Genomic DNA, 72,089 nt, shown 5'->3' with positions numbered 1-72,089 from the left:
AAAATTATCTGGCCCTACAGGACAAAAGAGAAGATGGAGACAAGGGCAGAGAGGGATGATAGAAGAGAGAGCAGATTGGTCATAGGGGCAATTAGAATGCATAGTGTTTGGGGTGGGGGGAGGGGACAAAAGGGGAGAAAATTTGGAACCCAAAATTTTGTTAAAATGAATGTTAAAAGCTAAATAAAGAAATTTATAAAAAATGTATTTTTGCAAATCTACCAAATGTATTTTGCAAATCTATTCATTAAAACCTCTAATTAGTTCAAGATGGGTGTGGCAGTTCACAGAGTGGGTGAGCACATACTTGCATTAAGGATCTCACACAATATTGTTAGGAAGAAGGCTTTATATAAACTGAAGTTTGTGCATAACCTATTATTAATTCATATAGGCAGATTTAGGGAAAAAAATGTGAGGGTAGGAAATTGAAAAATCCAAAAGGTACGTAACCTAAGAAATCCAGGGAGAAACAAATTGACAATGGAAAATGTAGAATTGAAAAGTTATTCCAAAAGAGACCTGGAGGTGACAGCAATACTCTAGATATCACAAGAATGTTATTTGCACTAAATGTTATAAAAAAAGATTGATGTATGTTTAAATTTAATTAGCAATATCCGTTAGTACAGAATGAGAAGTGTAATCTAAATATCTCTGCCCTCAAGAGATTGTGCCTTCATTCCTAGAATAATTGGTTGGTTATAACCTTAACCATAATTTACAGAAAGCTTTAAAATTCCATCTGACTCAAAATCTAAGACTCTAAAGGTTAAATAGAACAGCTATAGTAGCAGAAATTTAGGCACAAGCTGGAAGTCCAAATCCCTGCTCTGTGTGTGTGTGTGTGTGTGTTCGCATGCACACATGCATTTAATAAAATTAAATAAAATTAAATACCATATTCAGAGAAGTAAATTACTTAAGCTTAAGGAGAAGAAAGACAACTCTCTTGCCAATGGACCCAAAGAGGGCATGATCTTCATTTCTATTCCAAAAGCTGCTTATAGGAAACATATTAAAAAGTTTAAAAAAACCCTCAGAGATCTAGAACTTGTTAAGTATTTCTAAGCTGACCCTTATGCTCCGGCTCTAGAGCTTAGTATGTCAGATTTCCTCATTGCAGAGAAGTATTAACTGATTGCTGTCTGGTTTCTTGGGTGGTTTTCCCTTGTGTCTTTGTATCTTCCTGTGTTATATGTCTTTAGGAAACTCTCATGTATTAGCTTTTGCTATAAGATGCTAATATCTTATAATGAAGAGGGAACATTTTATTACTGTGCTTCGTGATTGCATTGTCCTTAAAAATAGCTTCCTTTGTGCTATAATCTTAGTTACTTTGACATTGGGTAACTCTTAACGTGTTTGAAATGACAGATTTAAAAGTATGTTTTGTGAAGTATTCTAAATATTACAGAATTCTTATTATATAAAATAGGTAGAAACAAAGACACTAATATGGTAAAAAATATCAAGGACTGAATGCTGACAAAAAGTGAAAGCTATCACAAACTGAACAGTTATTCAATCACCAGCATCTTTATATTCAATGATAGTCACTGAACATCTATCTTTAAGACACTTTTAGACACTAGGGATATGTATATGGTCAAGGCAAAGTATAGGCTTTAAGGAATTTATAATGTAGGTGATATCAAAATATGTCCATGGAAAAAAATAGGCAAAATGAACTGTGAAAGATAAGAGTTGGATAAGACAGTATATTGGACTTCATTTCAGAAGACATGGGTTAAAATCTGAGAAGATTTGAGAAAATGCAAAAAGTGAAGCCAGAAAAGGGGAGAGAAGAAACTACCTGAGAAGCAGGTAGATAGTGAGATAGTAGAAAGGTATAAAAGCCGAAGGAGAAGGGTAATTTATTGAGGAGGTAGATAATGGAGCCAAATGTTGAAGAAATCAAGAAGAATAAAAGTTAAAAAAAAGATTTTATTTAGCTATTGAGACCTCCCTGGTAATCTTAGAGCAAGGAGTTCACAGAACCATAGAGTTAATGAGTAGATTTGAAGATCTTTGATTTTGATGGGAAAGAAATCACATCTCTATTTCAATATATTAGTTAATTTTATAGTCCTTTGTACTTTACTTAATGCATTTTCAAACATTATTCTGAAAAAGTGTCTATCACACACAAACATACACACACAGTTAAGAACTCCTGTTCACACTTATCTGGCATGAATGTGACTCATTAGTCAAAACATATGAAGGACGAACCAAAAAACTGATAGGATTAATGGAAAAGTGCTTACAGGTACTAGTATAAATCAAGTCATGAGGGCTGAATCTTAATCTTAATCCAAAGCACTCTTTACTAAATTGTGCGAAGGAATGCTGTTATTCTTATATATTACAAGGCTTTGATGATAAAATATTCACAATAGCACTATTTTCTAAAATATTACATATATTCATTATGTATAAAATATTATACATGATTTATGGCATTGAAAATACAAATAAAGACAAAAAGATACTCCTCTCTCTCAAAGAACTCAGGGTTTAATGGGGGAAAAACATGAAAACAACTTTGTAGAAACAATATACATACAGGGCAAATCAGAGATAATCAACAGAGGAAATGCAATAGTATATGAGGAATCAAGAAAGACTTCCTGTAGAAGGTAGAATATTAACTGAGAACTAAAAGAAATCAAGAAACTCAGAAGGCAGAGATTTGAGGAAGGAGAAAATTCCAGGCATGGGAGATAGTCAGTGAAAATGCTTAGAGTTGGAAGATGGAATATCTTGGATGAGGAACAGCACACCAGAATCACTGAATCAAAGAGTATGAGGGGATGAGTAATGTATAGGGAGATTGAAAGGTAGGAGAAGGCTAGGTTGGGAAGGAATTTGATTGCCAAAGTTAGGATTTTATATTTTATTTGGGATCTGATAGGGAGCCACTGGAGTTTGCTGAGTAGAGGAGTAACATGATCAGATCTGTGTTTTAGGAAAATTAATTTGACAACTTAGTAAAGGATGAACTGGTTTGGGGTGGACCAAGCAGCAGGCTATTTCAGTAGTCTAGTCATGTGGTGATGAAGTTCTGCAGCAGTATTGTTGCAGTTTCAGAGGAGATAAAGTCACATATGAAGGTGAAATTGATATGATTCAGCAACAGATTGGATATAGTGGATGAGAGATAGTGAGGCATTAAGGAGTACTCCTCAATTACAGCCTGGATGACTGTGAGGATGGTGGCTACCTTAACAATAATAGGGAAGTTCAGGAAGAAAGAAAGATAATGAGTTCAGTTTTAAATCTATAGAACATGAATTGAATGAGTAGATATCAATATGCAGATGATATTTGAATACATGTAAGCTGCTGAGGTAGTCTAATAAAAAAGGAGAGGAAGGAGAGATGAGGGTCAAGGATAGAGTCCTAGTGGACTGTATTAGTCAGCATAACCTGGATGAAGATTCAGAAAAGCAGACAGCAAAAGAAAAGAGGAGACATGTAGGATAGCCAGAGAAGTAGAGTGTCACTAAAGCTATGAGAGAAAAGAATTTTGAGGAGAAGGTCTTGATCAAAAATGTCAGAGGCTACAGAGAAGTCAAGAAGGATGAGAATTAAAATAGAATCATTAGATTTCTTAATTGAGAGAAGAATGCTAGCATTGAAGAGCAGTTTTAGTTAAATGATGAAGCCAGAAGCCAGATTGTACAGAGTTAAGAAGAGAGTGAGAGGAAAATAAATGGAGGTACCTATTATAGTTGGCCTTCTCAAGTTGTTTAGCTATAAAAAGAGATATGGGAAGATAATGGGGATGGATGGATTGTGTGAGTATTTTTGGAGGATGTGGCAGACATGATCATTCTTTTAGGCTGTAGAGAAGCAGTCAGTAGATAGAGAAAGATCATAGATAAATGAAAGAGTGGAGATGATAGAAGGGACAATCTGCTGAAAAAAATGGGCTGGAATAGGATCATTTGTACATGTAGTAAAGTTTGCCTTGGTAGGAAAGAGTCTTGAGATAGAGGTGAAGAAGAAAATAGTGGCAGGGGATATTTGGGTGATGTGAGATTAGGGAAAAGGAAGAAGGGTCACAGTTATTAAGTGTCTCAGGATAAATTTGAGTTTAGATCTTACTGAGCCATGTCCAGAGACCTATCCACTGTGCTACCTAGCTGCCTCCTAGAATCCTTATTTTCCTTTAAGATTCAATTTTATAGTACCTCCTACATAAAGATTTTCATGTTTGCTGAAATTAGTTTTAGTAATCTGTCTCCTTAAATTGTCTTCATAGCACTGCCTGGAACACAGTAAGCACATAATAAATGCTTATCAATTGATTGAGGCTATTCATAATGATGACTCTGAATCATAATGAAAAGGTGAAATTTAATTCATTAAACTCTTTACAAATTTAGCAAAAGTTTGTAATACTCTATCAGTGGATCCTTCATAACATGAAATTCCTGGGCATAGTTTAAGAATCTCTTACTTCCTTAGCTCATGGTACTCATTCAAAGGCCAAAATTTCCATATACAATATTTTCCCAAGGATAGTCACTATATCTCCTTACAAGCACAAAGGCTCACAAGTCTCAAAACATGTATAAATATATTTACAAACCAAAGGAAATAAATAAGACTTATGTCTAGCTATAATAAGTAACAATGCCCCAAAGTGAGTAATTCCACACCACAGTTTAGAATCTCTATAGTTTGCTATCTTGACCTGCTCAAAACTCAAGTGGCAAAGGAGTATGTGTGTGTCACGTTTTTCACTGTTCCTCTCTTTGTTCAGTGTTGCTTACACCCAACAACTCTCACCTTCTACCACTTAAACCAAGCTTCTCTGTCTCCTGTTGGCATCACTCCATGGATGTTTTCTTTTTCCATTACTCTAATATTCAACTAGGTTCCCCAGTGCTGGACCTGGAGTTGGGAAGATCTGAATTCAAATCCTTCCACAGACATTTGCTAGCTATTTGACTCTACATAAGTCACTTAATCTTTTTCTGTCTCAGTTCCTTTATCTGTAAAAAATGGGTTCACAAAAATCATATCTCTCCCAGGGCTGCTGTGAGAATTTGCCAATACGTCAAACTTATTCCTCCCAAATTAAACAAAATCAAAATAGAATTGATCATCCCTATCTTCCTTCCATCATGAGTTATCATCATCTTACGCACCTAATAAGGAGGCATTTCCCTTCTTTGATCCTTCTCTTTTCCAAGCATAGCTAAGGAAACCCTTTTTGTTCAAGTCCATCAATAAAAGAATTGAACCTTGATTCTGAATTGGCCTGGGTATGTAGGGTTCCAGTCCAGAAATTGGGGTACTTATGGAAATAGGCAGGGATTTAGGAATATGCAAATATGGAGGAATGTACAGCGGCTCTGATGTCGAAGACTCCATGGCCAGGTGTTATTTCTGTCATTTATAAGCTATATGACTTCAGGCAAGTCACTTAACTTCTTTGGGTCCAAATTTTTCATCTAAAATGAGAAGATTAGTATAGTCATTGTGTAAAGCAATTTAGAGCTATTTCCCCAAAGTTACTAAGTTGAACATAGCCTTTGACCAAGTCATACTCTTACTATATCTGTACCCCAAAGAGATTAAAGAAAGAAGAAATAATTTGTTTATACACAAATATTTAAAACCATTTTTAGTGGTGGTAAAGAACTAGAAACTAAGGGCAAGTCCATAAACTGGAGATAGTTGAAGAAATTATGTGAGTATAATGAGATACAATTATGCTGTAAGAAATGATGAAGAAGAAGGTTTTGGAGAAATCTGAGAAGCCTGGTATGAACTGATGCAGAGATGAGTGAGAGAACTAGGAAAACCATTCATACAACAGTAGCAACATTGCAAAACCAACCTCTTTGAAAAGCTTAAGAACTCTGATGAATGCAATGAACAAATGAGACTCCAAAAGACTCATAAAGAAACATGCTGCCTAACTCCTGAAAGAGGTGTGATCTACTTAGGGTCCATGTTGAAGATATAGACAGGTAGACAGACAGATAGATAAATTGATGTAGATATATGCAAATATATGTAAAATATCCATAAATAACAGAACAAAGTTTAATGCTATTATAAAGTGAATTTAAAATATAAAAAACAACTTTCAAAGTAAAATAAAATGAGATACTTCGTTGGTTGGTTTTAAGATCCTTCTTTATTTAAATTGATGAGCCTATGATCTATGATACTATGAATGATGGCGATGATAGTTAGCATTTGTATGGTACTTTACACTTTTAATTTCCATGCTTCTTTCTTACTTTCACTATATTGTTGAACTTTCAAACATTTGAGGTATTTGCACAGTGTTTCATGCTCTTTGGGGGTGTTAATTATTTTTGCTTTCTTATGAAATTTTAATATATCTTTTATTATATATTATTTATTCATTGTATTGGGGACCTTTTTTAGGTTGCCAACTCATTTTTTCTATTATTTTGATGGATTTTCTATGAAGTTTTGCCCATGATGATTTTACCCCATGAGCTCTTTTGATGAAAGAAAAATGGACCAACAGTTAGAAACTCTAGAAATAGAAATTACGCTGTTGCTTTTCAAAATCTGTGCATGTCTATGAATTATATTTTGACAGTAGTTTTAAGTTAGGCAGTCTAGTGTTAAAATTGTTAGTGCTAGATAGTGGGGTGTAAATGAGTAATAGATGGTCCTTTTGCCAAGGTTCAACAAAGCAGGTGACAGTGGTCACAATCAAGTATGTGAAGTCTGTTATATGGAGGCAAGAAGTAGGAGGCCAGGAATATTCTCTGCTAGACTAACAGACTCTTCAAATGCCTATTTCATTTGTTTTATGACTCATTTGACAACTGTTGAGTCATTGAACAGCATTATCTCTGTTGTATATATAAGGAATTTTGTATGATTTTACTGTACACATGGAGACACAATGTTTGATGAGAGTCAGTAACGTGCTATTTGTCTCTGAGTCAAATGCTTTTTTAAGAAAAAATGAGCCAAGAATAAATCCAACGGAACTTTGTGTGCTATGTGCATGTCAATCAATTGTGTAAACTGTAAATATGTGGTCTGTGATAGAAAACAATTTGCAAAAGCTTGTCTATCTTCTTCAAAGATAAATTCTATACAACTACATATTATTCTCAAAGACTATGTAAATATAAATAAAGATGCATATAAGTAGTTCTTCTTTCTTCTTAATTCCCTTTTTTGATAATAGTTAATATCTGTGATTTTTGCCCCTAGTTCTTTTAATAGTAATTCCACTTAAATTTTTCTTTTAAAACCCTGAAAAAGAAATGTGTCACCTTATGGTGCCCTTCTTCTTCTTCTTCTTTTTTTTTTAGCGATCTCTTCTACTTTTTCATTAAGCTCTTTGGGAACTTTGATGCTATACTAAATACTGTGATTTTTACTATTCATTAATGAAGGAAATAATTTGTTACAGAGTGGTTGATAGATCATTTCTTTCATCCATTTGTTGTTCCCCTTTTCTTCTCACCTTTAAATGCTTATGGGATTAAAGAACTCAATTAACCTAGGCAGCAAGGTAGCACAGTAAATGGAGCACTGGGCGCGGAGTCAGAAAGACCTGAGTTCAGATGTGACCTTGGACATTTAATAGCTGCTTGATCTTCAGCAAATCATGTAACCTCTGCTGTTTTGGTTTCCTCAACTGTAAAATGGGGATAATAATAGTCCCTACCTCCTAGAGTAGTTGGGAGAGTCAAATGAGATAATATTTAAAAGATACATAGTATCTTTTACTACTAGATAAATGTCTAACTATTATTGTTATTGCCATTGTTATTACTGTCATCATTGTTGATATGAAAGTTTCTCCAAACTCATTATTTCTTTCACAAATGAATTTATATTTTAAAGCAGTGCTTTCTATTCTATCTATCTGTCAAAGAGATTAAGTATTTGCTGAATAAAATGGTTTCTAGTTTCTCTCTCTCTCTCTCTCTCTCTCTCTCTCTCTCTCTCTCTCTCCCTCCCTCCCTCTCCTTTCTATTGATTGAACTTGCACAAGAAATAGTGATGATTTTTTTTTCATATCTGTCCCTTCTATTTCTTTTAAGGGTTTATGTAATAAATTAAATTGGTCATTTTAAAACTGTTTTGGACATGTTATATCTTTTTTCATCTTTATAATTTCTTTGAATTTAGGGTTGATTGCTACCTTTATTCTAACAAGTTAATTCTCTTGCTGTACAGAGATAGTTGATTGAACAAGTAGTTCTTTTCTTATAGAATGACAGTCATTTTCATTTTTCATGTGATTTTATTCAGTACCCATCATGTCCATAACTTCCAGAATGTGCTTGAAGAAATTATTCATGATACATAGATATAAGATATCTTCAGCAAAATATTCCTTAATGAGATCAAAGATCATTTGTTAATGATCTTTGCTGACCTCTTAGTTAATGACCTCTTTGCTGAAGGAAAATGTTTTGCATTTCTATTATTTCTCTCAGGTGCAAAATGTTTTTTTTCCTTTCCCTTTATGAATATTATGGAATGATATTTGTTTGAGTTTTCTAAGAGCTTCATTTCAAATAGTTAATAATGTATTTGATTTTTTATTATTTCTCATTCTCCAAAAGATGTTTCTTTTCCTACTCACTACTGAAGCAGCTAATCCATTTTACAAGAAGTACACTATTCACAAAAGCTTTCCAAGTCTGATAGTTTGCTCTCAAAAGATAAAGAGATTCATTTCTTCTCCCCATTAAAACTCTCAGAAGACTGTGGCTTTTTAAACAGCACTATTCAGCCACAAGTATCCTCAACTTCCTGACTGACAAACTAATTGAAAACTACTTTAGGAAATTGTTTTGTTCATTGTTTGTGACAGGAAAAAAAGCAATTATATTTATATCTTTATTTATATCTTTACCATCTAGCACAATTCCTGGCACACAGTAGATCCTTAAAAATAAGGATTGATAGGATCATAGGCTTATATGGATCTTCAAGACCATCATGTATAGGAGAAGAAAGGAGACACATAAAATGCAAGTGCATTTTCTAAAATCGTACATATAAAATCAGAATTCAAACCTAGGTCTTTTAATTCCAAATCTTGGGTTCTTTCTACAGTGCTATGCTATATATTTTTTTAAAGAAATCTGATCCTTTAAAAAGATCAGACGCAGAATTGTGTCTGATCAGCAGTTAACTGATCAATACAAATACCCTAATGCTCATAATAACTGCCCTCAATTGTTGGGTATGATCTATTCCATGGAAATTCAATTAACTTCTAGCCATTTTGCCACTCTCTTTTTCTCATTTCTCACCACAATCACTCACAGTTTGTTTCTTGTAACCATATTCCAGTGTCTTTAAAGATGATAGCATTTAAGACAGTCCTTAGCAATTGAACGTAAGACCACATTATTCCCTTAGGCCCTAATTTTTAATGTTAGTAATAACAGTACCTTTGTTGAACTCTTCTTTGAATTCCATTCTTTGAGATGAGCTTTTAAAAAACTCTTAATGAAAGAGGCATCCTTTGAAATAGCCATGTTATTGAAACATCTATATGTGTGCAGGGTAAGACGGTGAGTAAGAAACACTACATAAATAAACTTTCAAATATTTAGGCAATCTAAATTCAAAAGGATGTACTATGGATCCCAGTCTGAAAGACTGGATGAGGTGTGATGGAATAGGGCAGAATTGTGCGTTCATAGGTAATATAAATAGATAGATAGATAGATAGATAGATAGATAGATAGATAGATAGATAGATAGATAGATAGAGATATGTGTGTATATACAAACATACATATATATGTATATACACACATATATTTCATAAATGTTCTTTCTAGTTCAGAGAATTATTTTTCCTCAAATAACATGTAAAGCAATTTTAATATTCATTTAAAAAGTTTTGAGTTCTAAATTCTTGTTATCACCTCCCCTCCTTGAGAGAGTAAGTAATTTTATGTAGGAATTTTATTTGTAATCATGCAAAACATATTTCCATATTAGTTACATTTTAAAAGAATATAGAGATAAAAATGAAAAAGTAATGAAAGTGAAAAAAACAATATCCTTTGATCTGTATTCAGATTCCATCAGTTCTTTCTTTGGATGTAAATAGCATTTTTCATTCTGAATCCTTTGGAAGTGATTTGGATCTCTGTATGGCTGATAATAGCTAAGTCATTCACAGCTGATCATCATACAATATTGCTATTATTGTGTACATTGTTCTCCTGGTTCTGTTCCTTTCACTTAGCATCAGTTCATGTAAATTATTCAAGATTTTTTCTGAAATCATCCTCCACATCATTTCTTAGAGCACAATAACATTTCATTACAAGTATATACCATAACTTATTCGGCCATTCCCCAAGTGATGGATATTCCCACAATTTCCAATTCTTGGCCGCCACAAAAAGAGCTGCTATAAACCTTTTTGTACTTATAGGTCCTTTCCCTCTTTTTTATAATCTCTTTGGCCTATAGATCTGCAAGAGGTATTGCTGGATCACAGAGTATGCACATTTTTACAGCCCTTTGGGCATAATTACAAATTACTCTCCAGAATGGTCAGATTGGTTCACAAATCCACAATGCATTAGTGTCTTAATTTTCCCATGTCCCCTCCAGCATTTTCCTTTCCTATCATATTAGCAAATCTGATAGGTGTGATGTGGTACCTCTGACATATTTTAATTTGCATTTCTCTAATCAATAGTGATTTGGAGCATTTTTTTTAATATGACTATAGATAGCTTTGACTTCATCATCTGAAAACTGTCTTTCATATAATTTGATCATTTATCAGTTGAGGAATGATTTATATTGTTTGAATTTGACTTCATTCTCTATATATGTGAGAAATGAGGTCTTTATAAGAGACAATTTTGGTAATTCCTGCTTCCCCCCACCCCCACCCCAGCTTTATGCTTTCCTTCTGATCTTGGTTGCAGAGATTTTGTTTGTGCAAAATATATTTAATTTAATTTAATCAAAATTATCCATTTTACATTTCATAATGTTATTTATTTATTGTTTAGTCACAAATTCTTTCCTGCCATAGATCTGACAGCTGAACTATTCCTTGTTCTCCTAATCTGTTTATGGTATTCCTTTTATGTCTGAATTATATACCCCTTTTGATCTTATCTTGGTATGCAGTATAAAATGTTGGTCTATATAACTAGTTTCTGCCTTTCTGTCTCCCAGGTTTCCCAGCAAGTTTTGAAAAATAGTGAGTTCTTATCCCCAAAACTGGTTTCTTTGGGTTTATTACAAGATTACTATGGGCTTTACTACTGTGTCTTGTGTGCCTAATCTGATCCTCAACTGTCACTCTACTTTTTTTAGCTAGTACCAGAGTTATTTTTTTGTTTTTTTTTTTTTAATAATTACCAGTTTAATAATGCATTTTGAGTACTGGTATAGCTAGGCCACTTTCACATTTTTTTTTCATCAATTCCCTTGATATTCTAGACATTTTGTTCTTCCAGATGAATTTTATTATTATTTTATTTTAGCTCTAGAAAATGACTTTTGGTAGTTTGCTGTGGGACTGAATAAGTAAGTTAATTTAGGTAAAATAGTCATTACTATATTGGCTCAGCTCACACATGAATAATTGCTATTTTTCTAATTATTTAGATCTGACTTTATGTGAAAAGTATTTCATATTTGTTCATATAATTCCAGTATTTGTCTTGGCAGGTAGACTTCCAAGTATTTTGTATTGTTTAAAGTTATTTCAAGTGGAATTCCTCTTTGTATCTCTTGGTATGCTCAATTTTGTTGGCAATATATAGAAAAGCTTATGATTTATGTGGATTTATTTTATATTCTGCTACTTTGCTAATGTTGTTGTTTAGGTTGTCTGTTTTCATTCTTCCTGGTTTAGGTATCAGCATCATATTTATATTTTAAAAGGAATTCAGTTAGAATCATTCTTCAACTGTTTTTCCAAATAGTTTATATAGTTTTGGGATTAATTGTTCTTTAAATGTTTGGTAGAATTCACTTGTGAACCCAAAGCCTACGGAACTATATCTTCGGGAGTTTCAATTTCTTTTTCTAAGATGGGGTTATTTAAGTATCTTTTTTCTCTTCTGCTAATATAGGCTAATTATATTTTTGTGTATATTCTTCCATGTCTTGTCAGATTTATTGTCAGATTCATTTATTGTCAGATTTATTGTGAGATAATTGGGCAAAACTGCTTCTAGTAATTGCCCTAATTTCTACTTCATTGGTGATGAATTCACCTATTTTCTTTTTTTAAAATCAAATTAACCAATGTTTTCTCTATTTTATTGATTTTTTCATAAAACCAGCTCCTAGTTTTATTTATTAGTTTAATGGCTTTCTTATTTTCAGTTTTATTAATCCTCCTTTGATCTTCAGGATTTCTAATTTGGCATTTAAATCAGGATTTTTAGTTTGTTCTTTTTGTTCTTTGATTTTCAAATGTCTAGCTTAGTATTTAATGCAGTATTTTTAGTTTGCTCTTTTTCTAGCATTTTTTTATAGATGGATGCCCAATTCATTGATCTTCTCTTTCTCCATTTTATTGGCAAAAATATTTAAAGATATTTCACATTTTCTTCTGTTTTTTCATCCCTTTGATTTTGTTTTGTTATTTTTTGATGTGTCATGGAACCTATAGTTTCCACTTGCCCAATTCTAAATTTTAAGGAATTATTTGCTTTAGAGCTTTTGTGTCTCCTTTGTCTTTGACTAATTCTACTTTTTTAAGGAGTTGTTTTCTTTGGTGAATTTTTGTGCCCTTTATTCATTTGGCCAGTTCTACTTTTTAAGTTACTATGGTGACAAGGAAGGTCAAAACACAAACTCAGAAGAGGACAACAATATCAAAACATCTAAATGTGAAGATTCAAAGAAGAATGTGAATTTCTCCCAGAATAAAAAAAAAAATTCCTGGAAACGTTTTAAAATGATTTTAAAGATCAGAGAGGTAGATTACTGTGTATTTCCATATAATCCCATCCCATTTTTTCCCTTGCCCGGGGCGACTCCCGGGCCTTCGCCTTCTACTTACCTATCCCCGGTCTTCGGATGTCTCCGGCCCCTCTCCTGGTTGGGGGAGGGGAATTCCCTCTCCCTGTTGGGGGAGGGGAATAAACAGGCAGAGCACCCGAAAGGAGTTGCGGCCAGCAAGCTTTATTGTGTTTCTTCTCCTCCAGCTCTCGTGGTCATCCCCTTTTATTATCCCCTGTCTCCTCCCCCGTACCTCCCATGGGCGGGTGAGCTCCTCCCAAGTGCCTCCCTGTGGGTGGAACCAGCCTGTTACCAGGGCCATCCCAGTACCCCACAAGGGGGCAGGTTCGGACCCTCAGGCATCTCACGGTCCTCACAGGGGACCCCGGTCCAGAGCTGTCCCCCAACATCTCCCCCTTTTTGTTTTACACGGGTAGGTTGGGTGATTCCCTTCATGGGGACCTGCCCTCGCGGTGTCTCAGAGACAAGACATCGCCTTTAAGACTCTCCAGTGCCCGTGTCAATAATTGCAGGAGGCACTTCAGGGGGCACGGCAGGACGAGACACATAAGGACAAGAACTGCAACGGTGGAGAGCACCCCTGGCAGCCAATGCAAGTCCAGGATTCGTTGTAACCAATCAAAGATGGAACGCTCTTCTTGTTCACGCTTTTCCTCAAACGTTCTGGAAAGGTTATTCAGCTGATCAATAAGCAAGTCCAACTGATGGATGTCATCTGTGGCGTTGTAAGCCAGCATAGCCCCCTGGAGGGTTTTGCGGACTGCTGGCCATTGATTGGGGAAGGTTGAGGAATCAATTGGGAGATTAAGCACGCAAAGTGGGCGATATTTATAATGGCATTGTAACATCTCATAGCGTTGATGTAATGCCATTTGGTCTCCTAGCCAAATTACCGTGTCTTGCAGGGCGGTGATTTGGCTTTGGAGGAGATGGTTTACATGGTCCTGACGGTGCCACGCCGCTACCTCTGATTTCATGAAAGATTGGAGAGTGGAAGCTAATAATTGTCCTTCCTCTATTAGTTGTTGAATCTGAAACTCTTCATAAGGCGGGGAGTCCCTGTGCTAATGCCCAGTAAGTGTCGCCCCTTTGATCTGCGGCTCGCTGCTCTGCGAGGGTGGCATTGTACCATTTGGACTGGACAGCCTTGGACCCAGGAAAGAACTGTTGTAAGGCCATCAGAAGTGTGAGCATGGTTATCTCACACTGTTTGCACACCCGCTTTGGATGGTGCCTTCCTCTCCGCCCTCGTCTCCTCCTTGCTTTCGGCTTCTCGCAGCTCAACTGCCCATCGTGTGGGGATCCAGATCTCTGTCCCTGGGTCGTCTCCGTCTGGTTGGACACAAAGATACCCTTGACCTCTCGCTATAACTACTCCAGGGCCATGCCATTTGCCTTCTTGGTCCCTCCACCGGATTCGAGCTCCAGTGAGGCAGGCAGTAGGGGCCTTTAACAGCCTTTCCCTTCTGCCTCCCATCTCGTGGAGATAAAATCTTTGTGCGGGGAATGTACCATCGTCTCGGATTTGCAAAAAATTGTAAGTGAAGAAGGCTTGTGCCAGATCACCTCGGGAGAGGCGCCCCGCCGCCCTTACTCCCCCTTTTTGTTTTAACAGAAGAGTTTTTATAGTGCGGTTAGCACGCTCAACAATGGCCTGACCTGTGGGATTATATGGGATGCCAGTAATATGAATAATAGAAAATTCTTTACAAAAAGAGGCAAAGGCAGAGGAAATATAAGCTGGCCCATTGTCTGTCTTTATGGCTCGAGGCACCCAACCATGGCAAAGCAACCATAGAGGTGGTCGATCACTGCACGGGCTGTTTCCTTAGGCTGTATAGAGGCCATAATAAAATTGGAGGCCGTATCAATACAAACATGTATAAGAACTTTGCCAAAATGTGTTACATCCATTTGCCAAAGATCGTTAGGGAGATCACCACGGGGGTTAATTGCGGTGTCTTGGGCAAGAGGGCGAAATGGGGCACAATTGATACACTGTTTGACTATTTGGCGAGCGTTTTCTCTGGACAATCCATAAAGGCGTCGCAAAGATCGGGCAGATAGGTGATACTTATCATGGGCTGCCTGTGCTTCTAAATGCAGAGGGAATATAAGGGCTTTATCTACAATATCATTACCCTGATAAATGGGTCCTATGGTGGACATATGTGAGCGAATATGCAATACATAAAGAGGAGTAGAGCGTTGAAACATGGACTCTTGAATATCATATAGGATTTGAGCTATAGTTGAAGCACGGGGATTAATGAGGGCAAAAGGTAAAGCAGCAATAGCATTTGCACAATACAAGCTATCAGTAACAAGATTAAAGCTCTCATTAGGTAATATGGAGAGAGCATATTGTATTGCCAGCAATTCATTTTTCTGGGCTGAGGAATGCTCAGTGGTGTACACCTTAAGGAATTGCCTGGAAAGGATATAAACCGCAGCCCTATGGTTTTTAGTAGCATCCGTAAAAACAGTGGGTCCCGTAACTGGCTGTAGAGATAACAAAAACAGGAGAATTATAAAGGCTCGTGGTGGGCTCAATGCGGTCCTGTTTCAAAAGGGAGGCCACTATGGAATAAGGTGGTGAGCTTTTGGGGGGATAGGGGCCACTGTTCAACCCACACAGGGGTCTCAGTTTTCCATGTTATAGGCGGGCTGCTGACCGTTACGGTGGCCCCAGCATGTTTAACTGAAGGTGTTCTGGAGTGGTAAGGTGTAACCCAAGTTGCTGAAGAAGGTCGCGCCCCCAAAGGGCGTAGGCAAGGCCGGTCAATTTCAAAGGCCTAAAATACCCCTGATGATTCTCAAAGGTCCAATTCAAATGTTTAGCAGCCCGTAGTGCCAAACTGGCACCCCCTACTCCAGCAACCTGGGCAGCACCATCGTTCACTGCCCAACTGGGGTCCCACTGGGATGCATTGATGACTGAAATATCTGCTCCGGTGTCGAGCAGACCCATGATTGGGCGTCCTTCAACCAAAACTTGTACCATGGGGCGATCGCCCACAATGGGAGAGCACCAATTAACTTGATGGGTTTCCTGCCCAGACTCTTCAACCCAAGGCAGAGAGATACCCCTCCCAACGGGAGTTCCTGGGGCAATGTTTATGGGATAACAATGAGGATTGTTCAAATAAATGGTAGAGGATCCGCTAGCCAACAATTGAGTATGGACTATAAATGGCACATAGCCAGAGGGTCCCACCACCAGACGGGGGAAAGGAGCGGGGGTCACATCGATCCCTTCAGTATGCCAAGGTCTTATAACTAAATCGGCATCGGGGGAATCCGTGGTAGACGTGCATATTAGGGTTGCAATTTTTGGAGAGCCTGTTGATACTGCTGTGGGAACGATAGGGGTACAGAATTCCCGGGCTGGGGGGCAGGGACAGGGCCTACAGCCTCCACTGGGAAGATCTGTTTCTGGGGTCAGGGGCCCCCCTGAGGGAGGCCCCCTTTCCCGTTTCCCGACCTAGGTGGTTGAGGCTGCTGCTTTAGACGGCAATGTTTGGCAATATGGCCCGGTTTCCCACAGCGAAAACAGGTGGGCAGTGGTCCCACCTTAGCGGCAGGGCACTGGCTCTTAAAGTGCCCCATCTGACCACAGCGATAGCATTGCCTCTGGTCCTTGGCACCCTGAAGGGCCTGGGTCACCCCTTGGGCCACCGCCGTCACCATGGCCTGGTGGGTGTCTTTAGGTGGAATGTCTAACAGCCTCTCTACTATCTCCTCAAGGGAGGCGAGAGGCCCCAAGCCCGCTAGGGCTTGGGAGCATTCAGGACGCAGGCCATCTCGGACCAGCTGAGCTATCAGGGAATCTGTTCCTGGTCCTGAGCCAAGAGACCGCCGGACCACAAGCTGGACCCGACTCACAAAATCAGTGGGGGACTCGCTAGCCCTCTGCTTTAGCCCTACCAACTTGTCCCTCATAGTCCCCGGGGCGTCAATCTTGGCAAAACCCCTAATATGACAATACTGAACTGCAGCCATCACCCGAGGATCGAATTGGAGCTGGTCAATAAGCTGCGAGTATGGCCCTGCCCCTGTTATCATATTCACAGCGTCCTCTGTCTCTGCAATATTGTGTTCCTTGACATATCTGAGCTCCTCTTGTCTAACGGCAGCGCCATAGGCCACTACCTGCCCTGGTGTAAGAATAGCCTCCGATACCTCCCTCCAATCAGCTGGGACCCACGGCCAAGTGGCTGTGGCATTCGCAAGGAGATGTTTCACATAAGGTGACGAAGGGCCGTATTTGGAGACGGCCTCCTTCAGTTCTTTCAATAATTTGAAGGGCACCGGTCGATGGAAACGGTTCTCGTTTCCCATCGGATCCCGCTCCACAATGACAGGGTAAGCGCCGGCCCCCTCCCACTCCTCTAAATCTATCTCCTGTCCCTCCGCCAAAGCTGCGGATAGGCTCTGAGTGAGTACACTCAGAGGCTCCGAGGGCCCGGACAACCCGTAGGTAAATGACCGCGCTCCTTGTGATGATTGTGACAAGGACGTGGCGGCTGGGGAGAAGGAGAGGGCATTCAGCCTGACCTCGGGAGGACTGGGAGTTCCCAAACTCCATTGAAACTTCTTCCTGCGAGTTCCCCAGCCCTCTCTTGCTGTTTCAGGGACTTCCCATTCCTTCTTGAGTGTTCCTCCCTCATCGGACTTTCCCTTCGTCTTGGGAACTTTCCACTCCCTCTTGGGCGTTCCCTCCTCATCAGACTTTCCCTTTGTCTCGGGGGCTTTCCAGGGGACCTTCCACTCCCTCTTGGGCGTTCCCTCCTCATCAGACTTTCCCTTTGTCTCGGGGGCTTTCCAGGGGACCTTCCACTCCCTCTTGGGTGTTCCCTCCTCATCAAACTTTCCCTTTGTTCTTCCCTTCGGGGCTCTAGAGTCCCGCCCCTTGCTCAGCCATGCGCCATCTGGAAGGGCGCAGTCCTGGTCCCTGCCTGCACATTCTCTTAACATCCCCCATGGATATAAAGGCTTAGGGTTGGGATCATCCTCATCAGATTCCTCTTCTTCTTCTGTCGTCCCTTGAAGGGACTGCCCTGTCTGGGTCTCGCCGTTTGATCGCCAGGGGGGACGGGGATCCGAGCACAAAAGTGCGGCGACCACTTGAAAGAACGTAGAGTCCTCCTCTGTTAATACACCCGGGTTCACCCTCTCATAGGCAACCATCTGTTGTCCCACTATGTCCCATTTAGCTGGGCGTAACCCACAATGCTCTAGCCAAGGGGAGACATCCCAGATCTTTTCCACAAATGCTCTACAGTCCCGAATGTGGGGCTTAAGCCCATGGATCTTACAAAGCTTATACAGCTGACAAGCAAGTACTCCTTTATCTTCGGGCTTTAAACTGGGAAAACTATTTCCCTGACCCATCCTGGCCACTTCCCAATATTAAGACTGCCTGAATCTTCCCGCAGTAGCGAGGCAAGGCCACTTCTCAATACTGAGGCTGCCTGAATCTTCCCGCAGTAGCGGAGCAAGGCTACTACTGCGGGGCAAGGCGGATTCTCCTCTCCCTACGGCGGTCCCTGTTCAGGGCGCCAGATGCCCGGGGCGACTCCTGGGCCTTCGCCTTCTACTTACCTATCCCCGGTCTTCGGATGTCTCCGGCCCCTCTCCTGGTTGGGGGAGGGGAATTCCCTCTCCCTGTTGGGGGAGGGGAATAAACAGGCAGAGCACCCGAAAGGAGTTGCAGCCAGCAAGCTTTATTGCGTTTCTTCTCCTCCAGCTCTCGTGGTCATCCCCTTTTATTATCCCCTGTCTCCTCCCCCGTACCTCCCATGGGCGGGCGAGCTCCTCCCAAGTGCCTCCCCGTGGGTGGAGCCAGCCTGTTACCAGGGCCATCCCAGTACCCCACAAGGGGGCAGGTTCGGACCCTCAGGCGTCTCACGGTCCTCACGGGGGACCCCGGTCCAGAGCTGTCCCCCAACATTCCCTGTTTATTCTTTTTTTTCTGTTACCATTCACCCTGTCCTTCTTCCACCATTTTGTCACCACCCCTGAATATCTTAGAAATAAATATTCCAGAGACACTTACAGTACCAGGTTATAAATATTATCTTTATATTTGCAAATTATTAGGTCAGGAATCTTGTAGTCTAAGTCTGTAGACCAACCCCTTAATTTTTTACCAATGGAGAGACTAAGGCCTAGAGAAGTGATGGAATTTCTCTTGAACAAAACATAACTGATTTCTAGGACATGCTCTTCCTCTCACCCCTGCTTTTGTCTCATATAGACTCTTATATCTCTTATCTAGACTTTCTATTCACTGGCCCCTCTCAGGTCTGTTAAAATTATCTCTTACACAACACGACTATTATGGAAGTCATTTGCAAAACTACACAGATATGGCCTATATTGAATTTCTTGCCTTCCCAAAGGGAATGGATGGGGAGGGAGGGAGGAAGAGAAGTTGGAACTCAAAGTTTTAGGAACAACTGTTGAGTATTGTTCTTGCATACAACTAGGAAATAAGAAATACAGGTAATGCAGTAAAGAAAATTATCTTGCCCTATAGGACAAAAGAGAAGATGGGGATAAGGGAAGGGAGGGATGTTAGAAGGGAAGGCATATTGGTGATAGGGGTAATTAGAATGCTCATCGTTTTGGGGTGGGGGAGGGGAGGAATGGGGAGAAAATTTGGAACCCAAAATTTTGTGGAAATGAATGTTGAAAACTTAAGTAAATAAAAACAAACAAACAAACAAACAAACCTTTGATGGAGAATCCAACATCCACTTCAGACTCCAATGGGTAGGGGAACAAGGGATCTGAGATTCATTGCATTATTTCAAAAACAACAAGTTTTTTAGTTTTGAGCCACATATTTTCCTAGAAGAGGTCAGGTAACAGGCTTAGCACTCCATGGAGTGTGAGACTCTAGTCATGGAAGACCAGACAATTAAATCTCCAAATCACACAGAAAATAAGTGACATAAGTGGAACTCAGTCCCACATAGTCTCATTCCAAATCCATGTTTATTTGACTGTTTTTTTTTTCATTATGGTCTACTGCTTGTGGAAGCAGGTTCTGAGAGCAAGTAAATTCAGTTTTGGAAAAGAGTAATTATATTGGTAAAACTAAGAGTCAGTATGAGATGCTCTAGACCTTGGGACAGAAAAAGGATTGAATATAACGAATTTTAACTAATTTGTCCAGAGATTACAGTAGAAGCCCTGGAAGCAGAAGGCCTAGTAGATAGTAGATACTTAATAAGTGATTATTGATTGGTTGATTCATTAATTTGGTGCCAAGAGATGGGAAAAGTCTAAGTTTCAAGAATAAAATTCTCTACTGAATATGAAAATGAAGGGTTACTAAGCCTTTCTTTTCAACGAGGAAAAAATTTATTTACTCAATTATTCATGTAAAAACTGAGGTTTTACATTTTTCCATTCAGTAGTTTGATTGACTTGATTTTGATTTCCAATGGGATTCTTGTTTAGAATATTCATCTATTTGAACATAGTTAATTCTACTTCCTTCTTTCCTCCTTACAGCCAGTCCTGCACACATTTATAGGGACTCTGAATTCATTTCAAATTACTTTTTTTTGTAGCCATTGAGAGCTTTATCGATGCAAAACAGTGGGCTATCCCTGGAAGAAGGACTAGCAATTTACACAGGGACAGGGGCTTGTTTTTATAAGGACAGGATAAAGGAGACAGGAGAAAATTTGTGACCCAGTCTGAGGGAGACAAGGAATTTTGTGGTCCAGAAAAAGGAGGAAGTTTGATGGTATTCCAAGATAAGGGGAAGAGACTTTTGATGCCCTCTAGCTCAGGAGGGGTCTGACAAGGTACTGAAAAAGTGACCCTTAATATTAACCCTTAGGGCACCTTTTTTATCCACATCAGTGGATTGCTTGAATCTACAAGGAACAGTTCAAAGGACACAGCATCAGAGGATGAGGGGTCAGCCCCAGCTAGGCAACTGCTGTTGCTGTTGTAACCTTGGGCAATCATGGACCCTGGCAGGGCCTCAGTTTCTTCATGTGTCTGGCTTGTACAGTACTGTCCAGCTCTGATTCCATGTGCCTATGGCCATATGTTCTTTCCTTTTCATGCTTTTCTTGAATCTGTTGTTTGAAAGTCAAATTTTATTTTTAAGTCTGGTCTTTTCATCAAGAATGCTTGAAAGTCATCTATATCATTGAATGGCCACTTTTTCCCCTGAAGTATTATACTCAGTTTTGCTGGGTAGGTGGTTCTTGGTTTTAATCCTAGTTGCTTTGACTTCTGGAATATGATATTCCACACCCTTTAATCCCTTAATGTAGAAGCTTCCAGATGCTGTGTTATCCTGATTGTATTTCCACAACACTTGAATTGTTTCTTTCTAGCTGCTTACAATATTTTCTCCTTCACCTAGGAACTCTGGAGTTTGCCTACAATGTTCCTAGGAGTTTCTCTTTTTGGACCTCTTTCAGGAGGGGATCAATGGATTCTTTCAATATTTATTTTGTCCATTGGTTCTAGAATCTCAGGGCAGTTTTTCTCGATAATTTCATGAAAGATAATGTCTAGGCTCTTTTTTTTTGGATCATGGCTTTCAGGTAGACCCATAATTTTTAAATTGTCTCTCCTGGATCTATTTTCCAGGTCAGTTGTTTTTCCAATGAGATATTTCACATTCTCTTCCATTTTTTCATTCTTTTGGTTTTGTTTTGTGATTTCTTGGTTTCTCATAAAGTCCTTAGCCTCCATCTGTTCCATTCTAATTTTGAAAGAACTATTCTCTTCAGTGAGCTTTTGAGCCTCCTTTTCCATTTGGCTAATTGTGCTCTTTACAGCATTCTTGTCCTCATTGGATTTTTGGGCCTCTTTTGCCATTTGAGTTAGTCTATTTTTTAAAGTGTCAATTTCTTCAGCATTTTTTCGGGTCTCCTTCAGCAAGCTGTTGACTTGCTTTTCATGGTTTTCTTGCATCACTCTCATTTCTCTTCCCAATTTTTACTCAGTCTCTCTTACTTGATTTTCAAAATCCTTTTTGAGCTCTTCCATGGCCTGATATCATTGCACATTTATTTTGGAGGTATTGCATGCAGAATCCTTGACTTTTAGGTCTTCCTCTGATGTTATGCATTGTTCTTGCTCATCTGAAAGGATGGAAGAAAATACCTGCTCACCAAGAAAGTAGCCTTCTATAGTCATTCTTTTTCCCCTTTTGGGGCATTTTCCCAGGCAATTACTTGACTTTTGAATTCTTTATCAGGGCAGAACTCAGGGCTGAGATTCAGATCAGGGGCTCTATTTCCCCAGGAGCTCTACATGGAGGGTTCCAAAAATGGAAGCTGCCAGAGTGCGGGGGAGGTGTCCAGACTGTGCTCCCCTCTCCTGGAAGACGGAGCTCTCCCACTGACCTCTGAAGTTGTCTGTGGCATTTGTGGGTTGAGTAATCTGGGAACTGCTGCTGCCAGTGGCACCCTGAAGTCTGTTCAGGGTCCTGTCCCTGCCACTTAAGGCTGCACCCTGTGTTTCCTGGGCTGCGCTGTGTGCACTCCACCTCAGTTCAAATTCCTAAAGAAAAAAATGTTTTTGAAAATTATTTCCCTCCAAGTGAAGAAATGTTATCATCCAAATAAATATAGCAAAAAGAAGCCATGGCCCCCACATTTTAGAGCCAAATCTCCAAATGTCTAACAAATGTTATATGAAGAACTAATATGACTAATTAGAGAATTTTGGCAGCAGATTATGAATGGGGAACTGCCCAGCTGCTCAGCAAAAGTTTAACTAGTTTTTGTTATTACTTCTCTTGTTTGGAAGAAGCCATAATTTTTGCTTAAATGTGAGATATGTTTATTTGCCAAGAGAAGAAACTACTAAACAGGTACAGCCAAATTTCTCCAGATACAGCAGAGGAAGAGATTTGTTTAATACCCTGAGAAAGTCTCACCAGTACTACTGTTTTCTTTTCTCCTGGGTGTGTTAGGAATGGCTGGTCCAGCAAACACATTTAATTATGCTCAAGGAGAAAAAAATAATAAGATAATCTGGTCTGATATTAAAGGTCTGGTGAGCAGTATTAGTTTCTGGTTTTGTTTTTTTTCCTTCCACAGCAGCACAAGATAATAGGACTTTGTGAATATTTAATTTTTGCTACTTTTATCTCATTTTTTACTCTTAAATTGTATTACTTAATTCTAGGTATAATCAGTGAAAACACCAACATTTGAATGCAAAGGGGCACCAAACTATGGACTTACATATTTCAAAGCTTAGCTAGACTTTCTAGAATGTCTCCTTACTCTCCCCAAGAAATAGATTTTTAGCATTTGATGGGGAGACTGGACATTATGGAGAAGGGCTCGTTGGGATCTGTTAATTTGTCAAGATATTATCTGCAGTAATGCATGTCTTATCTGATTTAATTTCCCAAAAGATCCCTGCTTGGTTCACAGTGTTACAGATCAAGTCATTATCATTATACATACAGCTTATTATATTTATTTTTCTCTCTAATTGTCTATGCTCATTCATTGATGTCTTTTTACATAAAAATAATTCAGCACAAAGAGTTACAGAGATTCAGTTTTGAAGTCAACTGGGGGAAGTTTTCATTGTCTAAAACATAAGAGGAAAAACCTTCTTTTAAAAATATTATGTTTGCTCAAAATCTTAATATTGAGCATCAGTATAACCAGCTAAACTTGCTTAGTAATGATTTAAATGTAAATTAATTGCAGTGCTTATATTATCATTAATACTCTGAGCTCCCAAAAGGATTTTTTCTAGTTTATGGTCATTCACTTTTCATCTTCTATAGTTTTATATTATATGTATTTCTTCTTCTTCTCCTTCTCCTTCTCCTCCTCCTCCTCCTCTTCCTTCTACTTCATCTTCTCCTTCTCCTTGTCCCCTCTTCCTTCCTTCCTTTATTCCTCCCTCCCTTCCTCTCACCTTCCCTCCCTCTCTTTCTTTCTTAGATGTGTGTGTGTGTGTGTGTGTGTGTGTGTGCGTATTCCAGGGATCTATTTTTTTAAAATTTTTGACCAGTATTAAATAGTTTTGATTATTACTGCCTTATAATATAATTATAATATAATATAATCCTTTTCATTACTACTATTTTTAAAGATTTTCTCTTAAGATATTTTGCTTTGCTTCCTCCAAAAAATGTTTTATTTTGTCTAATTATATAGTGATCCCATTATAGGTTAACTGGCATAACCAAGTATGCCTCAAATGAAACACATTAACATATTTCCAACATTACTTCCTTCCATGTAAATGTGTTTAAATATTTGCCTGCTCCATCATATTCCAAACTATGATTAGATCCCTTCCTGTCCATTCTCTCCGTCATCATCATTTAAATCTCTCCCCTTAACAGTCCTTAGGTCAAGAGTCCTAAGAGATCTCTGTCCTGCCTTCTTTCAAAGCTAGACTAGAAGGAAATGCATCTCTTTCTCCCTCTTGTCACTTCCTAAAGTGACACCTCCATGTCTAAACAACTTCCCTCTCATTTATTTCTCTACTGTCCCCAAAACTTTTCTCACAAAATATCTTGAATTTTACTTCCCATGTTCTTCCTCTGCCTCTTTTAGTCCCCATACATCTTTAGTCCCTTAAATCCTTTTGTCTTTTTAGTTGATGTCTCTTTATTTTCTTTTTGGTCTTTGACTATTTTAAGGTTTTGTTTTTAATTCTAGAGCTTTTCCTTGCATCAGAATCATAACAGAATTTCATTGTTTATCCTTTTTGTTAACTGTATATTTTTGCTGTGTTTTTATCTCTAACTTTTTTTATTTGAAGTATTTCGCTGTTTAATAGCCTATTTGTCTCTAATTTCTTTAGCAAAGGTGCCTCTGTGCCTCCACATATTTAAACCCTCTCCTCCTTTTTTACATAAATAAGCTCATTTTTGCAGATTTTTAGTCTCTGGGTGTGGTTAGCAGATAGTGGGTGATTAATAAATTCTAGCTTACTGAATACATCCTTATTTTCTTTCATTTTGAGAATAGCTAATTTCAATATCCTCAACAACTCATACATAATATCCTGGCCAATTTTAATTGTTTTTTCTTTGTAGCATCTGTTTGTTGGAATGTTAGTTGTTTGACATTGAAAGGTTGAAATTTAATTATTGTTTCTTGAGGATTTATACTTGAGATATTTCTCTTTTGATAATCTATGGGATTTATTAATCAATATGTTGCCCTCTGTTTTCAATATTTCTGTACAATTTTCTTCGATTAATTTCTTTAGCATGCTTTTAAGTATCTTCAAGTTATCAAGAACTATGATAATCCAATGATCACTATGTGTCATATTCTCTGAAAAATAATTTTTGACTTGTATAGAAATTATTTGTTATTTTGAAGATTTTTTTTGTTGTTTCTATTTACCCAAGTTTTTATTTCCTTGTTTATTTTTATGTTCCAAATTGGACTTTTTCTTTTTTTCAAAATCTATACTATCTTGGAGGAGTTTCCCTAGTATATTTTAAATTAGCTTTCTTTTATTTTGTTTTCTTCTCTTTGGGAGCTTTAACTTCCAAGCTAATCCATATTCTATTTCTCTTACATAATTTTCATCCATTTTCAAACATTTCAGAACTTCCTGTTGTAGTTCCATTATTTATAGGTATTTGGTATAATTTCTTATCTTGCTCTCTTTTTCCTTTAGTCTTTGAGTCACTTTCTGTTACAGGATAACTTCAAACTCTTATGACTATTCCAGTTTCTGCACTCATTTTTTCTGTTTTTTCTTTATGGGCTTCCCTGAGGTTTCTGCTTAGAGATGTGAATTATCTCTTTGTAAGTCTTCTTGCATTCTGCTCCTTCCCTTTAGATCAGGTAGCCTAATATGAGACTATTTGACTCTTTTCCTAATCCATGTTCTTTAGTTTTCTTCTGTGCAGTCCACTAAAACTAGAAGATTTTAAAGACCTTCAGCTAAGGTTTGCATTGTCTGACTGGCTTGTCTTTCAAGTAGAAACATGTTGGAGGGATAATTCCATATGTACCTCTGCATGGTAGGTTAGCTTTTATATTGCTCAGGTTCCCTCCTCCCACACAGTATTTTTTTTAACCTTCTTCATTTATGAACTTTTTCTTCTCCATCCACATTAAAGGGGGGTAAGTTTATAAGGGGTACTGAAACTCGGTTGTGGAGTGATAGATGTCACCTCAGACAAAGACTGAAATGAATCTATGTGTGTTGGGTCTTGCAAGTTTGAGGTAGGGATGAGGCAGGGCTGAGAAGGCAGTGGGTTCTTTACAAAGCTTTATTCTATTATTTCACAGATAATTACATTGTTTAAAGGTGTTCCACATCTTTTTGTAATTTTGATGAGTATTAATATATATTCATCCAAATGATAGTAAAAATATGTGCATATAACTATATACATAAGCCCATTTTATGCACACACATACATGTAGTATGTGTGTATATTCCATTGGGGTGTACAGGTATTCAGGGAAGATAAGTATCTCTGGTATGAGGATTGTTGAGCCCTTTTCAGGACTGCTTCCTATTTTCAGTATCCACCTGCCAGCCATGGGTCCGAGGAGCTACAGTGTATGCAGAGGCCATACTTTAGTAAACAATATTGGCAGATGGGGTAAACCAGGTTGAGCGTAACTGAGGACACACAAATCCATCATTGAGTTAGAGGAGTATCTCAAGGATGTGGAGAATTCCCCTGCAGAATAAGTGGATGTGAACAATTCATTTCAACAGGCAATGAAGGCAGCAGAAGCAGATGCTGTGGAGCACTTGGACCTTGGTTAGAGACTGATTACACACTGAATTCTGAGCCATCACCAGGCGTCTTGACTTTTGTCTTGCTAATGGGCTCTGATGAATCTTGAAAAAAGAATGAGGACAACAACTTCTTTCACATCTGCCTTACTTAAATATAATTTATGTATGAATCAAAAAACATCGCCCATATCATTTTACCATTTTTACCTACCTCGAAGTCCTGTGGTAACAGGTAAATGATAAAGCAGCAGGTGCAGATAGACTGGACACTATAAGTTTCAACCCTATACAGAGGAGACCTAGGGCATAGGGTCGTCTTCTTATTGGACAGAAGCAGCAGTAGGATTCAGCACTCCCCTAGGTTTCTAAGCAGCCTCTTTAAAGGACAACACTGCTGACTTCCTGCTATGAGAAAGAGGCTAGAAAAAGTGACATAAAATTTGCATGTTTCACCTAAACCTAACTGTGGCTTGATTACTGTGGCAGATTGGGATCCAACCGTGCAGCTGAAACACAAAAAAACCACAAAAACTTTTATGAAGATGATTCCACTCACTGTTGGTGCATGGAAAATGTGCATGTTTATGGACAACACAAAATCCAGTAGAGCTGGAAGATGAACAGTTCTTATTGTAAGAGAACTTAGCAGGTATCTCATCTAAATAGCAGTCCTGAGTGAAATGACACTGATAAATGAAGTCCAGCTTACCAAACTTGGAGCTGGGTACATGTTTTTCTGGAGTAGCCAGAGTGATAAGGAGAGCTGTGAAGCTAATATAGGTAGCTTAGGTTTCACACTCAAAGCTAGTCTAGTCAACAAGCTTATTTGCCTCCCAAAATGATTGAATTACAGGTTCATGACAATGTGATACCACTTTCAGGAAAGGACCATGCCACCATCATCAATCTGTATGCTCCCATTGTGATGAACCTTGATGAGGTCAAAGAAAAAACTATGAATATCTGGAGACTCTCAACATCAACATGCCAAAAGAGGACAAGCTTGTAATTCTGAGTGACTTTATTGACAGACATGACAGGGCATCCTTGGGAGGATTGGAGTCAGAAATAGCAACAGCAACAGTCACTTACTGCTAAAAACTTGTGCATCTCATGACCTCATTGCCAACACTGTCTTCCATTTACCTAAATGCAATAAAGGAAACTTTCACATTCAACAAAAATAATGGCCTCAAGAAAAGAAGACTAACAGAAGACTTTTCCCTGAGTGTATTACTAACTTGGAGGGAAAACTGAACCAACACATGGTTGATAACAGTGGAGCAGAGATTTGTGGTACAGAAGTGCATTTACTCATGTGGGCCAGAATACTTATTAAAATCAAGATTGGTTTAGCAATGATGGAGAAATTCAGACATTGATGAACAACAAAAAAGAGAACTCTACAGGTTTTACCAACAGGATAGTTCACTTGTCTCTAAGAAAGCGGCATTTAACTCCTTCAAAAGTAAAGTGTCAGTGAAGTTTAGAGAGATATAAGATTCTTAGCTCAGTAAGAAGGCAGATGAAATTCAGTTTTAACAACTGTAACAATCCAAAGTATTTTCATGATGCCTTGAAGGTTATTTATGGGCCAAAGACCTATGGTGCATCTCAACTACCTAGCACCAATGGAGCCTCATTGATTAGTGATAAGGACATGGTCCTGGAGAGATGGGCTGAACACTTCCAACACTCAAGAGACTCATCATCAAGCAATTCTGAAGCCATTGACTGTATTCCTTAGGTTAAACTCAATCCCTCTCTAGCTGAACTTTCAACTGAAGAAGAAATTTTAAATGCCATGTGGCATGTGCCTCTCATGTGGCAAAGTGCTTAGTTCTGATTCTATTCCAGATGAGATTTATAAGGCAAGAGGTTGACTGCTCATACAAAGGCTGACTTAAGTTTTCTGAGTTATATGACAGGAGGACCCCAGAAGTTCAACAATGGCTCCATTGTCCACCTTTATAAAGTAGGTTGTTCTGTAACAATAATGATGGTGGGAGGGTGTCTCCCTCTCAGTCATTGCTAGCAAGATCATTGTCAGAGTTCTCCTTAACATGCTTAGGGTGGCTTCCGAAAGAGACAAGGAATTGTTGATATGGTATTTACTGCCTGGAAATTCCTGGACATTCTTCCATATGACCAAGGCCTTTGATACTGTCAGTCATGAGAACATGTAGAAGGTCACGGCAAAATGTGGTTGCCTGTAGAAGTTAATCAGTCAGTTTCATGACAGAATATGTTACACAGGTTCTGGATAATGAACAATGCTCTTGTACTTTACTAGTCATAATGGATAGAATCAGTGCTGTATGCTTGTCCTCATGCTTTTTTAGCATGATGTTTTTGGCGATGTTGTCAGATACCTTTAAAGATGCCATGAGAATGGCATCAAGGTCAGCTACCACACTAATGGTAAGTTATTTAATTTGAAAAGTCTATAAGCCAAGGCTTAAGTGAAGGGACAATTGGTGCACAACTTTTTGTTCACGGATAATCGTACACTCAAACAGCCTCTGAGACTGAGATGCAAGATACTATGGTTTGATTCTCTTCCACTTGTGCTAATTTTGGCTTGACAATCAATACCAAGAAAACAGAGGTCCTCTACCAGTTGACACCACACCATCTATATGTGGAGCCATTGGTTACAACAAGTAGAGAAATTTTGAATGCGGTGGATAAATTCATTAATCTTAACAGTATGCTTTCTGGGTATGTGCACATAGATGATAAGGTTAATGCATACAAGGCCAGAGTTAGTTCAAGAGGTCTGAAGGAAAATGTGGGAAAGAAGAGGTAATAGACTGACTACGAAACTGAAGATCTTCGGAGTCATTGTGCTGACCTCATTGTTGTATGCTTCTGAAATTTATAGAGCCTGCCAGTGCCATGGCAGGGAACTGAATCACCTTCACTTGAGTAGTCTTGGGAAGATTCTGAAGATCTCCTGGCATTATAAAGTACTGGTTACTGAGGTCTTTTCTTGATCTGGACTGCCAGGCATTCAAACTCTCCTGCAGAAAGTACAGCTTCAATGGGCTGGCCATGTTTTCAAATGCCAAACATACATTTGCCAAAATGATATTTTATAGAGATCTGACAAGGCAAGCACTCACATGGAGTTCTGAAGAAGTGGTACAAGGACACTCTCAAGGTCTCTCTGAAGACTTTTGGAATCAACTGTGAAACATGGGAGACACTGCTGTGCCTGCATCAAAGAAGGTGCTATTCTCTATAAGGAAAGAAGAATTTCAGTAGCTCAAAAGAAACATGAGATGTTCAAATTTAGAGACATCTCCACTCCAAATATTGATATCATTATTTGTGCCTGACCCGTGGCTTCCAAGTTTGTATTAAGCAGATCAGCCATAATAGGACACGTTGTACCTTGACGTCAACATAATGATGTCATTTTGATCCTCTTCAAGCATGAAGGACAATAACCAAGATAGTTCATTATTTATTTGTGGTGGTGAGGTTTGGAATTTATTCTAAGAAATTGCTTATTTTGTCACCTTCCTGATCATGTGACATTTCCATGATCTTTGGAAAAACCCTACCACAAATCAATACTCAGAAATCAGCTAAGAAATCAGAACTCTAGTTCCTTTAATACCAAAGGATGTAATTATGATAATGGATTAAGGTCAACTAGGTCTTTTATTTCTGAATTCTCTCATTTATTGGCTATCCTTTTCAATGCAATAATAATTATTGGTTAGGAATACAGAATAAAAATAAGAGTTGAGGCTCTCTGCTTATTGTTATTGAGGTCTTGGTTATCATCATGTATCCACATTAAGCAGTCTTCCCTTTTGGTTCCTCCTGTTTTCTTCATTGATCTTTTCTTAATACATCCATCCATTTTTTTTTACCATTAGTTATACTTACTAGCTTCAGCCCATTCTAAGTATTTTTGTGGGGGTGATAGGGTCTGTGATTTCCTTGGTGTAAGGAACTTCAATGGAGGAAACTTTCTACTAATTCTGAGCAACACCTGTTCTGCATCTTAAGAGTCTTAGAGGATACTGAGAGGGTTAATGATTTCTCTGAGGTCACACAGTTGGGAAGGGTCAAGGAATTACCTGAATGCAGGTTTTCCTAAATTCAAGGTCACTTCTCCATTCACTACACTATGCTGAGTTTTTGCATCCTTAAAAGTATTCTTACATGATGATGTCATGATTTTGTATTCATCTTTTGGTTTGTCCTTGTTTCTTTCTTCTGTATTTGTCCATTTAAAATACTAGTTAGTATTTCATTTCCATTTCATAGATAAGTGGATAGGTAGATTGATTGATAGAGCCACAGCTAGAAGGCTAGAGAGCTAGCTAGTTAGATAGATAGATGGATGAATGGATGAATGGATGGATAGATAGACTGAGCTATTATCTAAGTTCTTACTCTGTTTCAGACACTGTGCCAAGCACTGGGAATATATACAAACACAAGCAAACATATACACAGTTGTGACCAAAAATATACACAGTTCTTAATGCTTACATTTTAATGAGAAAAAGAAAACATAAAAGGATTCTCCAAACAGGAAACAGAGAAAACTAACAAAATATGTCATTGTAGAAAATTCTGGAAAGTCAGGAGTAGAGGAAAGAGAACAGGAAGCCTGGATGGCCTGGAAACTTCTTTAATTAGATATTGAGGGGAGGGACTTAGCAATTAGTGAAGGGAGCTGAAGGGGTAATCATCTCCAAGATGAGAATGACAATGGAGAAAAGGTAGAGAAGTTCAAAGAGTCAAGTACAGAACCAACGGATACGAAAGGGTTGGTCATTTCCTCAAATTAAAGTGTCATCTTTATTTCTCAGTAGAATTATTTTTGTTTCTCCAGAAAGAATAAAATAAAATGAAATACATATAAGATAATTGGATTGAAACTTATGTGTGAGTTAGACCAGATGGTCTTTAACGTACCACCTCCCCTCCCAACTTTGCAATGCTATGATTCTATTAGTTTTGTATCTGCATGTCTGAATAAAAAGCATTTTATACCTTCTAGCAGTGTTTAGTTTATAAGACTGAAAGTCTAGATGTGGTATGGTACTTCTACAAATATATTGTTATCAGAAGTGTATTTGAGAATAGTTTGATTATAAGAACATAATATAATCTTTGGCCTGACAACAATAACGTATGAGGTAGAATTTTTAATTAGGAGTTATGTTGTTGCTAATGGGCTTTTTTTCTAGTAACTTTAGAATATCTGAGAAATGATTTATCTATTGAATTCCAGTGTTTTACCAAGAGAAAAACAAGAAAATGAGCTGAATGTGAGAAAGAAGGGGAAATACAATTACAGCTAATGGATTTTAAAAAGGATAAAAATCTTCTTTTAGTGAATGGCTGTGAATTTCATACAGATTTTTTTAAAGTACCATCTAAGTGCCCAATTTTAAATAGTATTAAGCCTTTCCATTTGAAGTATCTATTTCAGGAAATGGATGAGAAACTTCATATCTTTGTGAATAGTTCTAATATGGAGCACTTGAAAAAAAGATAAAATACTAGAAAAGGTTAAACATGTTCACTTTACTTAGCAAAGATATATTAAACTTAAAAAGACAAACTTTTATAAGATCAACTGAGACTAGAAAAAATGTGTTAAATGTTGAGATTAGCATCATTTTCATCGATAACTACCACTAGTTCAAGACTGGCAACAATGAAAAATACCTGTATTGGAATATATTCTAAATTTGTGATTCCTGGAATTTGGCACAAATACTTGCACTGGTAGATATATAGTAATAATTTGTTGAATTAACTTTAAAAAAAAAGAATCCCATTGAGAATTTAACAGTGTAAAAATATTAAGTATACATGAAGGTGGGGGTAGGGCTATAACTGAGAGGGACCCAGGAGCTCTATTTCTGCTGCATTTAAATAATTAAAAATTGAGGCCCAGAGAGGTGAAACGAGTCTATCAATGTGCCACAGATGGCACATAATAGAGCCAAGATTCAAACTCAAGCTCTCTGACCCCCAAACAAATGTTCTTTCTGTTCTGCCATGTTTCTTTGTACCATAATGATTCACTGAGAACTTTTGCAAAATTACATCACTATAAAGACTTATCTTCTAATTAATGAGTTGCTACCATTGTCATATGATATACCAAAGATATATTTTAAATAAACAAGATAAATAAAAATCATAATAAAATTTTAAAAATATTTTGGATAAAATGATTCTTGTTAAGATTAATATAAGTTATAAGAGTTAATATATGTGTATGCTGGTTTTTAAGGCATGTTTCAGCTTCATTGAGACAACTTTAAACCCTTCAAACCTTGGAATTTTCTAAGGCCATTCATTAATACTGCTCCTACAACTCCCAGCTCTCCAATACTGAATCTCTTCTTGTTCCTTAGTACAATCTTCACTTATCACTTACCAAACTTCATCACTGAATTATTCTTACTACTTTAATCCTCTACTCCTACCTTTGTACTGCTGAGCCCAATTAGAAGAAGTGCCAAAGTCATGTTGCCTGAGGATATTACAAATCCATGTTACTTAACTTCAACTGGGCTCTTACTACAGCAAGGCAATCCTTTTATTCATCCTTTATTAATACCAGATCTCATTCTCCACTAAAGGTTTTTCAAAGCTTATCTATCCTGAAATCTTCTATACTTTCCCCTAGTCCCTTCTCTCTCAGTCAAGGACCTTGCCTCCTACTTTACTGAGAAAATGACGACCATTTAACAAAACATCTCCCCTGTCCCATTCTCTCCATTGCAACCCACTTGACATATCCTGTTCTTTTCTTATTTTCTCCAGACTCTGAGGATGAGGTAGGACTTTTTCTATCTTAGGTCAACTCTTTCTACATACATCCTTTATGCTGTCACCTCTAATCTTCTACAACATATTGCCATATCAATTTCTCTCTCTCTCTCTCTCTCTCTCTCTCTCTCTCTCTCTCTCTCTCTCTCTCTCTCTCTCTCTCCTCTCTCTCTCTCTGTCTCTCTGTCTCTTTCTCTTTCCCTCTCTCCCTCTCTCCTCTAACATTTTTCTCTATTAATTCCTTCTCTACTGACTTTAAACATGTCCAAGTCTCTCTAAGGGGGTGCAAGACATATTTAGGAGTATTGACATAAGATTTGATATATTGATATGATAGATATTGATATAAAATAGAATTAGATGTGAACATCAAAATGATGAGATAAGAAAGTTATGCTAAAATATTAAATATAATAGCAATATGTAACAACTACCCATTTGGTTCTTCTGAAAGCCAAGATGGAGGAGTAGGCAATAAACCTTCATAATTCTCTCATGTCCACCTAAAACCAACGATAAAAAATATCCCAGAACAAGTCTTGGAACAGCAGAACCAGCAAAATAATGGGGTTAAAAAAAATCAGTCTTTTAGCCTAAGAAACTTGTGAAGATCAACAAGAAAGGTCTCTCACTCAGGTAAAGGGGGAATGAAATACAGAACATGTCTCATCAAGCCCCCAGCAAGCCCCACCTCAGCAAACCAGTTGGAAAACTTGAGCCCCAATGCAGTGAAGCAGGCAAACACCAACACCAGGAGCCCCCATGTGCCTCAGCAAAGTCAGGGGAACTGGCAGACTCCCACTCTGCAATCCACTACATGCTTCAGCATAGCCCAGGGTTAACAAATAACCCCCAGAGGCCAGATCTCCCTGTACTTCATCACAATCACGAGCAAACAGGAAGCCTCCAGTGACCAGATTGCCATACTTCAGTATAACCTCTGGGAAACACAGAAACCCACCACTGACCTCAGAACATCCCTGACACGAGTACTAGAAGCCTAGCTCAGCATCAGATAAACTGCCAAACCACTACCACCTCCCGCAACACTAGCCACCTCCTCACAACAGCACCAGATATAAGGGTCCCTTGTGGGACTCAAGGCAACACTGGTGCAGCATCAAGTAAACAGCCTAGGATGTCAGCCTGTGGTACAAGAAGCCTGAGACAATGCCCCTTGTACCCTGGAAGCAGAGGTCAAATTTGAAAGAAAGGAAAAAGGACAAAAAATATGAGCAAAAAGAAGAACCTGACCATAAAAAGTTATGTTGACAAAGAAGACGAAGACCGAAACTCAAAAGAGGACAACAATGTTAAAAGAAAAACCTCTGGGTAGGGGGCAGAGTCAAGATGGCAGAGTAACAGCACAGACTTTCTAGAGTGCTGCCCCCAAGCCCAGCCAAATACCTGTAAAAATGACTCTAAGCAAATTTTGAAGCTGCAGAAACCACAGAATGCCAGAGTGAAGCAAAACTTCAGCCCAAGACAACCTGGAAGATCACCAGGAAGTGTCTATCATGCCATGCAGGTGCAGGGTGCTGTCCAACATGGGCCACACCTGCATAGACAGAACCAGAAAAGGCCTTGGGGAGACTGAATCTCTCACACCTGTGGCAGTTTCCAGACTTCAGGACCCCAAAATGTGGAGGACAAAATGGAAGGTAAGCGAAAAAAGCCTGTGAGACAAGGGTTGGGGAGTGGAGTGGTCCTGCCCCAGCCCCAGTTTGGCAGAGGAAGAAGGAGGCAGAAGAATCCACAGCAGCCACAGAAGCAGCAAGGACAGAGACAGTGACTGTTTCTAGAGCTCTAGGCCCACAGATTATCGGGGAATTGAGCAGCTGACAGTATACCTCTACCTCTAGTGGAAGCAGAGATCTACCTTGACAAAGAGTTCAAAAGTCAAGTACATGACTAGGGAAATGAACAAAAACCAAAAAACAAATCAAACTATAGAATCTTACTTTGGTGACAAAGAAGACCAAAACCTGCAAACAGAAGACAACAAAGTCAAAGTTCCTCTATGCAAAGCCTCCAAGAAAAATATGAATTGGTCTCAGGCCATGGAAGAGCTCAAAAAGGATTTTGACAATCAAGTAAGAGAAGTAGAGCAAAAATTGGGAAGAGAAATGAGAGTGATGCAAGAAAATTATGAAAAACGAGTCAACTGCTTGCTAAAGGAGATCCCAAAAAATACTGAAGAAAATAATACTGTAAAAAACATACTAACTCAAATAACAAAAGACATCCAGAAAGTCAATGAGGAGAAGAAAGCACTAGAAAGCAGAATTGGCCAAATGGAAAAGGAGGTCCAAAAGCTCACTGAAGAAAATTCCTTAAACATTAGAATGGAGCAGATAGAAGCTAATCATTTTGTGAAAAATCAAGAAATTGTGAAACAAAACCAAAGGAATGAAAAAATAGCAGACAATGTGAAATATCTCATTGGAAAAATAACTGACCTGGAAAATAGATCCAGGAGAGACAATTTAAAAATTATGGGACTACCTGAAAGCCTTAATCAAAAACAGAGCTTAGATATGACCTTTCAAGAAATTCAAGGAAAACTGCCCTGATATTCTAGAACCAGAGGATAAAATAAATATTGGAAGAATCCACCAATTGCCTCCTGAAAGAGATCCCCAAAGGAAAACTCTTAGGAATATTGTAACCAAATTCCAAAGTTCTCAGGTCAAGGAGAAAATATTGCAAGCAGCCAGAAAGAAACAACTTGAGTATTGTGGAAATACAATCAGGATAACACAAGATCTAGCAGCTTCTATATTAAGAGATAGAAAGGCTTGGAATATGATACTCCAGAAGTCAAAGGAACTAGGATTAAAACCAAGAATCACCCACCCAGCAAAACTGAGTATAATACTTCCGGGGAAAAATGGTCATTCAATGAAAGAGAGAACTTTTAAGCATTCTTTTTTTTTTTTTTTGAATATTTATTATAGAGGCTTTCTTTATTTTTTTATTTATTTAACTTTTAACATTCATTTTAACAAAATTTTGGGTTCCAAATTTTCTCCCCTTTTGTCCCCTCCCCCATCCCAAAACACTGAGCATTCTAATTGCCCCTATCACCAATCTGCTGTCTCTTCTATCATCCCTCTCTGCCCTTGTCTCCATCTTCTCTTTTGTCCTGTAGGGCCAGATAACTTTCTATACCCCTTTATCTGTATTTCTTATTTCCTAGTGGCAAGAACAGTACTTGACAGTTGTTCCTAAAACTTTGAGTTTCAAATTCTTTACCTCCCTCCCTCCCTCCCCACCCCTTCCCTTTGGAAGGCAAGCAATTCAATATAGGCCAAATCTGTGTAGTTTTGCAAATGACTTCCATAATAGTCATGTTGTATAAGACTAACTATATTTCCCTCCATCCTTTCCTGCCCCCCATTACTTCTATTCTCTCTTTTGATCCTGTCCCTTCCCATGAGTGTCGACCTCAAATTGCTCCTTCCTCCCCATGCCCTCCCTTCCATCATCCCCCCCACCCTACTTATCCCCTTTTCCCCCACTTTCCTGTATTGTAAGATAGGTTTTCATACCCAAATGAGTATGCATTTTATTCCTTCCTTTAGTGGAATGTGATGAGAGTAAATTTCATGTTTTCCTCTCATCTCTCCTCTTTATCCCTCCACTAATAAGTCTTTTGCTTATCTCTTTTATGAGAGATAATTTGCCCCATTCCATTTCTCCCTTTCTCCTCCCAGTATATTTCTCTCTCACTGCTTGATTTCATTTTTTTAAGATATGATCCAATCCTCTTCAATTCACTCTGTGCACTCTTTCTCTATGTGTGTGTGTGTGTGTGTGTGTGTGTGTGTGCATGTGTGCGTGTGTAATCCCACCCAATACCCCGATACTGAAAAGTTTCAAGAGTTACAAACATTGTCTTTCCATGTAGGAATGTAAACAGTTCAACTTTACTAAGTCTCTTAGGACTTCTCTTCATTCTTGTGTTTGAAAGTCAAATTTTCTTTTCAGCTCTGGTCTTTTCATCAAGAATGCTTGAAAGTCCTCTATTTCATTGAAAGACCAATTTTTCCCCTGAAGTATTATACTCAGTTTTGCTGGGTTGGTGATTCTTGGTTTTAGTCCTAGTTCCTTTGAGTTCTGGAATATCCTATTCCATGCCCTTCTATCCCTTAATGTAGAAGCTGCTAGATCTTGTGTTATCCTGATTGTATTTCCACAATACTTGAATTGTTTCTTTCTAGCTACTTGTAATATTTTCTCCTTGACCTGGGAACTCTGGAATTTGGCCATAATGTTCCTAGGAGTTTCTCTTTTTGGATCTCTTTCAGGCGGTGATCTGTGGATTCCTTGAATACTATTTTGCCCTCTGGTTCTAGAATCTCAGGGCAGTTTTCCTTGATAATTTCATGAAAGATGATGTCTAGGCTCTACTTTTGATCATGGCTTTCAGGTAGTCCCATAATTTTTAAATTGTCTCTCCTGGATCTATTTTCCAGGTCAGTTGTTCTTCCAATGAGATATTTCACATTATCTTCCATTTTTCCATTCTTCTTGCTTTGTTCTGTGATTTCTTGCTTTCTCATAAAGTCCTTAGCCTCCATCTGTGCCATTCTAATTTTGAAAGAACGATTTTCTTCAGTGAGCTTTTGAATCTCCTTTTCCATTTGGCTAATTCTGCTTTTGAAAGCATTCTTCTCCTCACTGGCTTTTTGAACCTCTTTTGCCAATTGAGTTAGGCTAGTTTTCAAGGTGTTATTTTCTTCAACATTTTTTTGGGTCTCCTTTAGCAAGGAGCTGATCTGCTTTTCATGCTTTGACTTCATGTCTCTCATTTCTCTTCCCAGCTTTTCCTCTACCTCTCTAACTTGATTTTCAAAATTCTTTTTGAGCTCTTCCATGGCCTGAGCCCACTGGGTGGGCTGGGACACAGAAGCCTTGATTTCTGTGTCTTTGCCTGATGGTAAGCATTGTTCTTCCTCATCAGAAAGGAAGGGAGGAAATGCCTGTTCACCAAGAAAGTAACCTTCTATAGTCTTATTTCTTTTCCATTTTCTGGGCATTTTCCCAGCCAGTGACTTGACCTCTGAGTATTCTCCTCACACCCACCTCGCCTCCTGATCCTCCCACCCAGCGTTTGGGGTCTGAGATTCAAATGCTGCTTCCAGCTTCAGGGCTTTGGGTGGGGGCAGGGCTGCTATTCAGTGTGAGATTAAGTTCAGGTGGTCAGGTCAGGGCAGGGCCTCCTCTCAGGCTCAGTTCCCTCAGGGAGTTTATGCCCAGACCTTCCACAATGGATCCAGACTCCTGCCTGCTTGGGGAGCCCCGGTCTGCCGCCGCCCCTCAGCTTCTGTCTCCTGAGGGGGCCCGAGCCATGGGGGCACCCCACTCCCCTCTCGACTCGCCAAAGAGACTCTCTCACCAACCCCCGTCACCTGTGGGTGGAGGGACTTGTGTGGCCGCTGGAGATCCCGTCCCTGAAGCCCGTTCGGATCTGTTCCTCTCAGTGCCGCGGCCACGGCAGGGCTGTACTCAGCTCCCAGTCCCGGTGCCCAGTCCGCAGCGTGAAGGACCTTTTGCGAGAGGTTTGCAGGTCTCTCCAGAACAGAAATCTCCCTTGCTCCAATGTTCTGTGGCCTCTGGGTGCAGAATTCGCCGTGAGTTACTTCTTTGTAGTTGTTCTATGGGTTGTGGGTTCGGAGCTATGTGTATGTGCATCTTTCTACTCCGTCATCTTGGCTCTGCCCCCCATTCTAATTTTGAAAGAACTATTTTCGTCAGTGAGCTTTTGAACCTCCTTTTCCATTTGGCTAATTCTGCTTTTGAAAGCATTCTTCTTCTCATTGGTTTTTTGAACCTCTTTTGCCAATTGAGTTAGCCTATTTTTCAAGGTGTTATTTTCTTCAGCATTTTTTTGGGTCTCCTTTAGCAGGGTGCTGACCTGCTGTTCATGCTTTACCTGCATGTCTCTCATTTCTCTTCCCAATTTTTACTCAGTATCTCTTACTTCATTTTCAAAATCCTTTTTGAGCTCTTCCATGGCCTGAGCCCATTGAGTGGGCTGTGATACAGAAGCCTTGACTTCTGTGTCTTTCCCTGATAATAAGCATTGTTCTTCCTCATCAGAAAGGAAAGGAGGAAATACCTGTTCACCAAGAAAGTAACCTTCTATAGTCTTATTTCTTTTCCCTTTTCTGGGCATTTTCCCTACCAGTTACTTGACTTCTGAATATTCTCTTCACCCCCACTTCGCCTCCAGATCTGCCCAGCCAGCACTTCAGGTCTGAAATTCAAATGCTGCTTCCCAGCCTCAGGGCTTTAGGCTGGGGCGGGACTGCTATTCAGTGTGAGATTAAGTTCAGGTGCTCAGGTGGGGACAGGGCCACCTCACGGGTTCAGTTCCCTCAGTGGGTTTATGCAGAGAGCTTCAACAATGGATCCAGGCTCCTGCCTGCTTTTGAGCCCTTGTCTGCCTCTGCCTCCTCTGCTGCCTCCCGAGGGGGCCTGAGTTATGGGGGTACCCCACTCCCCTCTTGACCCGCCAAAGAGACCCTCTCACCGACCCTCGTCACCTGTGGGTGGAGGGCCTCTGCTGCTCCAGAATTCACTGGGAGTTCTTTTGTACAGATATTCTATGGGCTGTGGGTTCAGAGCTAGTGTATGTGCATCTTTCTACTCTGCCATCTTGGCTCTGCCCCCCAAACTTTTAAGCATTCTTAAAATGACCAAAGCTGAACAGAAAATCTGACTTTCAAACACAAGAATCAAGAGAAGCATGAAAAAGTAAACAGGAAAGAGAAATAATAAAGGACTTACTAAAGGTGAACTGTTTACATTCCTACATGTAAAAATAGTATTCTTAACTCTTTAGACTTTTCTCAGTACTAGGGTATTTGGAGAAATTATATACATATAGACAGAGGGCACAGGGTGAGTTGAATAGGAAGGGATGAGATCCACAAAATAAAATTAAGGGGTGTGAGAGGAATATATTGGGAGGAGAAAGGGAAAAATAGAATAGGGCAAATTATCTCTCACATAAAAGATGCAAGAAAAAACTTTTTCAATGTAAAGGAAGAGGAAGGATGTGAGAGGGAAAAAGTGAACTCATCACATTTGGCTTAAGGAGGGAATAACAAGAATACTTAAATTGCTGTGAAACTCTATCTTACACTACAGGAAAATAGGGTAGAAAGGGTAAAGGGGGGTGGAGTATAATAGAAGGGAGGGGAAATAGGAGGAGAGTGTAATTATTGATAAAAGCTTTTGAAGAGGGATAGGGTCAGAAAGATAATAGAATAAATGGGAGGCAGGATAGGATGGAGGGAAATAATAGTTAGTCTTTTGCAACGTGACTTTTATGGAAATCTTTTGCATAACTACACATGTATAACATATACGAAACTGTTTTCCTTCTCAGTGGGAATGAGGGAGGAAGGGAGAGAAGATGAATCACTAAGTTTTAAAAACAATTGTTAAAAATTGTTTTTACATGCAACTGGGAAATAAAATATGCAGGCAATTGGGTATAGAGATCTATCTTGCCCTCAAAGAAAATAGAGACAATGGGGATAAGAGAAGGGAGGGGTGTGATAGAAGGGAGGGCAAATTGGGGGGAAGGAGTAATCAGAATGCATGCTGTCTTGGGTGGTGGAGGAGAGAGATTGGGAGAAAATTGGGAACTCAGAATCTTGTGGAAATGAATGTTGTAAACTAAAAATAAATAAATTTCTAAAAACCTATGAGCAACCCCCCCAAAAAAGGGGGAAGTGGTCTCAAGGCTAGAAAGAACTCATGGAAGGGTTCAAAAATAAGTTTAAAAATCATATAAGAGGGATAGAAGAAAAATTAGGAAAAGAAATGAAAGTGATGCAAGAGAAGTTTAAAAAAATTCAGTCAATGGCTTGGAAAACAAAAACTTCTTCAAAAGTAAAATCAGCTAAATGTAAAACCCCACTGAAGATAACATCTCCTTAAGAAGTACAATTGGTCAAATGGAATCTGCAAAAGCTAATTGAGGAAAACAATTCCTTAAAAGACAGAGTTGGGCAAGAAGAATCTAATGACTGTACGAGACATCATCAATTAATCCAACCAATTTGAAAAAATGAAATAATGGAAGAAAATGTAAAATATCTCATAGGAAAAGCATCTAACCTCGAAAGTAGGTCAACGAGAGACAATGCCAGAATCATTGGACTACCTGAGAGCCATAATCAGAGGGCATTCCTAGACAGCATCTTTTAAGAAATTATCAAGGAAAACTGCCATGATATCCTGAAACCAGAAGACTAAATATGCATCAGTAGAATCCACCAGTCACCTCAGGAAGCAGATCCTAAAATTTCAGAGCTATCAGATTAAGGAAAAAAATATGTCACCAGAAAAAATAAATTCAAGGAGTCACAATCAGGATTACATAGGACTTAGCAGCTACCACATTAAAAGATCAGAAGTCATCAAACATGATATTCTCAGAAACACAGGTGCTTAGCACTACAATCAAAAATCACCTACCCAGTGAAATTAAGCATAATACTTCAAGGGAAAAAATGGTCATTCACAAAAAGAGAAGGATTTAAACTTTCATAAGGAGAAGACCAGAACTGAACAAAAACTTAATCTCTAATATCAAGACTCCAGAGAAGCATAAAAATGGAAAAAAAGGGAAGGAAAGCATAAGGGATTCAATGAAACTGAACTGTTTCCATCCCTAAATGTGAAGATGCTACTTGGAATTCTTAAAAAAATATATACCACTAATAGTGCAGCTAGAAGGAATATATGTAATCAGAGGATACACATAGAAAATGATTTTGAGGGAATGACATAAAAATAATTAAGGGATGAGAAAGAAGAGTACAATAGGTGCAGAAAAGGGAAAGGTAGAATGGGGTAATTTATTGCATATGAAGAGGTGTGAAAAACTATTTACATTGAAGGGAACAATGGGAGAGTGGGTGATAGGAATTGCTTGAACCTTACTCTCATCAGTATTGACTCAAAGAAGGAATAATATACACAGTCAGTTAAATATGGAAATCTATCTTACCTGACAGAAAAGTATAAGGGGAGGGAGGGAGATTGACAGAAGAGAGGGCAGAGTGAGGGAGGCAGTAAACAGAAGCAAAACACTGGTGGGAATGGAGAGTGTGAAAGGAAAGACAGGACTAATAGGAGGGCAAATAGGGTAGAGGGAAATATCCAGTTAATAATCATAGCTGTAAATGTGAATGGGATGAATTCTCCCCTAAAATGGAAGGAGATAGTAGAAGGGAGCAAAAACCAGAATCTTACAATATGCTGTTTTCAAGAAACATGCTTGATACAGAGAGACACACACAAAGTAAAAGTAAGTTGCTGGAGCAGAATCTACTATGCTTCAGCTGAAGTAAAAAAAATCCTGATCTCAGACAAAGCAAAAGCAAAATTAAACCTAATTAAAAGAGATAAGGAAGGAAACTGTATCTTGCTAAAAGATACCACAGACAGCGAAGTAATACCAATACTAAACAAACCTGCACCAAGTGGTATAGCATCCAAATTCTTAAAGGAGAAATTAAGAGAGTTCAGGATCAAGACCAAACAAGAGATAGACAGTATTATGCAATGTAACATACGTAATTTTGATTAAATTAAATTAAAAGGCTTTTGTGCAAATAAAACAAACACAATCAAGATTAAAAGGAAAGCAGTGGTCTGGGAAACAATCTTTACAGCAACTGTCTCTGATAAAGGACTAATTTCTCAAATATATAGAGAACTGAGTCTGATTTATAAGAATACAAGTCATTTCTCAATTGATAAGTGGACAAAGGACATGAAAAGGCAGTTTTCAAATGAAGTAACTAAAGCTATCTATAGGCATATGAGGAAGTGCTCTTAACCTTTTGCAATTAGAGAAATTCAAATTAAAATAACTCTGAGGTACCACTTCACACCAATCAGATTGACTAATATGACAAAAATGGAAAACAAAAAATGTTGGAGAGGATGTGGGAAAATTAGAATATTAATACGCTATTGATGAGACTGTGAACTGATCCAATCATTTTGGAGAGCAATTTGGAACTTTGCCCAAAAAGCAATAAAACTGTGCACACCCTTTGATCCAGCAATAACACTACTGGCTTTGGATCCCAAAGTGATCATAAAAAATGGAAAAGGACATACACGTGCAAAAATATCTATATGTGGTACCAAAATATTGGAAATTTTTTGGAAATTAGAAATTGAGGGGATGGTCATCAGTTGGGGTATGGCTAAACAAGCTAATGATGAATAGGGAGATTTCAGTAAAACTGGGAATGACTTACCAAGAACTGATGCAAAGTGAAATGAGTAGAACCAGGAAAATATTGAACACAGTATCAGCAATATTGTGTGATAATCAACTATGAATGATTCAGGTCTTCTCAGTAACACAATGATCCAAAGAAACAACAAAGGACTCATAAAAGAAGATGTTATCCCCATCCAGATAAAGAACTGATGGACTCTGAATACAGATAGAAATGTATCTTTTTCACTTACTTTATTCTTTTTCATGTTTTTTTCATCTGTTTCTTCTTTCATAACTGTGACTAATATGGAAATGTTTTACATGATAGCACATATATGACCTATATCAAATTGCCTACTATTTAAAAAAGAAGTGAAGGAAGGGAGGGAAAAAATTCGGAACTGAAAATCTTGTAAAAATAATTGCTAACAATTGTCTTGACATACAATTGAGGAAAAATAAAACATTATTAAAAATAACCATTTGGGAAATATACAAAAAATAAACAGGCACTGTAATTTTTAAAATTCAAGTTGAACATAAGAAATATATTTAAATATATAGTCATAGAATGGGACTTCAACACCCCATTATCAGAGTATGAAAATTGTTTTAAAAATAAGTAATCTCAGACCTGAAGTGATTTTTTGATAATAAGACAATAAGGAACATATTAGAGAACTGAATGCAGGAAGAGGCATGAATTCACTCTGTTTTACAACTATTATGACTATGAAGTATGGTAAAAACTGTCCCCCATGTGTGTCATTGTGGGGCTTTAAGGGAGGTATGATAGACATCTCTAGCCTCTTTTCTCCCCTACTTTTCTCAAAAGCAAATCAGTGGTTGAAGCCAGAAGCTGTCTGACACTCTCCTCTCCTTCAAGAGAGAAGCTTCAGATCGAGAGTTATCTCCTTCTGCTCACTTAAAGATCGTTAGTTTAGAGGATAAGATTTTCAGGTTCAAAATAACTTCTGATCACTATTTGATTACTGAGGGGGAAGCAGGAGTACACCTAGCTTGATAGTTATGGCTTGACTTCCTTCCCACAAAATATCAGTTCTACAATGAATACCCATACAGCAAATGACAAAAATACCCATTATCCAAAGCATAGCAACATAGAAGTAAGAGGAGATATAAGTAGTTAAGCATATACCAGACAATACAGAGTGAAGGAAGTATCTCATTGAAAGCGAGGTAACTCAGTTCAACCAAGAGTGCATCCTAGATCTCATCCAAGGGAAATTTTCTAGAAGTCTCTAGCATAGTAAGGTAGGGATGAGGAAATGATGGAGTTCGTCAGATCCTATCATGTCATCTTTTTTCCCAGAATCTTTTCCTTTAGTAACCTGAAACGGGATTGGTATTTTATATCTTCTCTCTTCAAGCTTTAGTCAGAAATTCTCTAAGTCCCCAAAGTACAAAGAGCTTGAAAAGTAGCTTGAAGAAAATAAGAAGACCAAAGAAATATTCTCTCTCCCACTCTCACCATCTTTGTTGCACACCTCATGCAGGATTGTGACATTGATCTCCACCAATAAGGAGACAATCCCATAGAAGTGGGCTTTGGGACTGGGATTACAAAAGAAATATGGAAAGAATAAAATGTGAAGTGAATTCAATTAAATTCAACAAATATTCATTCAGTGTCTACTATGTTCACACTTTGAAAAATGAAAATTCAAAATCAATCAGAATATCAATAAACTTAAAAACAGACAAATATCAATTCCCCATCTTTGACATGACAAGCATAATTATAATTATTGAGGGTATTATAACAATTAACTATAAGAAATACTTTCTCCTACAGCATAACATGGAAATATCAGATACTGGATTGTTTTGACTCTTTTTAAATAACCATGAAAATTGGGAAAATTAACTTGATTCAATTTTATTATTGACCTAATTCTGTATCACTGTCAGTGTTTTTGTAATTGCTTAAGTCATATTCCTTTTGTCTCAGAGTTAAGTTTGGAAATACAGCTTTCCTTCCTCATTGTCTTGAGTTAAGTTTAAAAGTTCCATTCTCCTGCTAATTATTGTTCTATTTTTGCTTCAGGAGTATCAGTCATCTTGGAGGATGCAGAAGAAATCTGGCCCATTATTCAAGTCAACTTGGTCCATTATTACTAAACTCTCATTACATGTGGACTATTAGTACTACCACTATGACTAAACTCTCATTGCATGTGAACATTTTTTCTTCATAACTGGATGGAAGGAGACCTTGTTGAGAGCTCCTCCATCCTAATTTCTAGTCAATTATATTTTTCTTCATACCTATAATGCTACAATCTTCATAATCAATCATACTATTTTTCCCAATCTATGATGCTGTTTTCTACTCTGGATGTTTCTATTCTGGTTTGTCTATAAAAGAGAGTTGTCCCTCTCATTAGGGGTCTTACCTTTACTGAGAGGGCTGAAGCACTGTTTCCACTTTGTGAATAAACTGATCATGTTCAGAACTTTGTGCCTCAGTTTACCTTGATTGTGATCATAATAGCCAGAATGAGACATCTCATGTAATATATAGAGAGTCAAATCACAAGATTTTGTGGCACAGTTGAAGGTGCAAAGACACAGTCCAGACAGGAGTCCAAGGTTTCAAATAATTTCAAGGAGCTCTCATAGTAAAGAAATGAGTTTACTATGTACTCACAAATGAACTATGACAATCTTGAATTGCTGAGATAAGTAGAATTGGGAGTTCATTTGAGCAACCTGCCCAATAGAGATGCTGCATTCAAGGGAGAGCTTTCTCCCTATTGGAGAAAGAGGGCTTCACAGCCCAGTAGTACTAGAGGTGTGAGTAGCCTTGGCAACATATTCTCTCAACATGTATCTCACTGACATTGGACATTACCCCAATATTTCCTATAGAAGTTGTGCTTGTTAGTGGGAGAGTGTACCTTAAGCTTCTAGGCAAGAACGCCATGTAACTACTATTTTCACTGTTTCTCCTTCGTCAGTGCTAATTTTCTACTAATCAATGTGACTGGTGGGAACAGCTTGTGAACTATTACACTTTTTGAATGGTGGTCTCACAGATTTAGATTGCTTGAACCATGGAATAGTCTCCCCTTTCCAACCTAGACACTTATAGAAGAAAAATTCATAATACATTACTTATTTTTCAAAATTCTTTGTAAATACCTGGAATAGTAAGATAGGAGAGAGGCAAATCATTCTGAATATTCTTTGAATAATATGCAAACTTTTCACAATACATATTTAAGAAGTGATTGAGAGGGATGGAGGTTGATCATGTGTTGATCAATTGAGTCTCCTGAATATAGTTGATGAAGTTATAGGATATAATAAATAGGTGACAGAGTGTAAGGCCAATGCAATACCCACAGCAGTCATTATGGATATGCATGTGTATTTCCAGGGTAAATTTGCAAAATGTAAACTCTTCCTCAAAGACTAAACCAAAATATGTATTCAGATACCAGAAAGCCAAATCTGTCATAGGAACAAAGAAATCAGGGAGCACAGCCATCCCCAAGCCTTCCCTCCTTCTGGTCTCCCCACAAACAAGCTCCCCTAGGCAAAATCACTCCCTCTCTCACTCACACTGGCTTCTCTGCTCTGCTTTGTCCCAGCTCTGCCCTTCCTGCTCCACCCATTCAACAAGCTTCTCCCGCTACTACCTCCATGTGACTCAGACTGTGGGCTGGGCCAGAGCTCAAAGCAGGTCACATGGGCCTATTAAGTGACAGGGAAGATCTTCAAAATCACTTAACATTACACAGAGACTGAGATATAAGGGTGAGTCTTTCAGATGTTTGAATGGTTGAATTTGCAGGTTTCATGAGTATATTTCTTTCAGACTTTGGTCTTTCTGCATGTGACAGAGCCAATAAACCATATTGGAAATTAGAAAAGGATATTGGAAATGGTCCATTTTTTTTTGCCAGTTCTCAATTTCATTTTCTGGTCCTTTCATACTCAAATGAGCCATTTAGAATCTGAAAGAGGAACACATTTCTCATTGTCTCTTCTCCAACTTTTTATATACTGTAATTTTTCCAAGTGCATACAGAGATTCAACTAATCAGATTGCAGTACCCCCTGATTAATAACAAACCTCATTATGTAGCCTCATATAGTTAGAGCTAGAAGGAACTTTATAATTCATGAAGTCCAGCTCCCTCCTTTTGCAGATGAGAAACTGGAATCCTAGAGAAGTGCAGCGATCTGTGTAAGATCACATGAGTAATAAATGACAGAGCTAGAATTCAAATTCAGATTTCTTGACTCCAAACCCAATACTTTTCCAACTAAACCACAATGAATAGAAGATCAGCCTTCCAAGCTTGATTGTGAAGTGGCTGAGATCCTGGTTCTGAAATGCTATATTAATGAGTGAATGAAAAAAAGAGCATTTAATAAGGAATTGCAATGTACCAAGCACTATCTAAGTGTTAGGGATATGAGCAGAAAAGTTAGATATTCCCTGTTCTCAAGGATTTCACACACTTCTTGGGTGAGACAATATTTATAAGAAGGTTCAGCTTTGGTAAAATAAAAGGGCTCAGTTATCTTAAGGATTCATGGGATCTTGAAGTCATAGTGACAAAACAAATATTAAAGTCCAGTCTACATTAAGATTCAATGGCAGGGTAGATGGCCTTGGCCAATGGTCTTCCATCTTTCCAGAAGGATTGTAGTTGATGACTTATGTTCATCAAAGAGATGTGAGCAACCATGTTTAGCCATCTAGGGCCAAGGTGCTGACAGGAGGAGTAAATTGGGTAATATGGGTATCTTTTTGTAGGCCTGAGAATAGGAATTGGGAAGGGAGTAATGGCAAAAAGGTGGAAGGGAATGGTATTCCTTTACACTTTTCCTGGTAGGCCCTGTGGCTGGGCTAGGGCAGGGAAGGAGGAGGACAAAAGATCATAAACTCTGAAAGATTCTAACAAATGAGAAAACTGAGAACAATCCTAGTGGGAGACTGTGCCTCCCACTTAACAACTAGACTAAGTAGAAAAAATACAACATCTTAATACCATCAGCTTGGCTACTAGGTAAGTAATTAGAAATCCTATGAAAGCTTTAGGATATAGCTTCTAAATCAGAAATGCATACAGTTATCCAATGTACTCAACACAGGCTGATGGTTGTTAGGTTTCTGAAAATTTGATAAATTCTTCTTTTTTTAAAAAAAATATTTATTTATTTTTAGTTGTCAGCATTCATTTCCACAAGATTTTCAGTTAAAAATTTCTCCCCATTTCTCCCCTCCCCCTACTCCAAAAACCCATGCATTCTGATTACCCCTTCTCTCAATCTTTCCTCCCCTCCCTTTCCTTATCCCCTTCATCTCTCATTTTTTGTAGGGCAAGATAGATTTCTATACCCTATTGCCTTCCTACTCCCCACCTCCCTCCCCGAGATGGCATGCAATTTTATCTAAGTTCTACACATACATTCCTATTAAATACATTTTCACCATAGTCATGTTGTATAGAAGAATTAAAATGAATGGGAGAAATCATATAACAAACCAAAACGTAGTACAAAAGAAAATGATCTGCTACATTCTACAATTGAATTCCATAGTTCTTTCTCTGAATGTGGAAGACATTTTGTCTTAAAAGAACATTGGGAATTTTTAAAGTCATTTTTTAAAGCATTGTAATGCAAGTCTACCAGAAAAAATCCTCACGCATTGTGGTTGTTGCTATTTACAAAGTTCTTCTGCTTCTGCTCCTTTTGTTCAGCATCAGATCATGTAAGTCTTTCCAGGCCTCTCTGAAGTCTTCTTGTTCATCATTTCTTATAGTGCAATAGTTTTCCATTACATTCATATGACATATTTTATTCAGCCATTCCCCAATTGATGGGCATCCTCTTGATTTCCAGATTTTGGCCACCACAAAGAGTGCTGCTATAAATAATTTTGTACATGCAGCACCCTTTCTCATTTCTATCTCTTGGGGATACAGTCCAAAAGCAGTATTTCTGGGTCAAAGGGTATGCATATTTTTGTAGCCCTTTGGGCAGAGTTTCAAATCACTCTCCAGAATGGTTGGATCAGCTCACAGCTCCACCAACAATGAATTAGTGTTCCAACTCTCCCACATACTCTCCAACATTTATCATTTTCCTGTTCTGTCATGTTTATCAATCTTATAGGTGTAATGTGGTATCTCAGAATTGTTTTGATTTGCATCTCTCTAATCAAAAGTGATTTAGAGCATTTTTTCATATGATTGTAGATATCTTTAATTTCTTCCTCTGAAAACTGTCTGTTCATACCCTTTGACCACTTATCAATTGTGGAGTGACTTTTATTCTTGTACATTTAACTCAGTTCTCTTTATATTTTTGGAAATGAGGCCTATATCACAGACACTAGTTGGAAAAATTCCTTCCCAGTTTTCTCCTTCCCTCCTAATCTTGGTTGCATTGGGTTTGGTTGTGCAAAAAAGTTTCAGTTTATTGTAATCAAAAGTATCAATTTTGCATTTCATAATGTTTTCTGTCTCTTTTTTAGTAAAAAATTCTTTCCTTCTCCATAAATCTGATAAATATACTATTCCTTGCCCCATTAATTTGTTTATAGTACCAATCTTTATACCTAGATCATGTATCCATTTGGACTTTATTCCTGTGTACGGTGTCAGGCATTGGTCTATGCCTATTTTCTGCCACACTGTTATCCAGTTTTCCCAGCAAATTTTGTCGAATAGTGCATTCTTATCCCAGAAGCTGTGGTCCTTGGGTTTATCAAACAGTAGATTGCTATATTCATTGACTACTGTGTCTTGAGTACCTAGAACATTCCACTTGTCTACCCTTCTGTTTGTTAGCCAGTACCAAGTGGTTTTGATAATTGCTGCTTTAAAATACACTTTCAGATCTGGTAGAGCTAGGCCTCCTTCCCTAACATTTCTTTTCATTAGTTCCCTTGATGTTTTGGACCTTTTGTTCTTCCAGATGAATCTTGATATTATTTTTTCCAGCTCTAGAAAATAATTAGCTGATAGTTTCATTGGTATAGCACTAAATAAGTAAATTAATTGAAACAGAATTGTCATTTTTATTATATTGGCTCAGCCAACCCACAAGCAACTAATGTTTTTCCATTTACTTAGATCTGACTTTATTTGTGCAAAAAGTGTCTTGTAATTGTGTTCATATAGTCCCTGGATTTGTTTTGGCAAGTAGACTCCCAAATATTTTATTGTGTCTACTCTAGCTTTAAATAAGATTTCTCTTTCTGTCTTTTGCTGGTGAGTTTTGTTAGAAATATATAGAAATGCAGAAGATTTGTGTGGGTTTATTTTGTAACCTGCAACTTTGCCAAAGTTGTTTATTATTCTAAGTAGCTTTTCACTTGAATCTCTGGGATTCTCTAAATGTATCATCATATCATTTGCAAAGAATGATAAATTTGTTTCCTCTTTGCCTATTCTAATTTCTTAGGTTTCCTTATCTTTTCTAATTGCTACAGCTAACATTTCTAGTACCATATTGAATAATAGTGGTGATAATGGACATCCTTGTTTCACCCCTGATCTTATTAGAAATACATCTAGCTTATCCCCATTGCATGTAATGTTTGCTGAAAGTTTTAGGTATATATTACTCATTAATTTATGGAAAGTTCCATTTATTTCTAAGATCTCCAGTGTTTTTAATAGGAATGGGTGTTGTATTTTGTCAAAAGCTTTTTCTGCATCTGTTGAGATAATCATTGTCTGTTTAAGGAAAATTTCCTCAGCTGAGCTAGAGCAAAGGCAAGCTCAGGGGTTGGTGATCCAGGCTGCCCTATTGTCTTCCCATTTCCCCTGGAGCACTGAGGCATGCCTGGGCTCCTGGTGTTTGTGAGGCTCCAACCCCCTATAGCTCCAGATCTCCTCCAGATCTCTGAGATGGGGCTGTCTAGGATAGCTCTGGTCCTCCACCACAGTAACAGAAATACTCCTTAGCAATTTTCCTAGCCTCATATGCTATGAGGCTGTTTGCCCCTTCTGCTGATGCCACTGTTCCAGAATTTTTCTGGGGAAATATTTTAGGGTTCTTTCAAGGTCAACAAGGGGAAGAGGAAAGAGCATTTATCAATCACTCCACCATTTTGACTCCTGAAACTTCAAGCAGGTGACTTACAGACATTTAATCTGCAGGCGGATAGTCTCAGTATCAGCTGCTGCTGGTACCTGGGGCCGAGTGGTTCTCACTTGCTCCGCTCCACTGGACTCCTGCCCTGGGCTGCCACTCTGCCATGTTGCTGCTGCCTCAGACTGCCCTGAGGCTTTCCTGGTCTGCACCATGCTGCACTGTGTGCTGTGTACTCTTCAACCCCCATGGAAAAGATTCTTCACGTCAACCTTCCAGTTTGTCCTGGTCTGTGAATCTGCCACAGTCTGTCTCCTATTGAGTTCTACACCTCCAAAATTGGTCAGATTCTCTTTTTAGAGGTGTCTGAAGGAGTTTTTCCAAGAGCTTAGGTGAATAGTTGCTTTCATTCCACCATCTTGGCTCCACCCCACTCCTGTATCCACATGTTCTACCAGAAGTAGAAAGTCATCACGTTGAATGAATTTCATAGGTTCTCTCTAACAAACATGAATCCATGTCCAATAAAAAAACAAATGACTAAACTGTGTTATTATATGCATACCAATAAATAACATCTTGTTTTTCTTTCTACATGGGATCACCTCCAGCACTACTTGTATATTTTCTATTTCTAACTCTTACACAAGAACTTTTTGGTTTAAAGCACTGTGGATTTTCTTTTTTATTCCTTGGAGGACATGCAGCAGTTTCTGTCTCGGAGGTTCCAGAAACTTCTGCTTTAGAAAGATTCTCATGTCTTTACTTAGCTCCAAGTGTCCAACTCAAGAAGTATTTATTCAGTACATGCTATGTACAGGGTAATAAGCTGGAGAAACAAAGACAAAGACAAAAATGATTAGGGTTCCTTATGGAGTTTATGCCCTACTGGATGTAGGATCAGTGGGTTTTTCTTCCAATTCTCCTGTATCACATTCTTCTACCTTCAACCTACTGACAAGTCAGAATTCTTTCTCCCTTTTTATATCTCTAACTCCTCTTGTTTTCACATTGAAATACATCTTTTCTTTTTTTCTGAAATAACATTCTTTCCACTAAAACACTAATTTTCTACTCTCCTTCTACAATAAAAAAAGCCCTTCTAACAAACATGCATAGAAAAGAAAAAAACAAATTCTTACCTTGAACATGTTCAAAAGTACAAAAATGAGCCTGATTTTTCATCTTGAGTCTAGTACCTCTGCCAGGAGGCTAATAGCATTCTTCATCACTCATCTTTTGGAACCATGATTAGTCAATTTTCTGTTTTTCTTTTTAAAGAAATGTTTCATTCTTCCTAATAATCTGAAGAGTGGAGAGGCATTTTTTAAGTCAGTTTATTTTCTCTTCAAGGATGGAGATGGGTCAGATCTTTGATCATAGATAATACTGACTTGGCCATGGAAGAGAGAAAAATGTAAAATATTGTGTGCAGACACTATAAAAATCTCTCTGCTTTCTTTTCTTTCTGGAAGCAAGATCATCACTGTGATTGTTAGAATGTCTGTTCTTCTTTCCAGTCTTTTGCTTTCTGAACTTCTAATCAGGGTTGTGATAAAGTCAGCTTATACCATCTCATGAGAATAGATGGTTAAATTTTCAACATGAGAATTTGTATCTTAGAAATCTGTACATGCTGTAAATCAGATCTTGATTTATTGCTTTTTTGATTGTTTAGACCTCAAGCAATGTAGAAAATGTTAATAATGCAGATTAGACTGAAAAGTATTTTCTGACTATACTCTCCAGTAGTTGGTTATTAAACATTTCCAAGAATGCCTCTGCTAATAATATTACCCTTTCTGTACCCTATTATGCCTACCAGTGAGATAAATTAAAGATTATGAGAAATCAAACAATTCTCCCCTGCAATAAACCCACTTTTCCTAGAGACCACTACAAATCTTTTCTGTTTATAGTCCTATCTAGGGCAGGTTTCTATTACTTGGAAATAAATCAGGATTCACTAGACTGTCAACTACATGTGCTTATAGAGTTCATGTGACTAACCTCAAGTGCCAGTTTGGATGAAGCACCAAGCAAAAGGCAACATCTAGCTGACTCTTCCATCTTGTGTCACCCCACCAGCTTGTCCTCTGATCTTTTGCACATGCACATGGTTTCCTGTTCTCTTTTTCTCCTTTGACTCTGTTCTGCTACATATTACCACTGTGTTTCCAGTTGGCTCTACTACTCCAATTTCTAACCTCTCAAGTTTTTCTCTTTCTTGAATGTTCCATTGCTTCAGTCTGTGTTTCTATTGTAAATTCTCCTTTTTTCTCCCACACTCTCCCAAATTCATGGAAATTTACTTAAATTATCCGAGAGAGAGAGAGAGAGAGAGAGAGAGAGACAGACAGACAGACAGACAGACAGACAGACAGACAGACAGACAGAGGTGGCATGGTGGATAGAGTCTGGTCTGGTACTTATTCCTACTTTCACTATTGTCAACGTACATTATATATTCTCCTCAATTCAACTGTATTATTTGACTTATTTCTGGTGTTTTTAGGGATATCAAGTGACAGAATGCCTCTGCATCATTTAACATAATTTTAATCTTTATACTCAGATTTCACAAACTATCCCTGCTATCAAGATGATACAGTAAATCTGTCCCAGTGGAAAAGGTTTATGTGTCATACTTAATTTAAGGTGCCTAGGTCTCTTTAAATGTTAAAGTCCAAGGTAGTCCAAAGTCCTTTTCTTTCTGGTGAAGGGATTATAAAAAGAGATTGTAAAGGCTGCAAATATTTGTTGATTAATTAGTCCATTAAGAAAAGGACTTGAGATTATTTGTTGGAATATGGAGCAAGAAAAAAAGTGATAGCCAGAACATGTTTAGTTTACCACCCCTTTCTGCTTTGCTTCTTCTGTTTTGACCTTTGGGAGAACTTTTTATGATTGAAGGGATATCCTTTTCCTAAAAGATGAAAGGAAACAGTTTTTAATGAAAAAAAATCACCAAAACCCAACCAAAAATCTTTATCATAAAGGTATCATAAAATGTAGAGGATATTTAACAATTAACTCAGACTGTTGACAGATCTGAGAACAAAGCCAATGACAAAGTCCAAGGCCCTCAATAATATATTTTATATCATCTTTATGACCTAATATCTCATTATTTCTAAATATATTTTCATAGTATTAAAGCACTTTCAAGTTGAAAGAATACCTAGAAATAATATAACCCCTCTTTTTACAGGTGAAAATATTTGAGGCCCAGGTGAATCAAACAATTTGACAAAACTCAGATTTATTATTATTAGCATTAATAATAATAATAATAATAATAATAATAATTTTGTTGTTGTTCAGTCATTTTCAGTCATGTCCAACTCTTTGTGAACTCCTTTGATGTCCTCTTGGTGAAGATACTACAACAGTTTGCCATTTACTTCTCCAGCTCATTTTACAGAGAAACTAACTGAGTTAAAATGGGTTAAGTTACTTACCTGGGATCATTTAACTAGTAAGTGTTAGGTAGAGAAAAAACTTTCTATTCCAGTTTTTTAAATGTAGGAATCAAAGTCCATTTCATGCCAGAATTAGGATGCAAAATCCATTGAATATCAGAATTAGAACACAAATTCAACAGTTTTAATGTATTAGGCATCAAGGTAGGGTCTAGAACTGTGATTGCTCTGGTATAGGGAACTTCTAGAAAAGAAATTCAGTCTCCCAGTGAAGGCTGGTACCTTTTCTGCAATTTGTAGTCTTGGAAAGTTACTTAGAGTACTTAGGCTATAAGTGGCTTGCCCATGGTCACGTAGCCAGTATGTGTCTAAGGTAGAACTTGAACCCAAGTATTGAACCCACCTCTCTATTCAATACACAACTCTGTCTCTCTCTAAGCTATAATAATAATATAAAAAGTGCACTGAATAAACACAAAATCAAAAGTTAAAAAGTATCAGCAGTAAGGTTTGATAGATGTAGGATGAGGAAATTATTTGAATTGAGGGACTTGGGGTCAGGAAAGATGAAACATATCAGAGTCCTAAAGTAAGGTCATAATCAGAATTTATGAAGAAAAATTCTTATCCATTAAGGAATAAAGTGAAGGCCAGTTCCATGTTGCACTGTCACATGTATTAACCTTCATTTCATAGTTTTTCTGCAAATTATTCATGGGAAAATAGAAGGTATAAGTCATCATTGTTTTGTAAAATGCAGGTGAATGCAACTAACTAGCTTCATCCAATTATGGGAAAGGAAAGACCTTCAAAATCACTTGTCCCTTTCCAACTCAACCAAAATTTACTCTTCTTTCATCTCAACTTGGAAAATTCATCATCTTTCCTTTAATTAGAAATCAGATTACTTAATCTTATATCCTGTTTATATCCTGTTAATTGTTTGTATCTAGTCAATTATTTTCTTGTAATGCATAAAAAAATTCTCTCTTCCTGCATTTGAGATCCAGTGCCAAACTGAAGAGGTCTGGTCCCGATTTGTTATGCAATTTACCTATATTGCTTTATAAACTGATATATTCAGAAACTTGAACCTTTGGATCCTCAGTTATTTCAAACTTCATCCCCTACAAACCAGGACATTGGAAATGATAAATACAGGTTGAAGCTACTAAGTGATCAGTCATGACAAGAGAAAAGAAGTATTCCATACAGTAGAGTTAGCTACCCTAATCTACCATAAAGGAATCTTACATAGGTGATTGGCTTTCTGGCTTTAGTAGAATGAGTTACCTAGGAAACACAATCCAGGAAGGTTTTTTTTCTCCTTGATATTATCTGTTTCAGAGAGGGAAAGAGGGTGTGACAGAACAAATATATCAAACAAAATTATCAAATGTGGCCAAACAAAATTAAAATAAAATTGGGAAGTGTTTAACAAAACATTTTTTTAAAAGCAAAATAAATAAACACAAAATTTATTGATAAAGCAAATAAAAATATAGTACAACATAGATATTATGAATTTGTGGTTTTCAAGTCAAAACAGAGTTGCAGGGATCCCTTTCAATTTGCGTTGTGTACCACTGAATTAGCTAGATGGCTGAAATAGCATCCCTGATAGCACCATAGTGACTTAGAAAACCATATATTAGCATTACGTATGTTCCATTGTATTTTTTAATTATTTTGTTAAACATTTCCCAATTATATTTTAATCTGATTGGGGCCCCACTCAAGGAGGACTATTGGCCCCATGTTTGACTCCTCTAGTGTAGACCTTGGAATGATCGCCCATAGCTATGAATCATTGCCCTAGAAGCTCAAAGACTATGACTCTTGAGTGTGGTAATATACAAAGAACCAAGAACAAACAGTTTGAAAATGTACAGGAGCAGAGCAAGATCAGAAATTTAGAATGGTTACTAAAAGGGCACCAGTTTGCTGTTATATCTATGGTTAGCACATGCCAGCCAACTGCTCCCTTGTTTTTAAAGGGAAAAGCTTTAAAGAAAACCAGGATGGAGAAAGTCATAGGGTAACTAAGTGAATCACCAGTGAGAAAGGCATTTCCTTGCACATTTAGACATTTAGAAATGGAGTTTAATCAACCTTTGTTAAGTGTAGTAGACAGTTCTTTGTTGTTGTTTTTTTTTAAGGTGGTATCCAGGAGGTTTCAACAAGGCAAGATACAGTTTGAGGGGAGCAATATGTCTTTGACAGAGTTGAAATGAGTAGTAAACAATTGAAGATTCCAAACTTTTTGAAAGGAAAAGCAAAACAAAAAATACAAATAAAAATGGAGCAACGTCAGATGTTTAAGTGACAACAAAGAGAGACAGGATTACTAAGAATCTTTCATATTTATTCCTTGGATATGATTTATAACAAGTTTTTCTCTTTATTTTGCTTGGCAAGATGTAAAGAAAATCAAGCAAATGGAATAGTTTCATATGGTAGCATAAGAAAACAATGATTCACTATAGATAGTAAGAAAACATAGAGGCTAAAAAGAACTAATATGGCACTTCTATATGTTCAAAGAAGAAAAAAATAAAAATCAATTATCTCTTAGAAATAAATTAGTATGCTTAAATAATTAAGTTACCATGCATTTATTGGCACTCTGTATTAGACATCGTGAGATCTGAGGTGGGAAGTATAAAAAATTGCCAATGACTAAATAAACTCACCTTGGTGAGAAGTTGGAAAACTTTAGTCCATTGAGACCAATTCTGCGAAAACAACTGAAACCAATTGATGTTAACATAAATATAGAAATATATTTGAGACATTTTTGTAAACTACATTGTATGTATAAATATTTTTGCACCTAGGTGGAGAATTGCTTCTGCATTTTAAGATCTTTTGTATGGCATAGATGGGCTTATTGCACATAAACAAGATCCAAGGGTCTATTTTTCATACTTCTGCACTTTTTTCTTTAATAATTTAGCCTATGAACATCCACACATTAGTGTCACCAAATAAAATAAACACACTATTATTTTTATAACATGACCAGTCATTCAGTGAGCATTTATTAAATACCTATTATGTGCCACATATTGTGCTAGGTCCTAGGGATACAAAGATAAAAGTCAAAATAGTCTAAAGAGACTTATAGTACAGTTGGGAGAGACAATATGTACATCTATAGGAATTACAAAATTGCAAAAAAGATGATTCTGGAGAAAGATAATGATATTTGAGGGAATTGGGAAGGGCCTCAACTGATACTTGAAGGAAACCAAACTCTGAGAGACAGAGGTGAGGAGGGAGTACATTCCAGGCATTCTACTTTTGCACAATTTCTATCTACCACATTTTTTCCCTAGTTTTACTCTGTATTATGACTTGGGGTATTACTTCTACAGTGCTTTATGTTGGATGCTGACATTCGGAAAATTCCTTTTTTAAAAATTAATGACACAATTTTCACAATTCATTATGAGATCTTTCTTAAAAATATCCAGATAGTTAAAAACAGCAAAGTCTTCCTGTGGACTGAGAACCTGGAGGAATTAATCAGTCCATAACACTAATACATCTGACCATGTTTATGCCTGTGGTTTGAATATTTACCTAGGGGAATTACAAGGACTCTTTTTCACAGGATGTTTAGAGCAATGCTATTCTTATTTATGATGTCAAGATGAATTTGCAGTGTGGTAACCTATATTTTGTAAATTGATTTCAGTGTCAAGTTATTACTCAGGAGGCAGCATTGCTCCACTGAAAAGAGAATTTGTTCTAAATTTCTTTGATTTTAAAAGGTAGTTGATACCTATAGCCATGGGGTTCTGGGGAAAAGTAATTTATAAAGTGCTACACAAATGTGGGCTAGTATTATTGGTATGTTAATGGTACCAACATCTAATTTTCTTTTGATGGAAGATTTTATTGTCTTTGTGAGGGAAAAAAAAATTATTGACTTCTCAGGACAAATATTCTTCATTGTTATAATGAGAAAATAAAAAGAAACTTTGTACCTCTGGCAATTTGGAAGGCCTAGGAAACTCTTCAAGATTTTAAGTGGCAAAGAATCTACATTGATAGAGCAGATTCTTCACCAGGAGCTCCCAATACCAATGAAATCATAGGTGCAGTTCTTTTCTCTATCCTTATTGGAAATTAGAATGCTTTTGCTCTCAAGAAAAACCACCTGAGTCAGTGTCAGAGTACTCTAAGGAAAAGATATGAGATTTACATTATAGAGAAATACTGTCTCCTTCTGGAAGCAAATGAACGTTTATGAGCAATAGGAAAGGACACAAGAAATAAAAAAATGGAAAAAATATCTCGTGAATTCTTACATAAATGCAATGATTCCATTTATATTAATAACAATCCTCTACTTGTATATTCCTAGCTAAGAATGTATGGGCACTATTCAACAACAAATATGAAACTATATGAAATAAATAGAGTCAAATATTTGGAGAAACGTTGAAACCATTCAGGACCAGTTCACGGTCAGACCAATACCTTAAAAAGGATACTTCCAAAATTAATGGACATATTTAACGCAATACCAATCAAAATGCCAAGGCATTTCTTCACACAAATTCAATACTCTGCTAAAAGGAACCTGTTGGTTATATTTAGCTTTTTATTTATTCTGAGAATTTCAAGACTGACTAAATTGATGAAATTCTTTTCTCCAGTGGGATATGTGTGTGTGTGTGTGTGTGTGTATATACATATGTATACACATACATATATATGTATATACATATATATACATTTGTTACTCAATAAACACATCAAATTGATAGTGTAGAATAGTTTATATGTTTAAAGATCTTCTAATAATAACATGACATTTCTAGTACCCTCTGTCCCCTCTTCTACCAGTATGTCATCATTACTGAAGAAATGGAAGGGACAGAACTGAGTCCATCTGGTATTTCTTGTCCCAAGGATTTCTAAAGCCAGAGATTACTCATCAGAGTTTTCCAGTTATAAATTACTCTGAGCAGAACTGGAGAAGCTATTTTTTCAAATGAACATTATAATCTATTACCAGGACCAAACTCAAAGAACTTTCCAGAGTTTGAACTTTTCTTTCTGGATCTTCTACTACCAAGAGTTTTTCCATGTCACAATGAAGCACTATGGAAAGACTTTTTTGGAAATAAATCCTTAGAAATAAGTTGAAAACAAAGGCCATCCTGACTAATTATCAAAGAGATGCAAAGTGAAATAAACTTTGATACGAAATTGACCAAAACAACTAAAACAAATGAAATTCTATAATTATGGGGCTGTAAGAAGTAGATACACACTGCAGGGAATCTTTTTAGAAAGCATTTTGGCAGTATGTAATAAACATTACTAAAGCAGTCATACCCTTTGACTCTTAAATTCCTCTATTGGTAATACACTGTAATTTACCATGAAAGTATTATCAAAAGGAAAAAGAAGGGGTACCTGCACACACATACACACACACACACACACACACACACACACACATTGTTTCATTATTTCTAATTGAATAAAAATATAATCAGCATAATTGTCCAGCAACCAGCAAAAGTTAGCTATGAGATGAATTCATGGATCAAGGGGAAAAAAATTACTAGGTATTTAATATGCCTCAGGGACAGGACTAGTTTGGTTACAAAGATAAAAATAGTCTACCTTTTAGGGATTGATATTCTAATGGGAGAAGTAATACATATAAAGGAAGGGTGAGTTCAGTCACACGACTGTTAAATGGATCCATAGTGTAGCTAATTCACATAGGCTACAAAAATACAAATAATTTTGATGGAGTCACTGTTCTTACAGCAAGAAGTGGAAAGTGTGTAGCAGTAATGGGTTGATAGAAAGAGGGAACTAATTATATGACAGTTAGGAGGATTAGAAGAAGTCCAGGATATGTCTGGATAGAATATAAAACATAGTCTGGAGCTGCTGATGAGTTTTTGCTCATAGATTAAGAAAGCTCCATGATGTGTTTATAAAGATGAGTATATTAATTCTGGCACAGAATTCTAGTAGGATCTTTTCCAATCCAATAGAGAGCAGGACAGAACTAGGCAGATGGCAAATCGGCCAGGTTAGATGGTCTGTATTATGGAATATTGCAATATAATTGTAATAGACAAGTTTGAGCAACATTTTAAAATATATAAGAACATGACAAGTTAAAAAAATAGAAAAAAACAAATATTATGCCCATATGAAAGGAAAAAAGTAATTGGAATGAATAAATAAGTAATTCAGAAAGCAATTTTACAGTGTCAAAGTTTTACCAAATAAAATTCATAGATTTAAATGTAAATATCTTTCAAACAAATTTAATGGTTTATATCAATGCTCAACATTAAATTTGAGGTTAATCATTTAAAGAATGTGAAAGGGAGCAAAATGAACAGGGTGGAGCAGAAGTAGGGAATTGCATGAGTTCTACTCCCAAACTTCTCAAAATACCTCTAAAAATGACTCTAAACAAAATTCTAGAGCAGCAGAAGCCACAACATGACAGAGTGAAACAGATATCTAGCCCAAGAAAATCTTGACAGCTGACAGGAAGGGTCTATTACATGGGATTCAGAGCATAACTCAGCCCAGATTGGGCCATATCAGCACAGACAAAACTGCAGCAAGCTGTAGACACTGAATCACTAGCAGCTGTGGTGGTTTTCAGACTTCTCAACTCACAAATGCCAAAGACAGTTTCAAAGGTCAGTGGGAAAGCTCTTTCACCCAGTCAAGAGAGGAATGTTATCTAACTTGAGACCCAGTCATCAGCCAAGTGTGTCAGCAGTCACTGCTACAGAGGGTTGCTTCTGGATCTGTTGGCCCATAGACAGTGGAGAACTGAGTGGCTGATCTGGGTAGTAGTCCTGGGTAGCAGTCCTGGGGTGAGGAGGAGTGCTGGCATGGCAGAGATGATGGAGGCTGTGGAGAGGGAATCTTACTCACAGTTCCAGTACAGAAAACAGTGCTTGTGTTTGCTCAAAGATGAGAATGCAGACCAGGAGAAGAGTAAACACCTCTCCTTTGATCATATCACTTTGGGAGATAGCTCTGAAAATGGCTGCACAAAACCCCTGAAACTTGAAGCAGTATACCCTTCACTTGACAAAAAGTTGAAGAGTCAAGTAATTTGCTAGGAAAATAACCAAAATGGGGAAAAATAATGCTATAGAAGGTTATTTTCTTGGTGAAAAGATATTTTCTTACAAAGAAGATCTAAGCATTTAACAAGAGAAAGATCAAAGCATACAACTGGAGGAAGAAAGCAAGATCAAGGCTCTTATATCCAAAGCCTCCAAGGAAAATATGAAATGTCTCAGGCTATGCGATAGCTCAAAAACTGTTTCGAAAATCAAATAAGAGAAGTAGAGCAAAAATTTGGAAGAGAAACAACAAAGAAAATATGAAAAATGAGTCAACAGCTTGCTAAAAGGGACTGAAAAAAATACTGAAAAAAACCTTTAAAAACAGAGTAACCCAAATGGTAAAAGAGGTCCAAAAACCAATGAGGAGAAGAATGGCTTAAATAATAGAATGGACTAAATGTAAAACGTGGTCCAAAAGTTCGCTAAAGAGAATAGTTCCTTCAAAATTAGAATGGAGCAAAGGAAAGCTAATGACTTTATGATAAATCAAGAAATTATAAAACAAAACCAAAAAAATGAAAAAAATAAAAGATAATGTGTGAAATATCTCACTGGATAAACAACTGTTCTGCAAAAGAGATCCAGAAGAGATAATTTAAAAATTATTGGTCTAGGTGAAAATCATGATTAAAAAAAGAGCCTAAGCATCATCTTTCAAGAAATTATCAAGGAAAACTGCCCTGATATTCTAGAACCATAGGGTAGAATAGAAATGGAAAGAATCCACAGATCACCTCCTAAAAGAGATCCCAAAAGGAAAATTCCTAGGAATATGGCAGCCACATTCCAGAGTTCCCGGGTCAAGGAGAAAATATTACAAGCAGCCAGAAAGAAACAATTCAAGTATTGTGGAAACACAATCAGAATAATACTGGACTTAGCAGCTTCTACACTATGGGATCACAAGACTTGGATTATGGCATTCTGGAGCGCAAAGGAGCTAGGATTAAAATGAAGAGTCACCTACCCAGCAAAACTGAGTACAATACTTCGGGGGGGGAAAATGTAATTTCAGTTAAATAGAGGACTTCCAAACATTCTTGATGAAAAGGCCAGAGATGAATAGAAAATTTGACTTTCAAATACAACAATCAAGAGAAACATGAAAAGTTAAAGAAGAAAAAGAAGCCATAAGGGCCTCATTAAAGTTGAACTGTCTACATTACTGAATATGAAGGGAAGATGCCTAAAAAATAAAGTTAAGTGTTGAGAAGAATGTATCGGGACAAAGAGAAAGGGAGAGATAGAATGTATTACATCATCTCACATAAAAGAGACAAGAAGGAGCTTTACAATGAAGGAGAGAGGGAGGTGAGAGGGAATAAATAAGCCTTACTCTCATTGCATTTGGCTTAAGGAGGGAATAAAACATTAAATTGGGTATGGAAATCTATCTTACCCTGTAGGAAGGCAGAGGGGAAGGGGACAGGAGAGCAATGGTAATAGAAGGTACGGTAGATTGATCAGAAGCAGACAGTGTTATTGTGGGATAGGTCAAGGGAGAGAATGGAATAAATGGAGACCAGAACCAGATGGGGGAAATGTGGTTAGTCTTTCACAATAGGATTGTTATGGAAGTGTTTCACATGACTACACATGTATGACCTATATCAAATTGCTTGCTTTCTCAGTTAGGGTGTGTGGAGGGGACAAAGGATGAGAATGTAGTGCTCAAAGTTTGAGAAATGAATGTCTATTTTTTTTTCATTTTTAACACAGTTCACATCACATAAAACAATTCCAACTTTTGGTCAGCTGATACTTCTTTTAAGGCATTTACAATATAGACTACAAATGAATTTTTTTTTAACATTAACCAACTGAGAAACAAATAATAACTATGTATGCTAACCTCACAAGCCCTTGACCTAATTGTATCCACACTATTACTAAGAATTAAAGGACCCTAACTTATTGTTATTAGTCTAAAGTCCTAAGCCTAATAGATTAATTTTAGACTTAACCTCAGATGTTCCCCTACCAACAATCTATAATTTAGTAGATCTAGTATTAAGCTTACAAATCTTTTGACTACTGAAAATTGCCACTAAGAGTAGGGACATAGCAGGGAAATAATATCTCCCCAACTTCATGTCAGTTCCAGGCAGGAGTAGATTGTCAACTTGCATTCAATCATGCTTAAAGTCTGCCAGGTGTCAGTGGGGAAATTGAGTCAGGAGAATCCTACCTCAGCCCAGGCAGAACAGCAGCTCTCCCACCCTTCCCATGAGATCATCTTTTGCAGTTCATACTAGCATCTCATAGGCTTACTGGCATAATAGACTGGAGTCTCAGACCGCCTTTCTTGCTATCCATACCTGGAGTTAGACTCAAAAGAACAGTCAGTTAATAGTCCCATAAAAATCTTAAAATAACAAGTTCAAATAAGTAGGTTTCAGATATGACTATAATTTCACATTGGCCAAGGAACATCTTTCGAGGCAAGTCTAAAGTGGCTTACATGCCTTTCTATACATGTTCTAGTTCCTGATTAAATAACAATTATAAAATCAAATTTACCATTAAAACCTTAATTTTTCCATCAGTGCTAAATTTTACCCAAGGTTACCTGCCTCTAGGAAACTTAGACTGAAATTCTTTTCCCCAAACTAAAGGTGTCTCTGATTTAGTCTCAATAATTAATTCAGTCAACTGTTTTAATACTAATTTCTTTTACCTCACTTTGTAACATGTCCAATTTTTCTCCCCATCTCTCCCTTCCCCCCATCCCCTAATACCTTGCATTCTGATTAGACCTTCCCTCAATGTACCCTCCCTTCTATCACACCCCAACCTTCCTTTATCCCCATCTTCTCTCTTTTCTTGTAGGGCAAGATAAATTTCTATACCCCATTACCCATATTTTTTATTTCCTGGTTATATGCAATAATAATTCTCAACATTAGTTTCTAATACTTTGAATTACAACTTCTCTCCCTCTTTCCATCTCTACCCATCCCCACTGAGAAGGCAAGCAATTCAATACAAAGTAAATATGTGTCATTTTTCAAAAGACTTCTATAATAATCATGTTGTGTAATAGTGACTATATTGCCCTTTATTCTACTCTATCCCCCCTTATTTTTTATTCCCTCATTTGACTTTGTCCCTTCCCAAAAGTGTTTATTTCTAGTTACTCCCTTCTCCCATTTGCCCTCCCTTCTATCATTCTCCTCACCCCACTTGTCATCTTCTCCCCTACTTTCCTGTAGTGTAAGATAGATTTTCATATCAAATTTAGTGAGTATGTTATTCCCTCCTTAAGCCATATGTGAAAAGAGTAAACTTCACTTTTCCCCTCTCCCCTTCTCCCTTTTCTCTTCCACTGAGTAAGATTTTTCTTATCTCTTTTATGAGTTATAGCCTGCCCCATTCCATTTCTCCCTTTCTCCTCCCAGTATTTTTCTTCCTCATTCTTTAATTTTTATTTTATTTTTTTTTGTGGATATCATCTCTTCTGATTCAACACAACCTGTACTCTTTGTCTATGTGTGTGTGTGTGTGTGTGTGTGTGTGTGTGTGTATGTCTACATAAAATCCCTCCACCTACCCAAATACCAAGAAAAGTCTCAAGAGTTACAAATATTTTCTTCCCATGTAGGAATGTAAACAGTTCACCTTTAGAAAGTCTTTTATGATTTCTATTTCCTGTTTACCTGTTCATGCTTCTCTTGATTCTTGTGTTTGAAAGTCAAACTTTCTCGTCAGTTCTGGTCTTTTCATCATGAATGCTTGAAACTCCTCTATATCACTGAATGACCATTTATTCCCTTGAAGTATTATACTCAGTTTTGCTGGGTAGGTGATTCTCGGTTTTAATTGCAGTTCCTTTGACTTCTGAAATATTCTGTTCCAAGCCCTTAATGTTGAAGCTGGCAAATCCTGTGTTATCCTGATTGTATTTCCACAGTACTCAAATTGTTTCTTTCTAGTTGCTTGCAGTATTTTCTCCTTAATCTGGGAACTCTGAAATTTGGCCACAATATTCCCAGGAGTTTCTCTCTTTGGGTCTCTTTCAGGAGGTGATTGGTGGATTGTTTCAATATTTATTTTTCCCATTGGTTCTAGAATATCAGGGCAGTTTTCCTTCATAATTTCATTGAAGATAATGTCTAGGCTCTTCTTTTGATCATGGCTTTCAGGTAGTCCCATAATTTTTAAATTGTTTCTCCTGGATCTGTTTTCCAGGTCAGTTGTTTTTCCAATGAGATGTTTCACATTTTCTTCTATTTTTTCAAACTTTTGGTTTTGTTTTATAACTGCTTGGTTTATCTCCTGTTCATTCATTTCCCTCAACTCAATTCTCTCTTTCAAAGTACTACTCTGTTCAGTGAGCTTTTGAATCTTCTCCTCCATTTGGCTAATTCTGCCTTTAAAGCCTCCTTTTTCTCACTGGCTTTTTGAACCTCTTTTTTCCAGTTGAGTTAGCCTCTTCTTAAAGGTGTTATTTTCCTCAGCATTTTTTTGGTTGTCCTTTAGCAAGCTGCTAACTCACTTTTCAAGCTCTTTTATTGCCTGAGGCCAGTTTAAGTTCACATTGGAGGCAATGGAGGCAGGAGCCCTGACTTCCTGTGACAGTATGCCTTGTTCTTCCTCATCTGAAAAGATGGGAGGAGACACCTGTTCACCAAGAATGTAACCTTCTATGGTCTTATTTTTTTCCCTTTTTTGAGCATTTTCCCAGCCAGTTGCTTGACTTCTGAATCCTTTGTCAAGAGGATGGTCCTATTGTCCCTCCTCTCCCCAAGGCTGAGATTGGGCTCAGATGCTGGATTCCCTTGGCTTTGGGTGGGGATGGGGCCATCATTCAGGGCTGAGGTTTAGATCTGCTGCTCCCTACTGCCAGAGGCTTTAAGCTGAGCTGCCTGGACTATGGACCCAGGTTGCTTCCTGGCCACAGTAGCTGCCTCAAGTTTTCTGTTGCTGTTGCTGTTGTTGCCTGGGGTTATTACTGGGGGAACTCCTTTCCCCTCTTGCCCAGCTTGGAAAGCCCCCCCACACTGACCTTTGGAGCTTTCTTTGTTGCTTGTGGGTTGAGGTATCTGGGACCATCCCTGCTGGGAATTCTGCCCTGGAAGTCTGTTCAGGTCCTGTTCCTCCTAGTGCCACATGACCAGGGCTGGACTCCACTCCACTCAGTATCCTGTGAGATAGACCTTTCCTGTCAGCCTTCCAGGTTACCTTTGGCTGTAAACCTCTTTTACTGTTGTTCTGTGGCTTCAACTGCTCTAGAATTTATTGAGAGTCATTTTTTTTTGAAAAATGAATGTTACAAATTGTTTTTGTATGCAACTGCATAATAAGTTTTACAGTCAATGATGTATAGAAATCGGTCTTGCCCTACAGGAAAATAGAGGGGAAGGAGAGGGGAGAAGGGGGGGTGATACAAGGGGAAGCAGATTGGGGAAAGGGGTGGATGGGGTTCATGCTGTCCTGGGGTTGGGGAAATGGAGAAATGGGGAGGAAATTTGGAATTCAAAATCTTGTGGAAGTGAATGTTGAAAACTGAAAATAAATAAATGATGTATTTTTAAAAAGACTGTGAAAGGAGGCCAATTAACAATTTGGAAGCAATAACAGGACAATGATCAAAAAGCAAATGGAAGGCAGAGAAATCCCAGCCTTTCAGGTTGGCTTATAGGAATTTGTTGAACCTGGGCCTTTGGTGTGTCACTATTCATTTTTTCTTAATGTAAGCACTGAAGAACCCATTAGCACAGTGTATCACAGCTGTGTAGTTTCTTCAGAGATTTAATCATGATCTCATTTGAAAGTACATTGGTAGTTTAGAATTAATCCTTGCTTAGATCTCTCCAGTTGCAATCAAGCAAAAACAAACATACCATTCCCCTCATCTATCAGTTTGACACTGGATCTTTTCCTTATTTATTCTTTCTCTCACCAAACTGGAAGGTGTCATTTGTTATATTCTAGAGTATCATAAGAAATTAATAAAATTACAAAACTCATTCATAACAAACAAAGCCTCCATGATTGAGTACACTTCCATAACGTTTTCTAAGAAGATAAAAGTTTTAATTAGTATCAGCTGATAGAAAGTTGCAAAGTAGATAGCAACACCCTGAATAAATGAAAATACGTACATAAATGTACAGGATTTTTAGATGGGTGACATTACAGGAGTCTGCTTAGCCACTTTCTTTACTTGGGAAGATTAGTAATAGAAATAGAAATTCAGGTGGAAAATGTATTAACCTTGGGGTTAGAATTTGTTCATCTGGGGATCTCTGGAGTTGTCAAAGATCAGGTTTGTTCCAATGAGAATGTTTTCTCTGTAGTTAATCTTATGAGATATTGCAACAGTAAGAAGTCCAACATACACAGCGGGGTCTGCTACCATAGGTTCTTAGATCTACATTCATAAAATGAAAGCAACTTTCATGGGGTTAACAATCACTTTAAGCAATAACCAAGGATATATATCATTTACCTAGGTCAAGGGAGTCAGCACCCTGAACTTCAAAGAAAAGCCAGAGAAATCAAAGATCAACAGACATGGCTTCCTCTGCCTGAATTCAACAGACAGATCCAATTGTCTGACCATAGTTACCAGAGAGGGAAGCACTGACATCTAGGTTTTCAAAGTGGGAGGTACTCCTTATCAGCTTCCCAGAGCCCTCCTCTGGACAAACAATCACTTGCAGGAAGTAAGTCCAAAGTAAAACCTCAACTCTGAGTATTTAAATTTTTTTTAGAGCCAAAGGGCATCACAACCCTTGAGAACCTGTGCCTCATTAACAAAAGGCTTGGGCCTTCCCACAAATCTTCCCTAATCAAACTCCCCTCAATAGGCATGCCCTTTAATGGGTGGGGAAGATCTTTTTTAAGAAGATAAAAAAGATGAGAGTAAGGTTCATTCATTCCCTCTCTCTTTCCCCCTTTGCCTCCACTCTAAATTGTCCATCTTATTTCTCATTTGCACATAAAAACAATTTTTAATACTCGTTTTTAAAACTGAGTTCAACCCACCTTCTTTGAAAAGGCAAGCAATTCAATATAGGTTGTATATGTGAAGTCATGCAAAATGCTTCCATAATATGTTTCCCTCTATCCTATCCCATCCATCCTATCCCATCCCCCATTTATTCTATTAACTCTTTTCACTCTGTGCCTCCTCAAAAGCATTTGCCTCTGATTACTCCCTTCCCCAATATGACCTCCTTTCTATAACTCCATCTTTTATCCTCTTCCCCTATACTTTCCTGTAGGGTAAGAAAGATTTCCATACGCAATTGAGGGAATATGTTATTCCATCCTTAATTCAAGTGCAATGAGAGTAAGGTTCATTCATTCCCTCTCACCTCCCTACTCTTTCCCTCCACTCAAAACTTTTTCTTGCATCTTTTATATGAAATAACTTACCCCATTCTACCTTTCCCTTTCTCCTCTTCTCCATATATTCCTCTCTCTCACCTCTTAATTTTATTTTTAAGTGTCCCTTCATATTCAACTCACCCTGTGTATTCTGTCTATATATATCTATATCTATATGTATATCTATTTACAATAGATATACATATATATTTCCTCTAACTATTCTAATAATGAGAAAGGTCTCATGAGTTGCAAGTATCATCTTTCCATGAAGGAATGTAAGCAGTTCAACTTTAATAATTCCCTTATGATTTTTCTTTCCTGTTTATCTTTTCATGCTTTTCATGAATCTCGTATTTGAAAGTCAACTTTTCTATTTAGTTCTAGATTTTCTCAAGAATGAATTAAATTCCTGTCCATCACTGAATATCAATTTTCCCCCTCATTGATTACACTCGGTTGTGCTGGGTAGGTGAATCTTGGTTTGAATCCTAGTTCCTTTGACCTAGAGAAAATCATATTCCAAGATTTGTGATCCCTTAATGTAGAAGCTGCTAAATCTTGTGTTATACTGACTGTTTCCACAGTACTTGAATTGTTTCTTTCTGGCTACCTGTAATATTTTCTCCTTAACTTGGGAACTCTGGAATCTGACTAGAATATTACTGGGATTTTTTATTTAGTGATCTCCTTCAGGAGGTGATCAGTGGATTTTTTCAATTTCTATTTTACTCTCTAGCTTCAGAATGTCAAGGCAATTTTCCTTGATCATTTCTTGAAAAATGATGTCTAGGCTCTTCTTTTTTGATTATGACTTTCAGGTAGTCAAATAGCGTTTAAATCATCTCTCCTGGATATATTTTCCAGGTCAGTTGTTTTATATTTATCTTCTCTTTTTTCATTCTTTTAGTTTTGTTTTATAATTTCTTGAATACTTCTGGAGTCATTAGTTTCCATTTGCACCATTTTAATTTTTAAGAATTTCTTCTCTTCAGTGAGCTTTTGAGCCTCCTTTTCCATCTGACCAATTCTACCTTGTAAGAAGTTCTTCTCATTGGATTTTTAGATGTCTTTTGCTATTTGGGTTAGTCTATTTTTAAAGGTGTTATTTTCTTCAGTATTTTTGAGGGTATCCTTTAGCAAGCTGCTGGCTCATTTTTCATGATTTTCTTGCATCCCTCTCATTTCTCTTCCCAATTTTTTCTCTACTTCTTACTTGATTTTCAATATCATTTTTGAGCTCTTCCATGGCCTGAGAACAAGTAATATTTTCCTTGGAGGCTTTGGATATAGGAAGTTTGTCTTTGTTTTCTTCTAAGCATATTTTTTTTATCCTCCTTGTTACCAAATTAAATGTTTATGGTCTTTTTTTCCCACTGTTTCATCATTTTCACAGCTAATTATAGGACTTTTTAACACTTTGTTAAGAAAGGACACTTCTTCCAGTGTTGAGGCGTGATGTTCCAAGTTTCAGGGGGTTTGTGCAGTTGTTTCCAGAGATATTTCCAGGGACCTGTAAGTTTTTAGTTCTCCCAAGGTGGTATGATCTAAGGAAAGGTATTTATGCTTCTCCTGGCCTGTGCTCTGGTCTGTGAGTGACCATAAGCATTGTTTTCTGCCCTGGAACTGTGAGGACAGTTCTCTCTACACTGCTGCCACAAGTTCTGCTATTTGAACACTCCTTTGTACCCTGGGATTGCCACACAGGACTGTGAACCAGATCCAAATATGGGCAAAGCGACAGAATCCTGCCTCAATGCCAGCATATAGATCACTATGATCCTCTTCTGATCAGTTGTCAATACCCTTACCATCTGTGGACTGAGAGCACTGGCTGAGAGAACAGCCACTACTGCTGCTGCTACCAATGTTGGTGCTGCCACCACCCTGGGGTTGTGCTTGGACCAGGGCTTGAACTTTGTTACTCTCTCACACAGGTCTGACAGACCTTTCCAACTGACATTCCAAGTTGTCTTTGGTGTTTGTGGGTAAAGAAGTCTGGAAACTGCCACAAATGCCTGTGATTCTGTCCCCTGAGGACTGCTTCATCTTGCTGGGGCCAGTCTCTGCTGTCGTGGCTTGGGCTAGTTTGCACTCCACTCCAACTCTGGTGCAACAGACCTTTCCTGTCAAGCTTCTAGGTTGCTATAGTCTGGAAATTTGTTTCATTCTTTTTGTAGGTTCTTGTACTCTAGAATTTTTTTAGAGTCATTTTTACAGGTATTTGGAGGTTTTGGGGGGAGAGCTCAAGCTAGTCCCTGTCTTTACTCAACCATCTTGACTCTGCCCCCTTATATAAACTTT

This window comes from Notamacropus eugenii, chromosome 4 (genome assembly GCF_028372415.1).
Source record: "Notamacropus eugenii isolate mMacEug1 chromosome 4, mMacEug1.pri_v2, whole genome shotgun sequence".
Classification (NCBI taxonomy): Eukaryota; Metazoa; Chordata; class Mammalia; order Diprotodontia; family Macropodidae; genus Notamacropus; species Notamacropus eugenii.
The sequence above is the reverse complement of the archived record's forward strand: the minus strand, read 5'-3'. Positions refer to the sequence as shown.